Source organism: Anser anser (assembly GCF_964211835.1).
Source record: "Anser anser genome assembly, chromosome: 4".
Taxonomy (NCBI): domain Eukaryota; kingdom Metazoa; phylum Chordata; class Aves; order Anseriformes; family Anatidae; genus Anser; species Anser anser.
Genome location: NC_139724.1, coordinates 73,919,474 through 73,991,562, shown reverse-complemented (window position 1 = coordinate 73,991,562; position 72,089 = coordinate 73,919,474). Strand labels below are relative to the sequence as shown.

The window sequence follows — 72,089 nt, the reverse complement described above, 5'->3', positions numbered from 1 at the left end:
CTTCAATAACCTGTTCTCAGGGACTTAGATGTGCCTGACATGTCTGTGCCTAACGGGAAGGTTGGTATTACTGTTTTTTTTTGTTGTTGTTGTTGTTGTTGTTTTCCTTCTTGTGTCATATAACTCTGTAAGTTTACATCTACTGACAGTGAAAATGTTTGATCAATGGCAACAGGTAATATGAGGCATACTGAAACAACAGGCTCAGCCTACACACCATGTTCCTGAGATGTCAAAACAGGAAAAAGAAAAAAAAAAAACAAGTGGCAGGTGGCAGTGGAAGAACCATGAATTCTGTAGCCAAGTCTAAACAAGGGAATCTCAAATGTCCAAAAACAGTGCAGCAATTTGTATTGGGTGTACATGGCAAGGTTTTGGTATAAGGCTGGTACCTCTGAGAACTCAGGGGATCATTACTGCTAGACATGATCCTTGAAATGGTCCACAGCTACAAGGGAAATAAATCAGTCAAGACTGGTGAATTAAAAGGTATCTGCTTCTTTTCAGTTGTCACTGTGGACAGAAGAAAACTGCTTGATTCAGAAAGTGGTTTTACTTAAAAATCATCTAATTCTGCATGACAATTTATATGTGCATATGTGCAGTTTCATTACCCTTTGCCTCTTTGGTTGCCTGTGAGTATCTGTCTTGAAGAGTATACTTTAAAAAGACTTCATCATGTACATAGATATCTTTGGTAGTTGGATGATGTATGTTATATCTGTACCTATCTTCAATAGTGAGACCTTCTTTGCTGGGAGTGTCTCTTCTGTGGACTATGTAAAGTTAAAAGTTTTCTTTCCCTAAAAGCAATTGAATGAGAAATAAAAATAAATAGCAGAAAATAAATGAAGTAAAATGCACAAATCTTGTGTAACCAACTGCACTTTCAAAACAATATTTCCCAGTACATCTATCTAGAAAGAGAGCATTGAGCTCTGTGCTGTCCAAGTGCCTGGTGAAACTGAATTAATGACTAAGGCACTCAAACATCAAAATTAAAGGTGATATCAAAATATAGATTGTTCTTCTAACAAGATCATTATCATCTCCTTCTGTTGTTTACAGTGAAGTATTGAAAAAGTAAAATTTTGTTTGATTGTTCCCCAGCTTTACTTGGTCTGTAAATTATGTGCCTGAAGATGTATTACTTACTAGATTAACTTGATTGTGTATAAGAAAAAAGTTGTTTTGTCTTTGGCAAAATAAATTAAACTTTAAAAAGATTATGCAGCTGCAAGGTGCAGTGTATTTTGTATTTTGTCAAAAACTGTGAAGAAATTCATGACTATCTCTCATAAAGCATTCCAGAAGAATTAACTTGTAGCTTGTGATCGCAAATCCACAGGAAAGTAGGAAATAAAAATAGCACTGGCATTTCAAGCATGAGTTCTACTTCAGAGAGGACTGGGAAGAAAAAAAAATAAAAAGGAAGTAGAAGGTAGGATTTGTATATATTTATTTGCAGCTAATATGATTTTATAATAAAAATATGACAGTTATGATTATATTTAGTTCCTATAGGATGAGAACTAGCTTTTGTCTGAGCTATTGTATAGGTAGAGTGAGTCTTTGAAAGAGGCAGAGTTTGTTAATAATGGGTTAAAAGCTGGATGACATCCCAGAGGAACTGAAAATCCATGTTAATTTTCAATTTCAAAGGTAAGCTGCAATATTTCAGTTTTAGTATTCCTAAAGAGAAAAAAAACAAACAAACAACAACAACAAGAAACACCACCACCAGCAACAACAAACACAGTCTGTGTATAATTAAAAGCAGAAAGTGCTTATCTGAATTTTATCTGGAAAGAGAATAATTGAAGAATAAAAATAAATCAATAAAATATTAAAAAACTCCTTGTGACATGTAATGAAGACATTTAATGTATTTATCTTAATTTCATGTAAAACTGATTAATTAGAATAAAACAACATGTTAAATCATTTATTGTTTTAATCTGACATTGGACTAAATTTGAATATTCTTCTTCAGTAGATTTTTGTTACCGTACAAAAAAGGTGAATTAAATTTTATATAGATATATATTTATTTATTTTTATTTGCCTCTATTATCCACATCCAAAACCACAGCCACTTGGCTTACGTAGCAGTCTATGTCTTGAAGCCAGGCTACTGATGAATTCAAACAGTTTTTCCTTTGTTTATTGCACCACCTGCTATTCACAGCATCATGCAAGACTGAGCTGGTAACTACCTCTATCATCCAGTCCATCTGGAAGTGCTTCAGGATTCTTACAAGATGATTGCATCTTCATACATTTTTGGTACATTAGGGTCTATCCTGGGCAAATTTTCCTATCAAGACTGCTAGGAAAGCCAAAAAATTGTACAAAGATTTTGAATGAAATAAATATATAATAGTAAAAACTTATAACGTGCTTCACAATGAAGTCTTCATCCAAGGGCCAGAACACAACAGTAGTAGAACTATAGCATAAAGTACAGATAAAATGATGAACAACTCAAATAACAATTACTAGCCTTTCTTCACCAATAATAATGAAATGCATGTGTGCTGTTTCTCTTTATATTTCATATTTACTAGGTCAGACTGCTAAAAGTATGTAGATTGAAATAGTAGTGGAAAGTGAGGTTTCCATGTTAAATGTGAATTGAGAACTTATCTTACAGAAACCTTATTCCTAGACATTTATTAATCAAAATAGAAAGTACTAAAATCTGTTACTATCTGACTCCATTAAGCTCACTAGTGTAGCTGAAATTGAATGTCAGTAGTTTCAAATTTAAATCCTTTAGTCTTCTTGTAGGCACAGAAATGAAAATGTATTCTGCCTCCTTATTTCAATGTACAGAATGCTGACCAGCTAAAGAAGATAAAACTATCGCCCAGGTATCTTACCAACTGGTGAACCAAGAAAGCCAAGTCATAAATCTAAAACCTGTAAAATAGCTTAAAGCTTTGAGATATTCAATATAATATCATTGTGGTTTTTACTTTGGGGATTTAATTTTGGAAGGTTTTGTTTCATTTTTCTCTTTTATGGCTATACATTTTTATTTTTTCCCCCTCCACAATAGTAAAAGTTGAAAAAGATCTGCAATTAAAAGTATATGAATTCAAGACTCTTGAGTTTGTATTCCTCTGTATACTATCACAGGCTTTAACAACAATACTTATAAAACATAAGGAGCATTTCTAATATTCTGAGTCTCATGATAAAATGGTAAGATCTGAACTACAGTTACGGGAATGATTTAATGGTGAAAAAGTACCAAGGGGAAAGGAAATGGTAGCTCTTAAATATCAAAAATGCTCCTCTTTTTGAAAGGTGGTTGAGTGAACATAAAGATATGTTGAACAGCACAGCCTGATGCGGGAACACTTAGTTAACTCTGAGCAATCCAGCTCTGCACCAAGGAGTAATATGTATGTATTAGTCTGGTGCCAAAGACAAATTAATTATCCCTGCTGAAAGGGAAGATTTATTAGCTCAAGCAGAGCAATGTTGGTGTGATTACACCGTTTTAAGGACATGAGAACATAACAATGTATTGATAACAATGTATTTGGCCATAGCAAAAGCACAGTTAGCTCAGTAACCTGTGTATGGTAGAGACTGGTTGTGGATGTCCAGAGAAGATATAAGAACAGGAAAACATGTAGTGTTCCTAGAATATGGTCCTAAACAGCAGCTACCTGTGGCTCACTGTTTTTTTGAGCTGTGGGTTATAGCTTCATGTTTCATATCTCAAGCTGTACCTAGCCATGAAGACAGCAAAACAACTGTCAGTAACCTGAAGATCTCACCAAAGCAAGTGCATGACACACATACTATACTCGAATACAAAACACCAAGCCTATTTAAAATGCTTACTAACTTCACAAATTATAATAGCTACATTTTGCTAAATGTAAATAGTGCTCAAAAATGATCCTTAATTAAAATGTCCATGTAAAACGTGGCTTGACTTTACAAGAAAGTGTTTAGATTAATAAACTATATTGACAAAGCTTGCTCATGTTTCTAATTGCATAATATATATTAATCAGAGGTGACTGTTTTCTGAATTACCACGAGCAGAATTCCATGCAAATTAGTGTAATTAGAGTGAATTAATCAGCCTGTTGTTGCCCCCCCCCCGCTTCCCCACCCTTTAGGTTTTTTTTTTTCTTTTTTTTTTTTTCCAAGAGCATTTTAGTTAATTGACAAATTATAGACAAAGTTAGACACTAACCTCCTTACTTGGAGTCAAAATGGATTAGTGGCACTATCATGAATCTTTCTGACACTGAAATGAAAGCATGGATCTGTCTGTCTTTGGCCTTTGTGATAACTTGAGTAGCAAACAGGAAGAAACCTTATCAACAGAGGATGATAAAGCAAATTAGCTGTTAGCTGTAAATTTTGTACTAACCAACAAAAAGTGGAGTTGAATCCTAGATGACAATATTTTTAAATATACATCAGGACCACTAGGATAGCTACCCATAAATGTTATCTCAAGGACACAGTGTTCATCATCCTATAGCTACGCTGGCCAAGCTATTTGACAAAGTACATCTACTAGAGATATAGTTACAAAATATAACTATACTAATAAATAAAGTAGATTTAAAGAATGGGCTCAAACAGTGATCCATAGTTGTTAAGAGAGTCCAATTCTCTGATTACCTCTTATTTATGGACAGTAACATCAAGCAGGCAATATTTGCAAATGGTGTGAGTGGAAGAAGATATTAAAAATTGTGCTTAATCTGCAATTTGGATATGGTCATTTCATTCTGAGAGGAGGAGGGCTGATTAAAGAGTGTGAATGTGAATTATTCCATGCATTTTGGCCCCTGGATTAAAAAAAAAAAAATAAAATAAAATAAAATAAAAAGAAAAAAGAAACAGGGCCCAACCTGTTGCAGAAGGTTCTGGGATTTTTGCTTGCTTGCCTTTTTTGTCTGTTTTCTGCAAAGTTCTTATATCTCTTGTTCAAATTAACCAAGCTAATTTGATACAATTTCTCCTCTGTCAGCACAACTGTGCCTACAATAGGTCTTTCTGGCACAAAAGTCAACTGGTGATGTGACTTTGTCACAATCTGAAGTGACAAAGCTTTGTTAGCAGAACTTTTCAATATAGATGTAGCAATTAGTGTTCTTATTATGCACTAACAGCTTCCAATATACAGAATACAGTAAGCACTTCTAAAGAATTTGCAGACTAGTTAAAAAAGCTATTGTGGTTTTGTTGTACACAGCAATTAGACTACCAAAACCTGACATCATTCTCTAGGTACACAATTTAAAAGTGTTGTAGTTTATTGTGTGCTCATAAGAAGTTAACAGCTGTAGAATCATAATTAAATTTGGCTTTTGATTCTACAGAATCAAAAAATCTCTGGAAAAAAAGAAAAAAAAAGATTGTGGAATTTTATTGCAAGACAATCTCTGGTGCTGGAAAATGTAAAGATCATTACTGAATTGCTGTTCCATGCTCTTTTCTTGGACAGGGTATATCCAGAACAAAATTTGACCATTTCAGATGTTTTGCTGTTTCCATCAGAGGCTTGCTTATTTATTTATTTATTTAGTTAGTTAGTTAGTTAGTTATTTTAAGAAAGCAAAACAAAATTCCACAGATATGTAGCTGAGAATATAACCGATGGGCTGACCACTTCTGCCCAAGCATCTTATTCGTGATTAAATTCTGTACAAGTTTTTTTTCCATAGAATTTAAATACTTTGTATTGATTAAAGTCAGGACTCAGTCACATTGTCATAAATCTGGAAAAGCAAAATTAACATGTACAAAGTTGTTGGAAAATAGTAAAGTTGAGGCTATATTTAATATACTAATATATTAATAATATATATTCTTTTATATAAGAAATTTGATTCTTTCTAGTAATTAGCTAGTAATTATATGAGGCACAAAATGTAAAAAGCATGTCATTTTAGTCCACTTGTAAAAGGAATGCCTTTATTTTGCTAGAGATTTGTACTGATTTTGGTTTTGCAATATAGTTCCTATGAAAAAAAGTTCACATGTATCTGTGTGGATGAACTCAGGTGAGCATCTGAATCAGTGATTATATGATCCATGGCTCATCTGTCTTCTGACAAAATTGTTGCCTCTTGAACAGACTGCAGATTACCTATTTGAGTTTGTCTGGCAAGTCCTAAATCATTTAGCAGCTTGCTAAGGCATCAGGGGTGCTGAGATGCACACAGATTTAAGTGTCAAACAGACAGATCTAACCACATATTTCCAGTCTTACTGTCTGCGTGAGTAGCATGAGCAGTCTTGAGGAGGTCACCGTGGTGGGTCTCAAGGTGCAGTGTAGAGATATGGGTTGATGATCTCTATAATGGTTGCTCTGCTCTGCTCTACCAAAGATAAGCTATCATTATTCTAAATTAACTCTCGAATGAAGATAAAGAGATTCACAGATTTCTAGGGTACAATGTGAGTAAGAGATACGCTTAAAAAAAGACCATAGCAATAAAACTACAGGATGAAGGCTGCTGTGTAAGTTTGACCAAAGAAGGAAAGAACAGTGGCAACTGAATTCTGTTAGGATAGTCATGGTCTAACATAATTTCTGAACAATCAGAGAGAAAATTAATCTTGTATTCTCTTATTCCTGGTCATGGACATTTATTTAATACAGTTAATAATTTAATCCCATTTTGTACAGTACTCTGAACCAGACCAAGCTATTTAAACTATTTTATCCTATTTTTCCAATGTATTATAGTCATACACGATTTTTGATTTTCTAATATAGTATAGGAAAGAGAATCATAATTTGCTCTCAAGAGGTCTACCAAAGAGGCGAACTGAACTTGTTTTTTTCCATATCCAGTGTAGGTTCTTTCAGTATGGCCATGGATATTTCCAAAGAAATTACATGGCTGAAGTATAACTTCTTTTCACATGACAAAAATTCATCCTATACTTCCTGGCTTCTTTGCATGGGTTTTATCAGTGCACAGGAGGAAACTTTTTCCAGTATTTTCTATATAAAATATGACAAGTGTTAATAAGCTTGTCTATTCACAACATTTTAGATTACTTGGAAGTAGATTTTCTTTAGAGAATACACCAAGCCGACACTTTGCTGGGAAAGCGATTTGTACTAACAGATGGTGGGATGGTTTTTGCTGCTTTCCCCCTTCCTTTCAGCGTCTGTATTGAGCATGACAGGTATTTCAAGGCCAAAACCCCAAAGGTTTCACAAGCCTACATGAAATAATGGCATGAAATGGAATTAAGTAGGAACCAGATCAAACTCGACCCAAATCTGCTGTCACTGCCCTAACTCTCCTTGACTTCAACAGAGCCCTGGTCTGGAAGGTGGCCAGTGAAACCTTAGCAGTATCAATAAGTTCCTGTATCAAACAAGGCTGGTTTTCTGTGACCATCTTTTGTAGTTTTCAGAGCAGATTTGGGAAGGTGTTTGCTTCCCCATTAACTTCTGGGCTGAAATCCACAGTATAATAAATACGGGAGTAATTTCCTCCCTCCCCATGCTTCTGCTGCATTTGGCCTAATACCCTCCATGGGAATTGCACCTGCTTAGACCAGATTTCAATCTGGCCATTGTCTTGCTGTGAGTTTTGTACCATCTGCATCTGCACAGACTCCTATTAACATCAACATGGCTGTATCAAGGCTGCCTGCAGGCATAGAGCTGAAATGCCTTTCTGAGCCCTGGGGAACACCACTGGAATTAAGAGTTTATACCAGGGATAGATTTGCTTGCCTCCTCTCCCTTCCACTGAAAAGCACTGAATAATGATGTCAGAAAAAGTCTGGTTTCCATTTAGCTACTATATATTTGTGTTTTCTGCCAGTGCTATACAGTATTTCCTTTCCATATTTAAAGATTTAATCTGTTTCATTTTCTAAATCTCTCCTTGTGTACAGTGCATAACAATAAATAAACTATTTGGTTTTACTTAATCTGAATCAGATCTGTCACATTTGGAGAACCACAGTTTACTGTGTTTTTAAAGGGCACATTTTTATCTTTGGAGATGGATAAAGCAATGGAAAAATGGTTGAGAATGGCGAATGGCAAAGTGCCTGGTCTGATTAAGACAGACCAACTGCATAGAAATTGCCCTGGTAAAACACAGCCAAGGGGTTCACAATTCAGTGAAGCTAGGGACTGTAAAAGCTGTTAACACTCTATAATGCAGTGGGAAGCAATCACTCTTTGTCAACATAGAAATGATTTTTTAACCCACCAGAATATTCAAAGGCAGGAGTTTCTTTTCTCTCTCTCTCTCTCTTTTCCCTTTAAAGAAGGAATATTATTTAATAATATTAAAATGATAATTCTAGAAGAAGAATGAGGAAACATGCAACAGAAAAATAAAATGAAAACAAAACAAACAAACAAGCAAAAAATGGATCAGGAAATAGATCAGGAAATATGTATGAAAGATGCTATAGAAACAGAGTGTGGACAGTTCTTTGAGAGAAAGTGTTTCCTTTGAATCTGTTTCATTTCTCCTTTATGCATGTCTGTCCTGTGATGACTTTTATTTTCCATCTTGCCATTCTGTCTTCCAGAAATTGTGCCTTTAAATTTGTAAAGATCAGACAACTATGGCTTAAAACTAGCTATTTTAAAATAATTGTATGCTTTATTTTTCTGACTGGTAAATTTTCTTCTGTAATTTCAATTCCCATGTTGTTTGGTTGCTTTCTTAGGTCTGATTTTTTTAATTTATCTTTTTATTTTTTTGCCTTTTGTGTTTGAAAATTCATGCTGGTTAGTTCTTGCTCTAATCTCAGTAGTCTATAGACTTTTGTTTTGTTTTGCTTTCCAGCAAGATTTTTTTGATAGATCTCAATTAGTTTTAGATCACGTCCCAAGTCCATGCAATATTTTCCAAAATCATGAGTACAGGTAGATGTAAACAAGTAAGTTTATGGCATAAGTAAGTTATGGCAAGTAACTTCATATGCCCTGAGTGATAGAATCAAAATAAAAGAAAAAAATATATATAATATTCCTCCTATGTAATAGTAATAATTATTTTCAGCCCTTTTGGTCTTCAGAATGCTATGTGCATATTGGCTGATATTTTATAAAACAACCACATAAGAGAGCAAAAGATTGCCCTTGTGTTTCAGAGGTATGAGTGACTGATAGGGGAAATGAATCCCAATGAGTCAGTGGCAAAGCAAAGATAAACTCCAAATCCCTAACTTCCCTGGTTTCATGCAACCATACCACTTCAGCAAGTTATTTTTAGCATTCAAACTGAATTACAAAGGAAACACTTTAGGCACAAAACAGTAATTTAACAGAGTGAAATAACAGGTTGCCTGCATTCAAGAGAGATTGTGCACTATACAGAGCAGACAATGGGGAGGTTATGTTAATTTGCCTATTAGAGCTAATGATTTCACTATGTGTAAAAATAAAAATTCTAAGACCTAAAGGGACAAACAAACAAACAAAAAACAATAGATTATTGTGAAGAAAAAATTTTGTGAAGCAGCAGGCTTATATTTTCTTCCACCAATTCTGGAGACCAATGTACCAACTTGATCTGTGAAGCCTTGTTGTGTTCCAAGGCTTGAGTATGCATTCTGCCTATGCAAACTTTTCTAGAAAAGGTATACATGGTTAGGTGTTATTATCTCATTGACGAAAGCCCACTATTTATTTTATTTCAAGTTCCTGGATTTTGCAAATGGGGCTGATCAGATTTATAACCGCCCATTTACCATTTGACAAATTATTTCCTAGTCTGCTTTTGAAGGACAAATAGTCGGTAGTCATGGCAAAAGTCTTCAAAGCAGCAAGTGGAAGAACTGCTCTAAATTTTAAAGGGGGACTGTCTTATTACATCCATCAGAAGATTAGAACAATCTGGAAAAAAAATCAAAAACAAACAAAAAAATCAGTCTTTAAGATATGTTTGGGAACTCTTGAAAGAAGGACTAAACTGCATGCTGTGTTTGAGTTCAAGGCTATGTTTGTAGATCTGAGTTCATGAAGCCAATTGCATCACTGCTTCCTACATCACACAGCCCTTCTCCTCCATTGTTTGCCTGCCTGACATCCCAATTGTCTTTAAGCTAGTAGAGCCAGTTAGGAGACCACAAACAAGAAGTGTGAATACAAGGAATTAAAGTTAGATATGTCCAAAGAGTATCTGTATTGACTGTGGACCTGAACATGGAAAGATAAATATATTAATGCTGTGAATGTGCATAATACCATAATACTGTCTATTTATAAGGTCCCACCATTTGATGCAGACAATGCTGTTCCATAGAAAATTTTAGAGATCTAAGCAGGACACTCTTTTCTCTATTGAATTTATAAAGTGTCTTAGATCAGAGAGATGGTTTTATGGTCATGTTGTGAGTGAGATTACAAACTGACCTGTTGTAAAGTAACCCCATCCATCATAACCCTATAATAATTAATTTTCAGGATCTAGCTTCAGCCTTGCCTCATGTAGTGCAGTATTTCTTATTGAATCACAAGTAGGCTGGAGTGACATGAAAGAGCATCTAATAAGTGAGGATGTTGGACGCTATCCTTTCAACACCTCCAGGTTCACAGACAAGTTTAAAGTGATTGTGGAAACACAGTTTTGGACTCTCCATATTTTTTGTAAATGTATATTGTGCTGTTTCCAGGACCACTGTCAAGAATCAGTGTCATATGTAGTGGTATCTTTAAAAAAACATAGAATGTGTACGTGTTTCACACCTCTGAAAGCCTGCAGTGCAAACTTTGGGAAAAACTTTTAGTGAAGAACAAAGAAATCTAAATACTACAAAGGCAAACACTAAGTGATGATGCTTTTATTCAGTTTGAAAAGAAAAATGAAAAAGTTTTTTCACAAAATTAAAAACCTACAAGGTCTGGTTCATCATTTTACTGCAAAGTTGGCTTTCAGAAAATTAAAAATATCTAGTGAATTCACTAGTTAATTTTGTTTGCATTTTGATAATGTTGGCTTTAAAACCAGCAGCAAAATAAAACATCTGTGAAAAGTGAGGAATTTCTGTGAAAGATTGTTATATACATTTGTCCTGTACGTTTTAACTAATCAGTTAATAAAACTAAACAGTAAATAACCATATGATAACAAATTTAACTGAATGAAGTGAGCACTAATACATACATATTTACCAAGAAACTAGAAGAAAACTCTTATGTTTCAGACAAACTAAAAGATAATATTGAATTCTGTCTACAACTTTTTCTACTGGTGACCATTTGCAGGTAATTTTTTCAGGATCACAATGTTACTTCTAAAACTGAATTTCTGTTAAAAATCTTATCATATTTAGAGATGCCACAGCAGTGCTTCTTGTAGTTCAGCCTTGCTCAGGAAACTATTGAAACAGAAAGGATATTTTGATCCTGATTTAGAAGGTACTGAGCTTTGGGACACAGTAGAGCTGAGAGAACGGATCAGGAGAGGCATAGGAAAAATTATTCAGACTCCCATCTCTCTAACCCAGCATCCACTTTCTAACAGTACTAAAACCTGGATTTTTTCTGAAAAACGTGTAAGAAATTCTTAGACTGACAGAAAGGGAATAAGACATTGATTGGGATAGTCTTACCTTAGTTATTCTCAGTAGTGGAATCCTGCTATGAAACATAATGTATAATTGCATTCAGCATTTTTTTGTTTGTTTGTTTTTTTGTTGTTGTTCTGTTTTTCAAACTCAGTACAACAACACCTACTGTGACTTCAGATAGTCTCATTGAATATTAGTGGTGCCCAGGCCCCTCAAGATGGAGTTTAGTTATTAAAAATATGATTATTCCCTAAAAAATGTAAAGAACTGCTGGCACAAGCAATAAAATAACTGCAGAACTATCAGTTTTTTTGCTCTCATGGTCAGCTTGAAAAACTATTTTAATAATCTCTCTGTAGCTATTTAGCTACAGACATAGAATATAAAAGTAGCATTAATGGCGTTAACATTTTTTTTTTTTTTAATCTCAAGGAAAAAGGGAAAGATTATGGCCCACGTTATGTTAAATCATTTTATATTAATTTGAATGTAAGGATCTTTTCCATGTTTCTTAGCAATGCAGTGCAGGAATTCCAGTCTTATAACGTATGGTGTTTTTTGTTGGTGGTGGTGTTTTTTTGTTGTTGTGGCTGTTTTTCAGTTATAAAGATCTATGTAATAGCATAATTGTCAGAAAGCTGGCATAACTTAAATTTTTAATAGGTTATAAATGAATTGATATAGGAAAAAGTGGCAAAGGTAGAGGAGGAAAGGGAAAGAAAACACATGAAGGTATCTCAGGAAAGAACTAAGCAATGAGTTATTGAATTTCTGTTTTCTAGAAGCCTTAGGCCTCTGTTGCCCCACAAGTACCTTTGAGAAATATTGGTCCGAATTGTCACTTATCCACCCTCCTTCTACTATTAGCTTTGATATCTCCCTTAAGAAATACTAGATGAAGAAGAGGTATGGTACGTATTAGAGTTTATGAACATAAAATTACCTTTCCATGACCAGACCCAGTTTACAGTGCCAAGTTTGTATGATGTCTGTAAGAAGTGCCCATTGGCTGATTGAAATATGGATTTTATATCCAAATAAATTACAGCAAAAGCTATTCATAAAAATGAAGCACATTTTTATTATTGATCTGTTTCTCAGAGGGATCACAAAAATGGTGCTGCATACTATTTGTTTCTGCTGTTTGCTACATGATATAAAATGTTATTTTTGCTTCTTTCTTTATTTTTTATTTTAACCTGCAGAGCTTTAAATCATGTGAACTATAAATAACACTTTGATGTAACATGGAGGACTGCAAGACTAAAAAACTCTACCCTTCTTTTTTCTTCTAACTTGACAAATTTTATGTAGAAAACCTGTTCTGAAGAGAAAGGCTAGACAAGATAGGAACTCCTAAAAATTATTCTGCAGTTCATCATTATTAGGGTGCTGTGTTCTCAGAGATTTTAGTGATGCTATGGTGAAATTCAGTGTTCATTTGATGACTGATGAGTAGGAGTTTCTAGCGGTGGGGAACACAAAGGATGTTGATTGGAAGGTTCTAAGCATGCTGCTGTTTTCTGGCAGCTAAAAATGAGGAAAAGTATGTAAATAGGGAAAATAATCTGTTGAAAACAGAGAATTACCCCTAAATGGTTCCTTTAAAGAGAATACCATTGACAACACTGATTGATAGCTGTCTGCCATAAAATATTTCATCTGAAATCCCAGAAACTGGTGCATGGTCACAATATTGTGTGCAGAAGTGCACAAAAACATATTTTGTGTGTTCACTTCAAACATATTTTGGGTAGGGGAGATGAGGGATTCCTTCTCTGCTTCTGCACCAACGGGGAAAGGAAGGCTTTTGTTTCCAAATTATTCTTACTACTGGGCTAGAATAGTTATGATGCTTTCTGTACCTAATATAACTCAAGCTCCCTTGGACTATGGTGTTCACAAAGAAATCTGTTTACAGAATCAAGAGCTTAATTCTGTGAAGCACATCCTGGTATTATTGCCAAGCACTCTCAGCTTTTATTATCTGAGTGGCAAAATATAACATTCAGTATTTGGATGAACCTCTCTGTACTTGGAAAGGCTGAGTGCTGATTCAGTTTTGCTATAACAATAGATTTGTACTCTAAAGAACTTAAAATGTTTTATAGTTTAATTGGAAATACTGATTCAATGTGCACTGATATTAATGAATAGACTTTGCACTGATATCACTGGCCATTGGATCGGTCTTTCTGAGTTAAGACAGGTGAGTCCAAAACATTTTCCTGTAATCACTTGGAAATATTACTGATTTGACAGATCTCCAGGGAAAGAAGCACAGTGGGCAATCAGCACAGTTTCGCATGAAACCTGGATTGCAGAAAACACTGCTGTTTTCCTTTGATTATTGAATTTGCTGTTCCAACATGTGTGTTTATTTGTGTCTGTGTAGCAAATCAACTGTTGATAAAATAACTACTAAAGCTAGAGAAATGAGAATAAAATAAGCTCCCCACAGAAAATGCACATAAGATTCTTAGAAAGCACTGTGGGCTAAGAATAAAATTTAAGATGAATGATAAGTATTTATCATATCAAAAAAAAACAAAACAGATGGAACAAGAGAGAATGCATGCGAATTCCTGTATGAAATTCACATAATTGTTGAAATATAGTTCATAGCACCACATACCCCAAATATGAACAATTTTCCTAAAAGTTTACTTTGACATTAGGATGAATAACAAGACACTAAAACCTACAGATGATAAAACAAATAAACAAACACCAAAACCAACCAAACAAACAAAAACTTCTCATGGTAATTAAATCTAGAAATCCAGAGGGAACCAATAAGAAATCTTGAAATATCTTCTCCAATCTCTAATTCTCAGCATTAACTGATGTCCAATGTTAATAAACCTATAAGTAACAAGGAATGAGTGGTAAGGAGGGGATAGTGACAGAGGAATTCATGAAGTTAATGGTGTTCATGGTGCTATTTATTTTGCTTTTACAACCAAAATTTTAAAACAGTCTGTGCCATCCTATGGACTCCTAGTTGTTAGATTCTTGCAGTCTTCTATTTTTTCCTACATATTGAACTTTTACTAATTTTAACATCCATTTATTCATGATTCGCATGATTTGCATGAATATATGCTGAATATAGTGAAGATTCCTCTCAAGAGGAATCTATATACACTGCAATTTGCCAGTGACATTGTTGTTGTTTGTTTGTTTGTTTTTTCTTAATGTGGTGAACAGTCACCTTTGGAAAGAACAGATTAAAAAAAAGCACAAAAAAAAAAAAAAACAGAAAAGTAGTAACCACAGTTACTAATGTTCAATAATATTAATTTGGTAACCTTTAGAAATTCACAATATTTTCCAGAAGTATAAAAATATCAGCCACCTTGCACACTTCAGCAGGAAAAATATTTCCTGTAGAAAAATACTGATTTCAATCTTCTTGCCAGGAAGCATACAGTTCCAATAAACAATGTACTTCTAAATTCATCAGGAAACTTTTTTTTTTTCTTTTCTCATGGTATTTTGCAATATATATCCAGAAAGAAAGAAGAATTATGACCCATATAAACATTATCTAATATGTGTTGTTTGTATTTGAGAAGAAATCAGTGTGCTTAATACAATCACTAGAATTATGCCTAAAAGTATAGTAAAAAGTATATAAAGACAACTGTCTTGTGTTTGCTCTGTTAATTCTGTTTACTTTGGGGAGATGAATTAACCCTGTCAGGAAGCTCTCCAGTTTTATCACGACCTCACATTAAGTAATATATCTTGCTGGAAAGAATGGAATCCCAGGAAGAAACCTAGCTCTGCAATAAAGTGTTAATACAGTTCATAGCTACGGCTGATTTGAGTCTGTTCAAGAGAGGGAGGACTTGTAAATATTTACACACATCTATTTAAACACATTTAAAAAAAAATGGTAAGAAAGAAATATATATATATAAAGAAAGAAGAGATTATCAGGAAAATCCAGCTGTCAGAGTAACCCACGGAATAGCCTTTTGAGGGCTTGGTACTGCTGTCAAAGTACAGCACATGACTTGAGGCACTTTAACTGTCTGTGCATGTTTTTAGCTTGTAGCTAATCTGGGATAACTGGACTAAAGTTAAATTCAATTAGCTTGTGATAGTCTGTGACTAATAGGACACACATGGGCAGTCACTGTGGCTTACCTTGCCTGGAAACTGGTTGAGATAATTTGCTCATCTTTGTGAGCCCTGGGAAGAAAGCATCAACCTTGGTGACCCTTCAAACTAGACAAGATTTAAATGTATTCTATGAGCAATCCTGCACTTTCGGATTAATGGACTGGATGATTCAATTTGACTTTTTAGTTTCTTAGGACTGTTATGATTTTCTGAGAATAGCTTCCCTCTAGCCACCTTCCTAAATCAGTGTGAGTACAGTCCTAGAAAATATCTCAGAAGGATTTTCCAACCAACACTCAAGCAATTGAGCATGTACCTTTTCTGTCATAATAGTCAACTACTGTGGCATCCAATTGTTTTTCATGCCTCACTGGCAGATCTGTGTATCTGTGTAGGCTTTTGTGTATTACTTAGCAATACAGCTTACATCTGTGATCAGCCTGTGTTGAACCACTTGTTGTGATCAGAAAGTGCTGATATGCCTACTTATTTAGGACACGTATCCCTTTTTAAGAAAAGAAAATGCTTATCACTGGAAAAAAACTTTGAAGCCTGCCAGAGATCCTATGGCTCCCAGATTTACAGGTGTTCAGTGACATGCACACTGATAGGAAGTTTTCTGAGAAGTCTCTCAGAGGCTGGAAGAGTGCATAGGAGACTGTTACTGTCACCCAACGGAACATCAGAGCAGAAACATTTCCTAGACTGAAAGATAAAATTTCCTGTTATGTCAGGAAATCATGTTGCATGGCCATCACATATCCAAATTTAAATTTAAAAATAGATTAGACCTTTTTTCCCCACTGTTCTGATTCAATGTCTCTAGATTCCTTCTACTAATGATTGGATGTCATCTTTTCAGTTATAACTTCTACTTTATTGATTACTTTTATTCTTTTCCTAGCACTGTTTTTTGATATTCCAATGGACCACTTTGTAGCATGCATCTGAGGATAGATGTGCTTTTAAACATCCTGTTTGATAGGGTATTAAAACAGTTATGGGATTAAGAGACCCAGAGGGTTTGCTTTGATACCGAGGAGACGAAATAAATGTTAGTACTGTGTACAAAATTCTTTTCTCTAATCTTGTTTTTCTTCTAATGGCCAGTAATTGTTCTAGAGTTGTAGACCCCAAAATAATGAAATGTTTTTAAATGACTTCGAAAGAGTAAATTAGAGTGTAATTATTCATTAATAGAGGAGCTTGTTTCTGAAAATCCCCTGTAATAAAATTAGAATAAGGTTGGGCTAAATGTGTTAAATGATATAAGTTAAAACAAAGATAACTTAGGAAACACCTTTTAATGGGTTGCTGTACAACCCAAAGTTACTGTACATTCATCATTAAACTTCTATTGCTTCCTTATTTCAACTTCTGTAAATCAGCTTTAGGATGTGGATGTTACACCAGCAATGTACTGCTACAAATGTTTCTAAATACTACTGGTTTTTGAAATATCAAACAGATGAAAAGTAACCTGGTATCTAAGAAGTTATTTTTATTTGTGTTTTCTTCAAAGATACAGAGCAATGCAATACAAATATACAAAGTCATAATTTGCCTTATAATCAAACACTTAGGATGGAAAAATTTTTCAAATTCATTATGAAGAAGTTGTCACAGTACTTCCCTATTACAACCTGAACACCTTTAGAGTCAGTTTCTGGATAAGCAAGCCAATTTGCCTGAATGCAGTTTTCTCCCATGTCTGGCTGCTTTATTCAACAAAATTTCCTTGGAGCTCTTGCCAGAGGTGCGTATCATACTTAAGAATGCAACCACTACATATGTTACAAGGTTATTCCTTTAAATCCTTTTCCACACTATATTTTCTACAATTCCCATTTGGTACTAAATATTAAAGCATACCTTGCAGGAAGTTCATGTCTCTTTTTCCTCTGTTGGTGAGCATTGCTTAGATCAATTGCTGCTCAGCCTTACTATAAATATATTCCCTTATTTTCTGTGGCCAGTTCTTTGCTGTTATCCTTCACTCACAGTAAAACCTTTGATTTTTTGTCTTAATTGGTGCTTTCCATAGGACTTCAATCTAATAGCTAGGGAAGCTAGACATTTTTTTTTTGCTCATGAACTGGCTGTGCATCTGTCTACCCATGGGAGGTGATAAATGATTGCCTCTGCATCACTTGTTTTGTTTTCCATTTCTTCTTCACTTACTAAATATTTTTTATTGCAACCCACAAGTTTTCATTAGTCTCATTTTTCAGTTTTCTTTACTCTTTATTTATTTATTTTTTGCCTCCTATTTCCCAGTCTCCTGTCCCACTATGGAGGGTGGAAAGGAAATAAGTGAGTGGTTGTGTGGTGCCTACCCAGGTTAACCCACAACACTATGCTATGCTATTAAGACTAATTTTACAAAATACACATATTAATAGACCTTCTACAGTCTTATAGTACCTGGTATAACGTTTATAAATAGAATCAAATGTTTAACAATAAATGAACCTAGAACACTGACCATTGAGAAAAGAACTAAGGTAATCAAAATATCAGATATATAATGAAGGTTGTGTAGATAAAATGCTGTGAAAAGAATAGAGTAAGAGCAATGCTGATTCATTTTTGTACTAAGATAGTGCTGAAATCTAAGGATTATTGCTTCCAAATCACTGGAAAATGTGGCATCTAAGAGACTATCTTCCCTAAAACATCACCTTATGTTACAGAGCTCTGAAAATTTTCCCAGGTCATTAACCGAATTTAAATTAAAGGGCAAAGCAAATGCTGGTGAGCATTTCTTCCCTGCTGCTGATTTAAAGTCTTTTCATCCCCAAAGCTCCTCATGGATCTCAGGGGAGATAGCTGTCACTGAGCAACGACATAGGTAACATACTGATCCTCTGATACCAATGGGACTTTTTTCAAGTAATTCACCTCATGAGCTTAGCATCCTTTCCCTCTCCTCTTTGTTGAGTTATTAAATGATAAAGAAGAGCAGCTGCTGCAGTAGTCATAAAAACTGACAGACTTACAATAGGTGATGCCACCTGTGCCTGCCTAATTTAATCACAGCCCAAACAATCTGCTGTCCATTTACAGAGGAGATAATATTCAGGTGCATCTGAAAGTGACTCAGAAGCAGGAGGACAAGGAGAGAGAAACCAGTATGGGAGTAATTTACTCAAACACCCTCTTGGTTACAAAGAACATTTATAGATTATTGCTAGTGGACATGAAAAACTCCTTCTCTGCTTTTATATAAAGAGGGAAGAAAATCTGGTAAGCAGCTAACACCATTTCAAATGCTTACATGCCAGATGGATTCAGCTGTATGGTATTATATCAGCTATTGCTGATCCATCTGTGGTGAATGCTCCTAGCCAGTTGCTTGGCTTAGAGATTGTTTAGGAGGACATGCCAAGGGAGGAAGATGCATGTTTATTGTACTGGCATAATTGCCTTTTCTGCTGGATGACCTTATGATCTACTTGTCTACAATGGTCTCTTCTTCTTTTATGTAATTATATTAGTATAACTCTGGATGTTACAACAGTGAATCACTGGGATTCTGTATTAAAACTGGGCTTCCATAGTCCAAATACTTATTTCACAATCTCTTAAGTTAATAAGTAATTGGTATGCTGGGTCTTATTCTTAGGTAAGGCTGCCTGCTATCTGATGTGTCTCCAAAAGAAGTGAGTAGGCTCATACAGTCCTGAGTTCAACGAGCAGAAATATACGTGGCTATCTTCTGAAAAATTTAGGTCAGTGCTGAGTGTGTTGATAAATGCGTTAGCAGACACATACACAGACAAAAAAAAAAAAAAAAGCCTCGTGACAATGATGTCTAACTTTTTATGAAAACTTCACTTACCTAACAGAGCATCTATTACATCTTCATTCGTAATAGAACACCAAAGCTTTTTTTTTTTTTCCCTGTGTTTTTATGACACTGTATTAGGGCTATATAGCTGATTTTCACACCATGCAGAAATATTCAGAACTTGCGTCTCCAATACTACTAGAGTCAGTGGATCTTTAGAACTCAAAATAAATAGGATTTAAAATGTCAATAAAAGCACAAGATTTTTAAGTCTTCTTCTCCCTATTTACCATAAACATGTATATTTTTGTCCTGATTTTCCTCTGAGCTCTTCTCTCTTAGTCTGTTACTCTTTTCTCCATGCCAGTATTACAACTCACACCTGCCAGTAAGAGTTTTCACCACCGACATATATATATATATATATATATATATATATATATAAATCTTTCTCTTTGCTTAAAGAGAAAGATACTTCATAAGACAGGTAAACAAGTAAAAGTATATCTGAATGACTGATGTATTTTCCCTCAAACATTTTTAGTATCTTAGGTTTTCAATTAAACATCTTTAATGTAAAAATATGTATTTATTTTACCACAATATGTTATAAGAGCAATCAATATTTGATCAATCAAATAAAATACTTTGAAAATTATCTACAGTTGATAAATTTATTTACTTAATCACTGTTTCAAGTAAGCAGTAGGAAACCAGAAAACAGTTCAGCATAGATAACTATAATATAATAAATAATAATAGATCACAATAGCTCTTCTCTTCAGACATTGCAGAATCCTGTGAAATCAGTGATAGATTTTTCACCGATTTAAGTGAAACTGCATCTGATCCAAAGGAAAATTTATCAATATGTTTTTATTGATATTTTAAAACTAGCCACACATGAAAGCTAAAACTCATAAAAATATTTTTTTGATAAGATAAAAAGATTAATCTATTGTATTTATCTATAAATAATATTATACTTTTCTGCATTATTTCAAATATCCCTTTGGTAATCTGTCTATAAAACATCATGCAATTCATACAATTATTCTATCATATGGGGTTTATTACAAAAGAAACCTTCCTCTTTAAAACTCTTTTTTCAGTGTTTCAGCTACTCATGCTGGCCCAGAAGTGTATTCCTAATGAATGAATAAACTAATTGAAGCAAGATCCTAATTCATTCCCTACTGTCATTCTTTAGGGGATATGATTGTAAATGAACAGAACTAACTTTAAGAAAAAGAAAGAATCTCTAAAGTTAGACTTCAAAGGCCATTTACATACCCCTGTGTATTTTTATGCTAATATTTCTTTTCTTCCCCTTTTTCTGTTTCCACTGAAAGATTAAAAGCAAAACAAAACAAAAAACTATACAGTAAACCTTTAAAAAATCTTAACAGGGGAAATATGTCAAAAGATCAAAACACTTTGAAAAGGTTTTTGAAATATGAAAAAAAAAAGCTCAAAAAAAATCTAAAAAAAAAATAAAAAAGCTTAATTTTCTTTGAAATGTCACAATACCATGTAGTGATACTAGCAGGTGTATGTTCAGAGAGGCTGATGCATGTGTTCTTTTTATATATGTGTGTACATGTATATATTTGTATAATACAGGATATTAAATTCACCAAACATCCTGCATTATCAAGACAAGCTAGCAAGACTTAAAGAATCAGTTGAAGAAAAAGACAGGACCTATGTGTAATGTCAGATATTAAAAGAGATGCTCTACAGTTTTTAATTTGTTCATGATGATGATAGCTTGAAGCTTAGTGAGGCATCTTGTACACTTTATTCTGCAAATGTGAAGTTCTGGAAGGGGACATCCAAAACAACCTCTAGGTCAATATCCAGTAAAGAGACTTGCTTTAAGGAATAGGGAAGGAAATAAACAAGGGAATATTTTGATTTTTTTTTCAAGCTAAAGAAACTGTCTTTCTTTTCACTGTGAATATTTGCAGGCTAAATTTGATTAAACATATTATATCCTGAAAAAAGTAAAAAATACTGGGGGGGGGGGGGGGAGCACTACAATTGCAAAAAATTTAGATTTTTCTGGTGTGCTTTTATCAATTAAAAATTAATTTTTGTAATCCTAGTTTGATTTAATCTGAAATCTCTTTTTTATTATTTTTCACTGCCAAATCAAATTAAAAACTGTACCAACATATTACTTTGTTTTTTATTCCCTTTGGTCATGAGTAGGTCACAGCCTTGGGTGTCCAGTCATTAGCTTCATGAACCGGATTTTTGTTGAGATTTGATTTTTATTTTCTAAATTGCTATAGAGTGAAAGATGGGAGAGAGGTTTGGGGTTATAACCCCTGGTACACTGGTTTTCCCTCACCTCTGCAACCACCCACACAGTGAAGTTGTCTTCTGAAAAGCTTTTCACAGAGCTACAACCCTGTAGTTCAAAGTCATCCTTGTTTTTTGAGTGTATGTTATTTAAAATACATACCTCCGGTATGTGGAATTCAGCTATGTGGTATAAGGAGAATAAAGCTTCAAAGTTATTCAAACATGTGGCAGTTTTGTGCTGCTGGGCAGCTCTACTCCACTGCAACTGCTGTCTCACTTCCCCTCAGAAGAAGAAGAGGGGGAGAAAAAATAAGGAAAAAAAAAAAGGGAAAAAAAAAAAGGCTCATAAGTTGAGATAAAGATAATTTGGTTAAAGGGAAAAGGAAGAGAGGAAAAAAAAAAAAAGGCCACACGGAGTCACACTGAGAGGAAAACAAAAGTAGTTCTCTACTTCCCATCAATGAACGATGTTCGGCCACATCCCAGGAAGCAGAGCCTCAATACACATAGCGGTTGTTTAGGAGGACTGATGTCTTCATAACAGGAGCTCCCCCTCTCATTCCCCTTTTCCTCCTTTCATTGCTGAATGTGACCTCATATGGTATGGAATAATTTGTTTAGGTCAGCTGCCCTGGTGATGTCCCCTCCCCACCTCTTGCTCACCCTCAGCCTGATGGCTCTGGGGAGGCTTGCAGAGAGTCTTGGTTCTGTGCCAGCACTGCTCAGCAATAGAAAAAACACTGATGTGATACCAGTGCTGTTCTAGCTACAAGTGCAGAGCACAGCACTGTATGGGCTGCTGCAGGGAAAGTTAACTCCAGCCCAGCCAGACCCAGTACAAAACCTCACAAACTCACTGTTCTTTCAGGGTGTGATACCTCTGTTCTTGTCTTCCAAGTTGGTCACAGATGTTACTTCAGGGTAGGAGCAAGGGAAAATGTCAAATTCTTCCTAAGCATATCTATCATTAATTTAGTTTGGGAGGATCCAGTACACATGAAGAAATGGACTAAAAGGGGAGAGATTGATTTTAATTTCAGTTATAGTTGAGGATGCACTGAAATTTTTATTTATTCATTTTTATATCCTTTAAGTAACATCCATGATGTGCAGCTATCCTGATTAAGTGTAGCAAGAAGCTACAAACCTAAATTCTTCTTTGTACAATCCAGCTTCTAGCATATTGTGCAGGCTAATGAGAAAAATAACAGAAACTTCACACTGATTTTCTTCCTGTCTCAGATGCTGGCTGGAAGTAGAATTAATTGATATTCTTTCTCTAGGGTAACTGTCAGGCCTTTACCCGGTGCTGTAGTTGCTGTTCCCCAAGATAATGGAAACAAACAAGTATTAGAGTATATAGAAATTCATATTTGTCAAGTATTCATAGGCGTTTTGGTTAGTGTCTGCTGGGGACAGAAAGATGGGGGAAGAGGCTGTTATGTTAACCTCATTTTCTCTGCCGATGGATTGTAAACATGTTTTAAAAATAAAGAGCTGTCAAGCTTTCAGTACTCATACATCTATAATATAGCTGCCGTGAGGCCTTTCTATTCTTGTATGTATTTTACTACCTACTGTCAGTTTATCCCATTAACCTGGGCAGAGCCCTCTGGTCTAGGCTGTGCAGGATGTCAGATCAGAGAGGCCTTAAAATTCAAGAATCTGTCCAACCATCCTTGCAGGTCTATTTACTCCTTTAGGAGAAAAGAGTTGAAGTTTTCCAAGCTGTGATCTGGATTAATCTCACCTAACGTGAGGCTTGTAACCTAGTCACTCTTAGTTTATTTGTAGGCAATGAAAGAGCAAAAAAAGCTCCACAGGAAAAAAATATTAACTGCTTTATGTCTCTCTCCATCTCTCCTGTAGCAAAGTTTCTCCTCGCATTAGCAGTTAAATCACTATTACAGAGAGGCTAGGACACTGAATTTTCTCCAGTTAATTATCTTTGCAGTTCTGTTCTTAACCTCTAAAAAGGCATGATCTCTGTTTCCAGTCTATTAAAAAATTCTCACTTTGAAGAATCTGAACTACCTACTGACCTAATGTACACAAATAACCACAATACATGCATGCATACATAACCATACAATTTTCTTATCAGCTACTCATAATGGGTTTCATTTGGTCATCAACATTTGACCTGAAAAGCAATAGTAACATTTGAGCTTGCGCTGTATTTTCTTATTTTTTTTAAAAAACAGATTGTATTTTTTCCAATAACTTCAGTGATAGCTTCCTAGCTGTGTCTACTTGAATATGTACTGGAAGGATCATAGGGGTTAGAAAACAGTCTCTAAGCTCAAATTTATAATTTGCAATAAGTAGAAAACATTAAAATAAACATTATGTGCAAGTAAGTTCCCCCGAACTGACTTTTAGTGTTTGTTCCTGATTCTCCTTGTAATTCACATTTCTACTATACTTCTCTCTTGAACTGTTTGTTGCTTTTTTTTTTTTTAATGATAAATTCTCCAGATGTTTCAATAATCCTTAAGGATACTTTCTTATTTCATGATGGGTTTGACTACATTCTTTTCACTGGCTTTATTTCCACCAGTATAATATTTTTCTTTACCTTTTTACTCCTATTTTTTTTCATTAATTTTCCACTATTATTTTACCTATGTAAACAGATATTCTAAAACTTAAAAAGATTTCCCTTTTGTAGCTGATTTTTTTTACTAGTTTAGAACACTTAATGATAACAATGGTAATTGTAATTTGTAAATTTGTGGCGTGCCTTTAGCTGGAAATCTTGAAGTGTTTTATGGGTATGATGGAAGAACATGGAGAGACCTTGTTCTTCTCCATCGGCTCAAAGGTGAGGCTAGCGGACTAGCATTAACCAAATTACTTATTTGTGGATGGCTAACGTTAGGTGTGAGGAACCCCAGTGTTAGTGATCAGAAATTGGGTACAATACGACTCTATAGACTGGATCACAATTCATGGTTTATTAACTGTTCTTTTTCTTATTAGTCTTTTCACTCTATTTATCATTCTACCTAAATATATATATATATATAAACACTGAAAAATAAAATTTACTAGTGAAGAACTGAGGATTCCATCTTCTTATTAGTATTTTAGAGCCAAGTTTATCTTTAATCATCTTTTTAATCTGGAAGAATTGTACTCCCTTCCCTAGTTGCGAGTGACTTGCTTTCATCTTAACTATCCTAAACTGATTTATAATTAAATTCCTGGTTTTGGAAGAACACTAGATTGGGTTCCCGTTCTATACAAAAGCCACAAATAAGAGTTATCTACAAATTTACAAGGTCTGCTTACAGCTGTACTGTCATGTCCTGGATAGTGTAAGTGTCTTCTGAGAAAACAGCAAAGAAACTAACATAGTGGCCTTAATCTTTGTAATTTATGACAACTAAAATATAATTATCCCTGGGAAATGGCTGATTACTGTTTACAGTTTTTCACCTGACATTTTCCTATCTGAATGACATGATTTGCTGTTAATGAAGTGGAAATTATTCCTTTTTTTGTTTGCTTGTTTACAGATTTCTTCTACCTATAACAGGCTGTGCTGACATGTCAGAGACCATTGCATTTTGTCAGGTGTCCAATTTACATGATTCTTTTGTGGATATACAGCATGTCAGAAAATGCTACTTCCTCTGCATGAACACAGGAATTGCTTCAGGTGTAAGCTTTCAAATTTTTATGTGTATGACAGAGAAACAGGAGATAAATTTATGGTGGTTCAGAGGGTGAGGGAGTGGATGCTCTGGAGCTGGTCTCCTGGTTTGAGGTCAATGATATTACTTCACTAGTTATATGTGCTTGGTCAACACTTGAAGTTGACTGAGATACATAGATTAAGGACCAAGTAGGAAGGAAAGCTGCAACTGTCAGTATAAAGTGCATCAGAAGTACCAGTAAGAATAGTGTCTCATTTCTATATATAATTTCTTTATAATTCGTAAGTCAGACAACAAACTCACACAAGCAATAAGTCCTATAACATGCTCTTATCCCATGATAAATGCATGACAGACATTTTTACATTAGCCTCTGTAAACTTACCCTTGCAACTTTAATGTAAGTCAGCGTTATCTTGCACAGCTAATTTATACAAATTATTAACATTAAACAGACTGTTTTGCATAAGCCAATATACAAACTAGAGACAGAACCTCTTATGTTTCAGTTTGTGTCTCTCGCCTCTTATTCTGGACACCACTGAATCCTGGCAACATCCTCTTTGCACTTTCCCTTTAGGTATTTATATACATTGATGCGAGCTTTCCCTCTAGCCTGAACAGCTCCAGCTCTCGCACCCTTTCCTCACAGGAGAGGTGCTCCAGTCCCTTCATCTTTGTGGCCCTAGTACCACAACTCTACTATGTCAATACCAGATATCTTTCCCTGTGGCAATATGCTGGTATATCAGTTTATGACACAAGGCCCCATTATTTCCCTGGATTGTTTAGTTTCCATGGCCATGGAAAAGTCAATTAGTGTGAAGACTAATAGGGTTTAGCCAGTTCCAGACAACTGAGTCAGGCAGATTTCCATTTTTGCTGGGAACTATATGTGCAATGTTCTCTACCATCCACTGCATATTGTTTATAAGACCATTGTGTCACAAATATATATATACATATATGTATTGTCTGAAGATAATCTGCCTTCCTTACTTAACAAGCAGCCTTACACCAGTTATGAAAGAAAACAAATGTTATTAGTTAGGGGTGTTCTGTATATGAGCCATGAACTTTAAATTTTAATTGGCTTATATTGTCTTGTGTTGCTAAGAGTTTTCTCCATATAAAAGGATCAATGTATGTATTTTTTGTAGCCTTCAAATGTAAAAGTATTATTTCAGGGTAGTGTATAGAATCCAGAACACAAACAAATAAAATGCTACCATAAAACTTTAAAAGATCCACATCTGCACATATCTGTTTATTATTAGAAAGTTCTTTTTGTTATTTCTTTTAATTACATGGTTCCTCAAATATGCCAAGGAAAACAGGAGGGTGAAAAGGTATAAGATAATGATCAAAAAGATAATGATAAATGATATGATAAAATCAAATAAATGATTTTGCAATTAAATACAATGATTACAAATAAATAAATCAGGACAAGGATAAAATACAACTTTTTTTTTTTTTCCCTCTAATTACTGTATAAATAAAAATCAGTGGATTTCCATAAGAAGATGCACATATTAACATTTCCAAAGGGAAAATGTTTTAAAGGATTAGATATTCATACTCACATGTGGATTAACTGTTGGGAATATAAAATGTCAACTCTGTTTAAAGTCTGTAATACCAAGAACATTGAACAATACGTATTCTCCCTTAACACAGAAAGTTACAAGAAAGCATCAACTTTAGCAAGAACTTAAGCAGCAAACACATCTTAGAGAGTAATTAATTATAGAAAGAGGACCTCCCTCTGTAAGTCTTTAAGGGAAATATGAAAGAATATTTTCCATACATTATGTTCAATGCAAAAAACAACCTCTCAGGGAAACAGGGATGTCAATTAGCAGTCTATACAGGTAAAGTATATGGGAATAATATTCCAGCCATGGAATATTCCAGCCATTTTAGTTGTATTTTGACCATTAATGTATATGGTATACTCTTTGTATAATATATATGGTATACTCTTTGTATAATTGTCAGAATACCAATAAAAATGACAAAACACGACAACCTTAAAAATAAGTTCACTTTCCCTCCACAAACTACTGTGGTGCAGCAGAGGTTGGAAGGGAAGAAATATTCATTTTGCATAAATGACAGTTCAACAAGTTGTGAAAATAAACTTAAGCTGGTGGGGAATGCATGAAATGAACAATTCCAGAAAAGGAAACATAAAGAGAAGGTTTGCGTTATAGTAATTGCTGTACACCACAGATTATAACAGACAGCAATCTGATTATGTCAGGCAGTCAAGGCGACAAAAGTGGTAATAATGTCTCTCATGATAAATTAGCAACTGGAGTACAATATTGGCTGGACTGCAATACACAGGTTGCAGAAGTTAAAGTACAAATATATGCCAGTGTATTAGATGTACCATTAGTGTTGCTTTCACTCACATCCCTATCTGAAATGCAGTAGTCTCTCTGACACTACTGTATTCTGTCCAGTTGAATATACAAACAGAAAAACAATGAGTGAAATAGATTCCTGAAATCCCATTTTACTGCTTAATTGCACCAATTTCCTTTGATTCACTGTGAGGAAAGTCAGTTAAGATTTCTGGACTGAACAGAGTAAGTATGCAGTGAAGAGTTAGAGATGTGTAGTGTCTGTGGACTAGTATGCCCTCACTTGCATTTCATGAGACAAGCTGGTCCACTGTGAGGTACAGGCTCTAAGTGTTTGTCCAAATGTTTCATTACATTAGCAAATAATGTAGCTTCCTGGTATGTTTCCAGGTTCTAAGTCCTTGACCTTTCATTTACTGAATGTTACTTCATCTAATTCTGAACAAACCAATTAGTTTCCCCTGGTACTAAGCATGTGTGCTCTTGACAGTAGCTTTAATTGCAAAATTTGAGTTATAGTAAGGATCTCTGGAGTTCATTAATCGAAACTGCTGCTAAGAAGGACTGACTCCAGGTTGGATAATTTACCCAGGGCCTTGCCTAGTAGAATTCTGAAAATCTCCCTGGATGGAAATTTCACACCCCTTTAGGCAACTTGCTCCCATTCTTAGCTCGGAGAATTTGCTCCTAAATCCAGTAAGATGTGCTTTATTGCAGCTTGTGACTGTTGCATCTTGTTTCTCTTGTCTGCTGAGGGGAGTCTGGATCTGCCTCTCCTAGGCACCCTCAATATTGGGAGACATCAGTCAGTTTTTCTTCACTCTTTTCTTTCCAAGCTGAAACCCAAGTCTCTCAGAGGCCACTTGTATTCTACATGCTCCACCCCTCTGCTCATCCTAGTGACAATCTGCTGGATTTACTCCAGTTTGCCACTTTCAGTCCTACAGCTGGACACAGTACACCGGTCTCACACTCACACAAGTGCAACTTTATCTCTCTAAATGCTGGCTGTGCTTTTGCTAACATAGCTCACTGTATGGTTAGCCTTAAAGACTGCAGGGGCACAAAGCTAACATGGCCAATTTGTCCATCAGGACCATCTAGACTTCTGCAAAGTTGTTCCCCAGTTATTTTCCAATCTGCGAAACTGCAGTAGATGATGTCAGTCCAATATTTTGCATTTTGTTAATGAACTTAATGATGTTCCTGGATGCCTGTTCCTCAAGCTTGATGATGTTCTTCTGATAGGCAGGACTACCCTTTGGTGTGTCATCTAGCCTCCACAGTTTCTTGACTGAAAACTTGATGAGGCTACACTTGACCCTGTCATCCTGTCTGTTCATAAAAATGTATAAAATTTGAACTGTATAAACATATAGTCATAACAATGCTTTTGAGTTACAGAATCATCACATATGGCTTAGCTGATGTTCACGCCAAGACAAGGCCAGGCTACTGTACAGTGGCTAGCAATAAGCCCTGCAGAAAAGATCTGTTGGGATCTACTTGAATATTAGATGGGTAGATATAGTGCTGTGTAGTTCTAGCACAGTGTAAATCTCGGGCATCTGCAACTCCTCACACTGCAACTGCACATGCTGATTTCCTGACAAATGTTACCTTGACAATTCTGGAGGACGTGGGAGGTGCCAGTATCTCTCTTTCCAAGAATTACATTCTCAAGAGGAAGAAAATGAAGTAAGTTCGTGTCCAGGTAGGATGGTAAGTCAAGAAAGGAGATGAAACCAGCCAAGATAGACTTATTTTTTTACCTTGACTCAGTATACCAGTAAAGTTCATGACCAAGAGGACCGCAAAAAAAGAGAAAGACCATTCTGAAATCCTGTCCTGCCTTAACTATGTTGGAATTGCAAGGAAGAATAAGGCTGTGCTTTTCTTAGACATTTCCTCATCTGCTTTGCATTCTTGATTTTCATGATAGCTTCTTGAAAATGAGAGGGAAGGAAACAAATGTGTTGTCTCTTTCATATTCTCTGACATATGAAGGAAACTAAAGATCTTGAAAAAAGGTAAGAAAAAAATGCTGTCAGGATGCATTGAGGTCTGGTGGTTCCCAGGGGGCAGTGTGTTGAGAGCATCAGGGAATCCTCAGGCTGTTAGGGCAGGGACTCATCAGCCCTTGGTCCATTCCACTGCCCCTAGGCATGTAACAAAGAAGAGTATCCATTTTTGTACTAATTCCAAAATCTCTCTGCTGGAAATTTTGCCTAAGATATGATGGGACCAAGCCCTGTACACTCTGTCTATATAAGAATCATTATTATTCCAAAGGACAACGAGTAATTACTATTGTTGTTTTGTCATATAATGACCAGCCCACTCTAAGTGAAATGATAGACACAGTGATATTAAATTTACCATAGAACATAACACACTCAGGTCCAGATTGTCATTGATAAATATCAGCTTTTTAATTAAAATGAGTAAAAGCCCAACCCCACCTGTGTAAAGATGTGGTTTAGGTGGCTGATTTCTGAACCATTATGGTGGAATGGAAAGAGGAACAAAACACTTCTCATCATTTGTCATCAGCAGCCAGAAAGTAATAATCAGAACTCTGCTACAGAATATATCCTACAGTGGTTGCAATTCTGATGGTAGGACTTATTAGCTGCAAAAATTAAAAAGTAAAAATCGTTGCCCTTAAAGTCAGCTAATCAAAATTGTAACATTAACAAACGTAGTGGTCCTAATGTTAATTTATCACCAGCTTATGGTTATAAAGAATATTTTGCAGTTAATGGATGATGCTATCTGGGACAAGGAAAGTAAAGAGAGGTACTACATTTCAGAAAACAAACTCCAGAAGTCATGCTGTTTCTGTTCATGTTGCTTTTACGAATTAGTAGTTATGTTAGTTGCTGTGAAGTCACATAGATGATCAGCAGGTATTTAGAAAGCCAATCTAGGAAGATTCAAGCATCCATTAATTCCAGCTAAATATTATTTCAGTAATTGCCAGTTGTTAAAAATATAAACTAATGTCTCTTTTTTTTTTTTTCTTTACTCAGGATCAGCTTAGAGAAATATGATAGATAATACAAGTTATGGGAAAAAAATCTTGTTTTGGCTTCAGTATTATAGTGGTTCAACTGGCAAGCTAGCATGTGTATTTTTCCTTATGGAGTTTGAAGGCACATAAATATTAAAATGCAATTTGAAAGTTTTGGCCAGGTCCCAGAACAATATTGTTTATGCAGTGTTTGACAGTGTTATTCAAATAAATCAAGTAACAAATGTGTCATGATTACTGTTAAAGTGGAAACTGCAGCACTAACAACTATTAAGATAAATGATACCATGGATGGAAAATATGAAAATATTTTATGGGTGCTCTGTCTCAGTGTGTATGGGTGTGCACGCATGCACAATCAGCTGTCTCTTAGGAAAATTAAAACTGCATCCAGGGATGAATACTGCAAACATCCAGCTCTGTAAACAACCAACACTGACAGCATATTCACTTGATGTGCATGGGATAAAATGGACTTCTGCGCTGATTTTTCATTACATCTTTGCTAGGTTTTGGTTAAGCTTGTTCTTTTTTATTTTTTTTTTTTTCTTACAGAATGAAAGATTTTTGGCAGCAATCAAAGAAATACAAGAACTTACTTGTTTCCCTATAGTCAGCCATCTGTTTCTTTTTGTAGCTGCGTGTTATTGACAGATATTAAATTATAATCAAAAGCAGAGTATAAGCCCAAGCAAAATGAAAGGTACAATTAGAGGTTTAGTGAGGGACCTGTCTTGTCACATTTTAGTCTCCATCTCCATGTTGTGGACATCTACAGTTGAGTTATTCAGTTCTCTATATTGCAATGAGAAAGAAACGGACATTTTTAAAGGAGTCATCTGACCTATTTAAGATGTTTCAATTTAGTCAGTCTCAATGTGGCATATACTCTGAGCATCACAGAACCTCTGAAGGCAAAGTTTGCAGCAATATCACATATTTCTCCATGCAATGTCCAGACCATTGTGCATTGTTCAGTTGTGTGTGGCTATATGAAGCCAACAGGATTCCGGAATATATTTATCTCATTAGTTGTATGGAGAGAACAGAAAAGTCTGGTTAGTTATCCACATTTTATGGTGTCAGAAACGTGTTTAGACCCCAAGCTGTAAATTAACGTAGATGTTAATTTGTGGACATCTCTAAAAGAGAGGAGGGAAGTATATGATGACTTGGTATATGTCTGATGTGAAGAAAAAGAAAAATTTGAAGTAGATCATAGACAGTAAACATGCTTTCTTTTTTTTCCATTACTGGTGAAAGACTGCTGCCTTTGTACTGATCTGGCAGTGCAAGGTCTCAGGACTTGTCAGAGTTTATCTAGTTTACTCTGAATTGGGGTTCTTTCTCTGTTGTAACAACTGTTTAGCCAAAGAGCGATGACTAAAAAATTGTGATTTTATTCACTTTAATTTATAATAATAACAAGTAGAAGTTACATTAGAAAACTGAGCACAACCTCAGGAAAGGAAAGGAAAGGAAAGGAAAGGAAAGGAAAGGAAAGGAAAGGAAAGGAAAGGAAAGGAAAGGAAAGGAAAGGAAAGGAAAGGAAAGGAAAGGAAAGGAAAGGAAAGGAAAGGAAAGGAAAGGAAAGGAAGGAAAGGAAAGGAAAGGAAAGGAAAGGAAAGGAAAGGAAAGGAAAGGAAAGGAAAGGAAAGGAAAGGAAAGGAAAGGAAAGGAAAGGAAAGGAAAGGAGGAAAGGAAAGGAAAGGAAAGAAAGGAAAGGAAAGGAAAGGAAAAAGGAAAGGAAAAAGGAAAGAAAAAGGAAAGGAAAAAGGAAAGGAAAGGAAAGGAAAAAGGAAAGGAAAAGGAAAGAAAAAGGAAAGGAAAAAGGAAAGGAAAAAGGGAAAGGAAAAAGGAAAGGAAAAGGAAAGGAAAAGGAAGGAAAAAGGAAGGAAAAAGGAAAGGAAAAAGGAAAGGAAAAAGGAAAGGAAAAAGGAAAGGAAAAAGGAAAGGAAAAAGGAAAGGAAAAAGGAAAGGAAAAAGGAAAGGAAAAAGGAAAGGAAAAAGGAAAGGAAAAAGGAAAGGAAAAAGGAAAGGAAAAAGGAAAGGAAAAAGGAAAGGAAAAAGGAAAAGGAAAAAGGAAAGGAAAAGGAAAGGAAAAAGGAAAGGAAAAAGGAAAGGAAAAGGAAAGGAAAAAGGAAAGGAAAAAGGAAGAAAAAGGAAAGGAAAAAGGAAGGAAAAGGAAGGAAAAGGAAAGGAAAAGGAAAGGAAAAGGAAAGGAAAAAGGAAGGAAAAAGGAAAGGAAAAAGGAAAGGAAAAAGGAAAGGAAAAAGGAAAGGAAAGGAAAGAAAGGAAAGGAAAGGAAGGAAAGGAAAGGAAAGAAGGAAAGGAAAGGAAGGAAAGGAAAGGAAAGGAAAGGAAAGGAAAGGAAAGGAAAGGAAAGGAAAGGAAAGGAAAGGAAAGGAAAGAAAGGAAAGGAAAGGAAGGAAAGAAAGGAAAAGGAAAGGAAAGAAAGGAAAGGAAAGAAAGAAAGGAAAGGAAAGGAAAGGAAAGGAAAGGAAAGGAAAGAAAGAAAGAAAGAAAGGAAAGGAAAAGGGTTGTATAGATGAAGGTCTTTGTATAAAATTTTAACTATTATTAATTAAACTTTCCTGTAATTTTCTATGTAATTAAAGGATTTGGATTAGAAAGACTTAAAACTTTAATTGCACTAACAATAAATTTGTAGTTCCTTATATATGGTGTACTCTGTTTTGCCCATAACTAGACTTTCAGTATAACAGGATACTAATGAGCTTGAATAATTAGGTATTAGGAACAGGAAAACCAGAGCACACTTTTTTACACACTTTCAGTGTGTAAAGAATAATTAGAAGAACATCCTCATCAGAAAATTGATTAGAATATATGAAGTACATTGGCAAATTCTATCATTAGGACATCTATGATGCAGAACATTGATTAAAGAATGTTCTGTGATCTTTTCACTAGTGTAGTCCTAATAAAGTTTCAAGTTTCTTTGGCCAAAAAGGCATTCTATGCTGCTTGCTTTTGCCTTTAAATAAAAATTAAAAAAAAATAAAAATAAAATAAAAAAGCAGAAAAGGAAGAAAGAGAATTATGATATTATTATTATTATTATTATTATTATTATTATTATTATTATTATTATTAATCTAAGAGATGAAGACCATGGCTGGTGGGAAGAAGACATTGTCATCAGAGCCAACAGAAGACCTTAGATGCCAGTCTGGATATGCTGTGGGAATAACACAATCCTCATACCTCTAGAAGAGGTTTTGGTTAAAGGAATGTTTTGCTAAAAGAAGACAGTACAACCAAATGCATAGATCTTCCTCACTGTCTCAATCCACTGCAATGGATATACCCATACAGAAAAAATACCTCATTGCTGTCCTTAGTGGAATTGCCACACACTCCATCAGCTGAGCACAAACAAACTGATGCAGTATGTTAAAAAAAAAAAAGAAAAAAAAAAAAAAAAGGAGAGAAAACTCATATAACCTTTCTGAACAGTTTGCATACTACTGTACTGTAGTATAACTTTACAGCTATTACTAATTTAATTGAAGTTGATGGAGCATGTACACAAAAAGTGAAAGAAAATTAAGACTGCAAGTATTCAAAAATTTAAGTAGGTGTTTGAGACCAGGTGGAAATCCGGAGCCAATAATCCCGAGAGTACAAATGAAATAGGTGAAAACTGATATTTGGCCTACTGAGTCATTCCCCAGTGCATGATTACTGTATTGGTGGGAAACTGAATCCAGTTGTACCTTAAGTTGCCACAGGCCTGAGCATGCATTTCCTCTGCACTGTGCACTGGGTAAGTCTAGAAGTGCTACTTGTGATCTTTGTTCATTTTAGCTAATTAGATATTATATTCAATTTTAGACATGTAACCCACTTCATCCTGAAATGTTTTCATGATGTTTGTTCATGATAGAAAAGATGTAATTTCAAATTTCCATCCTATTAAGAATCATTATTTCAATACCTTTTTTTTTCTTTTTTTTTTTTTTCTGCATGCATGCTTGAGGAGATATATAATATGATATATATAGAATTTATATAAAAGTATAGACACACACACACATATATAAATATTTTCTACCAGTTATTTATTTTAAAACGCCAGTGATTCATTAAGTAATTTAGAATAAGTGGCTCCTTGGCATGCGTTTGAGGAAAAATCAGTGAATTTTATGAAAAAAGTACCTTTTAATGATACTTAAAAACAGGCTTAAAGCTAAGTGCATATGTCAATGATATGATGGAAACGAATATGGTACAACTCAAATAGAAATCTTGTACAATGAAGATTGTTTAATATTTACATTTCATTCCAGACTCACCCATAATCCCCAAAAAGAAGAAAAGAGTAAGTTTAAAAATATTTATATAATTTTTGGTCTCTGGAATCAGTTCGTCAGGCAAATTCATTCAGAATACTTTAAAAGATAGGTGGGTAATTCAATGTTTATAGGCAACGTAGTTCTTTGTCCACAATGTGCAGCTCCCAGTAGTCTTGATTGTTCATTGTACTTGACTATTGGAAATTGGTTTTGCTATAAGTTTTAAATTACTTAATCAGCACAGATATTTAGGAATCAAGGAAATCCATACACACGCTATACTTCATTATGAAATGAAAAATAATTTTCCTCTTGGCTGATTGCTAATTTTATATGTATGCTTACACAAAACAGAAAATGAGACATAACATTTTGTCATCTTCTCTGCTCCTCAACTTACTGTGAACATTTTCATTTTTATGCTATAGCATAATTAAAATCAGTGTAATATTTTCTTTATGCCTGTTCAATTTCAATTTTCTACTCCTATAAATCACTTTTATTCCTCACATTCATGATTCAACATAGCAGAATTATTTGCAATTCTTATCCAACTTTCTTTTTCCCATTACCCCACCCCAAATGTTTGCATCAGTTTATTATAACCTCTTGTCTTCCACGTTTGCTGTTTTTGACATGATAGAATTTAAATATGCACTTTTTTTTTTTTTTTTTTTTTTTTTTTACCAACAGATGTCATTAGACCAAAGAGATCATTTCATTTTGGGTCTGAGTATTTTCATGAGAAGCCCTTTTATTTTTATTTTTATTTTTATTTTTATTTTTATTTTTATTTTTATTTTTATTTTTATTTTTATTTTCATTTTCATTTTCATTTTCATTTTTATTTTCATTTTTATTTTTATTTTTATTTATCTCTTTTTGCCTATTTGTTTGTCTTGTTTTAAATAGATAGGCTGTTATGTGTCCACTTGTCTATAAGGAGAAAGCTATTCTGTCTTCTGCTTTTGCTAACGGATATATGTGAAATACTATAGCCCTAAATATCTCTAAAGAAGAAGTTATTTTCAGTTCACTTACAGCCTGGAGACAAACAGAATTTTCTCATTTATGAAAAAAATGTAGTAGTTTATGTACCCTCTTATAATGCCTGCTGTCACAGAACCAGAAATTTGTGCACTAAAACTTTTTGAGCACAGATTTAAAATGTGGTTTCCTGAATTATTTATACATATATCCATGAACTGCTGTGGTTAGAACATGCAAGTATTCATGGAGAGCCACAGCAAAAGGGGTGTGATGAAAAAAAGTGAGGTTACAGAACGGTGCTTAACTGAACAGCAGTAAGTACCCACTGAAAATATATCAGACCTATTGCACTAATATGCCAGTAATAAACTTCTCTTACAAATCTCTTTCTCTGCCTTCACTTTTTGAAAAATAGTTTCACCTGTAAGTTACTGAAAACAATCCTTCTTTCTTATTGTGCACTCCTAATATCAGCCCAAATAGAAAAATTCTCAATATCACATATTTTAATCCCCAACACAGAAGCATAATTCAGATCAGTCATCCTGTGCTGACCACATTCATGTAGGTAAAGATTAGTTATCCAATTAACTCAGAGGACCATATGTAGATTAATAATTTTTATTTGCATTCAACGACCATAGAGGAAGTCTAGTGTGATCAGCTCACACATATGTACTTGATCAGAAGAATCCCTCCAAGAACCTAAATCCTGAACTGCAATTCCTACTTTCCCTTCTCAGTAGGTCCCACAATTTTGTGTTTTCACCTGTGAAGCTACTGGCATACTCAAAACCTCCTTATGAAGCTCTGAAAAATATTTACCTAGACTGGTCATACTTACTCTAATCATAATTACAAAAACAATCTTCATTCATGAGCACTGATTAGAAATTATCAACACACTAATGAAACGCAGAGAGGGAGTTGCTGCTCTGTCTCAGAAATACAGCTGGAGGAGATGCTTCTGTTTCTGGTGGGTGTCTTCAATTGCTTTCTGGTAAGCAGGAAACTGGTTTCAAACCCACCTTCATCCAAATTGAGTGAATAATACCAATTTCTTTATTTCAGAAAGTTTGATAGAACTTAGTTGTTGGATTTTCAGAGATAGAGAAGGTTTTTTGTGTTTGTCCTCCATCCTTAGGATCACGGACAGCTAATACTTTCCTCTTAGAAGGATTAGGTCTTGGATTTTTCCAAGGACTCTTAAGTAGTGCTTATACTGAGAGTCAATGTACTGTAGTGTTGTCTGCTTATCCTGGTCTACCAGTTAGATAGCTGAAGGTACATTGATGCATACAGCACCTTTCCTCTGCATGAAGTTCAAATATGCATGCAGGGCCGATGCAAAGGTTCAAGTCTTCATTTCCAATGGTGTTAAAATTTTGCCTATGCTTTGGATTTAATGTAGACATAGTATGGGAAACAAACAATTGGATTTGCCCAACTACTTGAGTAGGTAAAGTTAAGTTCAGTTGCAACTTCAATATATACAGCTTAACTGTGTTTAAAGATTGATGGTTTCTGCAACGCAAATTTAAGGATGGTGTTGGCTTTCTTCAGTTTCTCAGTCTGAAAAATAAGTGGTCACAGGGGCTGTAGGAAAGACAAATCCTCAGCTCAACACTTTAGATCACAGAATAAGGCATTACAAAATAAGCATCACATCTACGCAAAGAAAAGTCTTTGCTTAACCCTTTTGATAACTTTCAATAACCTCACAAAAAGTTCATTATAATCTATAAATTCTTCAGTCTAGTAGTAAATAAAATGATTTTGCTATGGAAAATCAGAACACTTTTTTTGGCAGAATAAACAATTTAGGGATATATGTCTTGTGGCAGCATATGTGTTAGCAGCATATGTGCTCCTTATTTTACATAGGTAGCTTTATTCAGTTTATTTTATTTTATTCAGTTTATTCAACAAAGAACAAGTTGATACATTGAAGATGACAAACAATCATTACATGAAATGTTACTAACAGGAAAAAGCTAAAGACAATATAATAACTTGCCAATATTACAAAGTTAGGGAGACTATAGTCTAAAAACCTTGTGTTGAAGGTTAATGAATTTTTTTTGAAGTTTATGACTGAAAAATCCAGTTGGTAAAGCAACAACTCAGGTGAAAGAATGTGCCAACCTCATATCCTATAATAAGCCTGGTGTATAATTTAAAATGGCACACAAATGGGTTTACATTTTGAACTTCCTCATAATTCTACATAATTAAAGGTTTGATAATGTATAAAAAACTATTAAATGAAATGCTGAAATCCTCAGAGAGACATCTTTATACTGTGATATTTGAACGTAATCTGTGGTATACTATGTGTGGTTTTGTAAATGATATACATTTTTCATAGCTGCTTTCATTAGCAATTTTCTTCTTCTAATGGCTGTATAATTAAACCATAATGGGATATTTAGGCTTATGTATATTCATGGGGAAGTAGTTATAACAAAACAAACTATAATTAACTATGACCCCCCAAAAAAAATCTTTTTTTTTTTTTTTTTTCCTTCATAGCATAATGTTGACAAGTACTGAGTATGGACTTTAAAACCCTCATGAGGTCCTTGTGGCTTCAGGTTTGTTTTAAACATGGTTTTCTTGTACTCTGGCTAGAGTAGGATCATGGAATTTTACACTATTTCAATAAACTAAGTACATATTATTGTCTAGTTCAAATATATTCACTGGAAAAACTCACTTCATTTACTTAGCCTATGGTGTAAAATTAGCTTATTCGTTATCTTTTCTAGCATACTGAATTTAAAATTCTATCCACTCAAATTTTACACCAGTCTCTCCTCATAATATTTTGTGGTCTACCATCTCTTGTAATCTCCCGATCAGTGGGAAATGGGACACTTCATGTTTCTATGAAGAGAGCTCTGCATATAAATGGAATTCCTGAGCTCCTGACTTTTGTGCATGTAAAATGTTGAATTCATTAAAGTCAGGAGAACTTTGGCAATTGGCTTCAGAACTCTTTTTGACTTCTGTGGTGCCAGGATTTAATCCTGTCTCTGTTTTATTGAATATTTCCTGTACGTCTGCATCCAAAATTTTGGATGCAACCTTTAATTTCAAATTCATTCTTATATCCAGTCAGTAGTCAGGGACATTTTCAATATTAGCACACAAACTAACAATCTCACTAATTTAATTTATTCATCCATTAGCGATTGTCTTTTTCGTTACTATTTTTATTTTGAAGTAACTGTTTCAGGATTTTGCTTTTATGGATTATTTTCTACTGTTCAATAAAGCAGTAATAATAATAGTTTTCAGAATAATAATTAGTAATAATTATTCCTTCTCTTTGATAGTTCATAGAATATATGAATTTCCTAAATAGAGTGTGCAGTCAGACATGCAAGGGGTATAAAAGGACTTGTATGCCCTGAAGAGGCATCCATCCAGCCAAGCACTTGCACGGAAATGGTTGAATCATGTGACTAACCCCATCTGAGAAACTAAAAAGTAAACAAAATGAGTGATCATGACTCTGTGTTGAATTTATAAGTAGTACCACAGATAATTTTCAAATTATGTCCCCTGTTTTGTGTGATAGAGTTTCTCCAATTAATGCAGGAATCCAGGTTAGCACTAACTTTATTTGGGTGGGGAGGAAGTTTTGACCCAGATAAATTTTTTGGCCAGAGGAACTTTAATACTTCTTCCAACCCGACGTGAATAATACACTCAGCCAGCAGAAACCGGGACAGACCAAGGTTTCACACATTTTAGTCTAAATTGCCTATGTCCTGAAACTTCAAATAAGGAATATTACTCTATTTGTAGCAGAAAATCTCTTCTCTGTAGCCCTTTCAGAGTTATGTAATGAATTTATATTTCACTTCAGCATAGAATAGTGGGATATATGGTTGGAGAGCAACTCTGCTCAATCAGATAATGGAGAAGGTGGAATCGTTTTAAACTAAAAGAGGAGAGATTTAAATTAGAGGTTAAGAGGAAATTCTTCACTCAGTGGGTGGTGAGGCACTGGAATGGGTTGCCCAGAGAGGTTGTGGATGCCCCATGCCTGGAGGTGTTCAAGACCATGTTGGATGAGGCCCCGGGCAACCTGATCTAGTGGGTGGCATCCCTGCCTATGGCAGGGGGGTTGGAACTAGATGATCTTTGAGGTCCTTTCTAACCCAAGCCATTCTATGATTCTATGATTTTGTGGAGTTTTGCCTGTTCTTATATTCTAAGTTGTTTGTAAAACCTACACCCATGCTAAGAAGGTAGCTGAGGATCACAAGATTTTGTTTTGGCTCATTACTCTTTTCTGACATATGTCTAGGTTGTGATTTTCAGAAATAAAGGATGAATGGAACTCCAGATGAATTCAAAGAGTTCTAAAAATATTCTTCTTGGTTGAAAATGAGGTTTTATGCTGCAAAATTAAGTATGGAGGTTGGAGGATTTTTTTTTTTTTTTGATTTATGGTTCGTTTGGATTTTTTTTTATTTTTTTTTTCATAATGCTAAGGAGGTTGATCAACAACTTTTAATCAAATCTGTTTAAACAACACTGGTTAAAAAAATGGTGTTTCCAGGTGTTCATGTATCTAATACTTTTTAAAAGTGAGACTGGAAATTCATTTCTTTAAACACAGTGAAAACTAGAGTATTTTAATCCTCAAATTCCCCTCCCATATCCCACAGGACTTGTAGGGAGCCTGAGCTGTGAACTTCTGCTTTTAGAGTCAAGGGCCCTCAGGCTGACTTCTGTTATGATGCATAATAGACCTCTGGCTGTCATGATAAATCATTTCCTTGAACTTAGAGGTGAGGCTATGGTGAACTTCGGAATACATAGTTCAATGAGAGTCTGGTTTAGAAGAGATTAGGTTATGAAGTATCTGCATAACACGTCCTCTAGGTTAGCTCAGTGGCTTCTGAACACAAATAGTTGGATCTCAGCTGAGATTTTCCCAAAGATTTATATTTCCTTTGGATGCTTTTCATTAGAACTTTTTTTTTTCCTTCTTCATAGTATTCAGAAAAAAAAAAAGAAAAAAAAAGAAAAAAAAGAAGAAAGTAAATTCTAACAAAGTCAAGGTAATCTTTAGATCACATGTAGTCTTGCTTCTGAATTTATCAATCTGTCCTTTAAAAGTAGAGATTCCATGTACATATCATTATTCCCTAAAGCACTAAGCATAATCACAATATCATGTCCTATTGCATTTAATCCAGTAGATAAAGTAGAGCTGAGAGACAAAAGTTATTACCGGCTCTTTAGCCAACCTTCTGCTATTGTGAGCTGATTCTTATTTTCCTCTTTATTGCTCCTAAAAAGTATACCATAAGAATCGGAGGCTTTTTTAGAAGAAAGCAATATCACGAGCCTGCAAAACCAAAACAACATGTGAAATCAAATGTGATCTATTACAATGAAAAGTATATGTTAATAGTCTCCAACTCAGGACAGCTCTTAGTAAAGACAATGCAAAGTTCTATCTATTGTACAAACCTGGAAAACTAAAAGAAAGGATCACATCTGAAAAAGTATGTTCATAAAACAGTTCAGTTGAGTTAATTTGGAATTAACAGTTAAATGACCACGATTAAGTGTACTAAGGCATATACACATTTTAAGTAGCTATATTAAATACAGAAATATGCATGAAGGTATTTTTCATATGTAATTATGTTTTTGTGGTTGGCAGTGTGGTTATTTTTTCTTTTGAAAGAGTTCCTCTTAGCAGAACTCTTTATAAGCAAATGCTTCATTAGTCAAATATTAATAACTTACATGAATCAATAGCAAGTAAGGCACCAGTTTTCACAGAGACAAGATTCACAGTCTTTGTCTCTAGATATAATTTAAACTGACTGCTTTCTGTGGATGAAATAACATGTTTATTTACAGAGAAATTACTCTTGACCTCAGAAACTTGGTGGTAAAAATTGCATTTTAAATTTATGGCACATTTTCTCAGCATTTTTATCAGGGCATTGATGATATCCTAAGTACTGGAATTCAGGAGACAAGATTTGGTATGGATCCACTAGAAAGAATAATTCTTGATTTAGGAGAAGAATCCTTTAGCAAACTGTTTTATTATTTCCACAGAATGTTTAAATAAATGTTAGCCATCTGGCAGTTCACATCTTTCCAGGAACATCAGAATATTTATTGATATAAATAGACGTTAGTGCAATAAAAAAATTTTCCTCTTAACATCAGCGGGAAGCAGAATAGCAGTTAGCTAGCAGAATAGCCTAATTCAGCAGTTATGAACCTTTGAGGATGCACCTGGAGTAAATAATTATAATAAATAATTGTCATGTTTTAAACTCTCCCACAATGGAATGAGTCTGGTGGAGATATTTATTTTATTATTTATTTTATTTTTTATAATTAATAAATAAATTAATTAATTAAAATTAATAAATTATTAATTAAAATTAATAAATAATTAATAAAATATATTTTTATTTTTTTATTTTTTATTTATTTTATTATGGAGATATTTATTTAGATGAGTCTGCTAAGATATTTAGTGGACTAAGCACATGATGTGTTAAGGGGAAAACAAGCATTACCTTTTTTCTTTTCTTGTGGAAGGGAAAAGAAGGCTAAGAGAAAGATCTAATTCTTGTGTTCCTGTGTTCCTATTGAATCTGAAAAGGGACAGATTATTGAGAAAAGTGGTTGAATCGTCATCTGTACCAATTTTCAGAACTTGATTGGTCAAGGCGCTAAGCAACTTTATGTAACTTTGAGATTACAGTTTCTCTGATCAGAGATTGAACTCTTGGAAGGATATTCATCCTTCCAAACCAGATTATACTATGATTCCGAGTAGAATGCCATGTACCTCCTTAATTTTTAGTCCAATCAAATAGTTCGTATTCCCTTCAATAAGACATATCTATCACCGGACATGTGAAAACAAAAATAAAAAATCTTTCCAAGCACATTTTGGGTTTGCATTTCACTGCAAACTTAACTTTATTTTAGAATCTGTAAACATCTTTCTACAAAGACATCAAAAAGCTTTTCTAAAACATGACCACAGGGACTGTAAACACTGGAGCAGGAATAAAGACATTTTCTTGTTTTCATTTTCTTGTCTTCATTTCCTTTTCTTCATGAAAGATCAGTCTTCAAAAACACATAATCTATGCTGTTTTACACTTGTTTCGCATCTTGGAAACAAATGTCTGTATTGGAGTGCTTGGAAAGGACATTTCAATAATCATCTTATCTTGGCCAGGCCTTTGGGAACACTTCAGTTTTAAAACCTGCTCAGAGGCTTTGCATACAGGGGGAGAATGGTGCAACTTAATGAATAATGATTTGCTGGTTCTTTGTTTTGCTCTGTAGGAAACTTAAAGTGCGGGTATTTTGGATTCTCACTTTGTGAGTGTTGAATAACTGTGTCAACTTGACCTAAGAGGAGACTTATAAACAAGACTTTGTCAATGAGGTGCCCTCTGCTAATATACGCACATATACTTATATGCTTCATTTTCAAACAGGCCAATGTGTGTTAAATAGGTTGAAACTAAAGACTTTGCTCAGCATTATCTTTTACATTCTGTCTTTATCAGAAAAGAGGAGACAAAAAATATTTTCACCAATCATCTTAGTCATATCCAAAAGAACTGTCTGTTCTTCTAGGAAGCAAAAGTAGAAGAACTAAGAGGTGTTAGATTCCTTTTAAATTAAGAATGATGTTATGAAGAGGGTTTTTGGAAGCAACTCTACAAACAATATCTGCTACAACTGCTAAGAATGGTGATTACTGTCACATCTGAATCTTTAATAGTGGGGAAATGGTGAACAAGAGTGAGGAGATACTTAATTCTTCAGGTAAGAGGGGTGCAGATTACTGACAGCTCTAAAAGCACTCCCTTTTTTCTTAGTACTAAGTAGTCACCATACCCAAGAGCAATAGAGTCCTGCAATTTTGCGATTGTTCTCATTATAAACAACTTATTTCTCCTCTATAAACTAAATCCAGCCACTTCTGTTCTGAAACGCAGAGACTGTTCAAAATGATCTATTCATTCAGTGCCAGAAGTTGCCATAAAATGGATAGTAATGATTATTCTAAGAATTTTCGTGGGATTTTGATAACTATCTGACCAGTTTTGATTCCGGTTAGAAAGGTAATGTTGCACCAACCACCTTCACTTTTTAACTACATATTGAATAAGCATTTTTTCAATGAAGCTAAGCCATTTTCTTTCTGAAATTACAATAATGTAAATGGCTGAGGGAGAAAAATGGCTTCAGAGACTTACAATCAGAATAGTAATATGTACAGGTGTTTGCCCATCAAAATCATTTGCTGTTTGAGAGTTATTGAAGATTTCTGCTATTGATATAAATTGCCAGTGGAACAAGTTAATATCAAAACTATTATTATGAGGAACAAGAAATTGGAATTATTGCAGCCCTGATAAAGATAGAAGGAAAAAAAAAAAAAAGGTGTTATGCAGAAAACCAGTTTGTCCTTAAAGGAGTAATAATGTACATGGTGCCACTGATTTTGTTCTCTCAACTTTGTTGTGAACTTTTCTCTGTGTGTAACAGCATAAAGCTATATGCAAATATGACTGAGAACATAGATAAACAATAGATAAACAGATCTACAGACATATACATTTATACACTAACACATACACAGTATGTGTTCTTTTCTTAATTCCTTCTATGATACCTTCTTTTCTCACTTTCCTATCTGTATATTGCCTGGCAGACACTTTTTTATTTTTCTCCTTTGAGTTATTCCTATTGGAGACTCAGATTTTTCTGAAATTTTTCCAGGAAAAAATGAAAAGGACCCATAAACCCTATACTATATGAAATAATCACATTTTGATAGTGTCTGAGATCATTTCAGAGGATAAATTAAGCACAGTGTGGAACTGCTGCTATGGAAACACGGACGAGATAATTTCATACTTTTTTTTGGGGGGGGTTATCTTTTCTTCTATCGGACCCATCCCTAATGCTCCACATTAAATCATGAGAGGTCAACAACCTACAAGGCTTATCATATATACTCATGATAAAGGTGAGTTTACTTAGGAGGAAGATGATAGTTATGATTGTGGTTGTTATTTTAGCTTTTTCCTCTCTCTCTCTCTTTTTGTTTTTTTTTCAGTATGATACTTTACCATATATCTATATACATTAATCAATTCACCATAATTCAGCAATGTACATAAAACTTAAGGACTCCTTGGAGAAGCAGAGTAACCTTTACTGTAGGAGTCTTAGAGGAGTGACATTATCATACAAATTTAGATATCCGATATCAGTTTTATTTTTAAGAAGGGCATTAGGTTCCCATAATTGAAAGGCTAAGATCTAGTTCTTGAGAAATTTGTCAATGAACTACTACTGAAAATATAGATCAACTGGCTTAATACTACTTTCATGGAAAGGAGATACACACCAAATTGTGCATGGAGCTATAAAACCATCATACTGCATCAAACCATAGTTACCAATGTCATGTAGATAAGAACATCATAAATCTCAGTTTGAAAGGTAACGAAATGGCATGAGTGATATATTGCTTAAACTGTTTCAGCACTGTGAAGAAAATGAAAAAATGACTGGTAGAAGAACTGAAGGTTAGATAATACACTCAAATGAGCAACTAGAGTTGCAGTGAACTGTTCACAGTAGTGAAGAAGGGTGGTGCTGAAGAAAACCAACCGACTGAAGCCAGATAAGACCTTAGAGATTCATAGCTCTCTTCTTGGCTCAGCCACTGCCTGTGGTGGGACCAGGGACAAATAACTTCTCTAGTGTCATTTCATCTGTAGCATGGAGCTATTCAAATTTCTTTCCTCCGAGAGATCATTGGAGAAATGTCAACAGAGAAATGTTAAATTACTTTAGGATTAATACCATTTCTATCTACATTATTTTTCATAAATGAAAATTTCTTATGAAAAAAATTATGTCTGTGCTATGGTGATACAAGAATACAGATACACAAGTAGGATTTTGAATTTCTAGAAAGTCACTTAATTTGACAACGTGTATGAATTAACATTTCTTTTCAGAACCAGCATTTTTACCATTGCATGGTGACTTTGTGCTTCACTGTATTTTCTTCTCAGAACAGTGGGACTCTAAAATAGGTTCATTGTTCAGTGTGCCTATTTGCTTTAAATAAATAAATAAATAATATTTTTACTTATTTTTTTTTTAAACTTTATATGAAATTATTAAGCATGCAGTAGTTCACAGTAGAATTCTTTCACGAACTGGGACAAATACAACTTGGGCCACACATCAGAATTGAGTTAATTTACAAACTGCATTCCCAGAGAGTTTATAGCCCAGAAGAGATGTGTGATATCACAATTTGCAAAAGAAGATCAATGTTCTATTTTAATTTCATACTAATATTTAGGGAGTATTTCAAGTCAGAATCCTGAGTGCTCCTGGAAATAGATATCTGATTGTCTTCCAAATTCATTAAGAAACTCTTTATGTGTTGTTTTATTGGTCCTGGGAATACTGCTACATCTAGATTAGGAGAATTATTATCTTTCCAGTGAAAAGAAAAAAAGAAGCAACTTCTAAAGCCTACTCAGAGACAAACTTTTAAATTACTATTGAACACATCATGATGTTTTCTTTCCCAGTTGTAGGCTCACAGTTCCCTCTGATATTATTGAATGCTGGAGATGGACTGAGAGCAAGCATAGAGTCTATCTAGCAGTAATCTGAAGGAGTGTTAGAACCAAGATTCATCTAAGGTAAAGCTGTGCTAAGAGATTCACAGTCAATTATTTCAACATCAACCAAAAGACAGTCAAGTACCTGAAAACCTGAAGATAAGTAGGGTCTGAAGCTCATGATATTTCTATCTAAATGTCATGCAATCCCAACTCTGAGTGCTCATGGGACAAAGATGTGCATCATATTCATATACTGCAGATGTGAAATATTCTATTTGAGTAAGAGAAAGAATGTGACTGCAACATAATGAAAATAATGACCTTCGAAAGACAGCTAATCTGTTCCGCTGCTCTTCTAAGATTGCCCTTTACACTGTACATTCTCTAGACTTATCCTCTCATTAAAGATGAGGTGACTGTTTCTTCAGTCAGAGGAGCTGAGAAATTCAAGAAAATCCATGAGAAATCCATGTTAAATTGCCACGAAAATTTAAAAGTAATTCCTAAACAAGTCATGTTGCCACTCAATGATATATCTATACCTTTGTGCTCTCTCTCATTTTCCACCCCCGCATTCTGACTTATATGGGTAGATTCTCACTCTAGCATCTCAGTTTCCCTATCCAAAACATGGGCATTTTGTACAAGCCAGCTACTTTTTTTTTTTTTTTTTCAGTATATATACATATATATAAAGATCACCTCTACATTTCCAGTGTCTGAAAGTTTCGGCTCTAATTTTGTAAGGACAAAGTTCGTAAGAAAAATTTGAAGAACTAGGTAAAAAGGTGTACTTTACACTCCTTAAGGAGGGGAAATCTAGAAGACTTATGCCTAACAGCTCAAGGCTTTTGTGGTAGGGATTATCTTGTCTTATTTTAGAAGCCTACGGTATAGAGGCCTCTATATGAGCAAGCCATCTACATCCTTGTTATAGTCAACACATCTGAGCAAATCCAGTTAGTTAAGGTTATGTGAAATGAATCCCACTCTTAACTTAGCTAGTTTTACATTTTTAATACAACCCTGGAGCTGTTTTTACATATGGAAAATGAGAGGGCTATTGACTCACACAGGTGATTCAGAGAGGAGCCAAAAGTCTGGCCATGACCGTGCTGGAAGCCTTTCTCCACCATGCTTGCCCCTAGACTACCATAAGCCATGTCACAGGACCATATGGAATATGTTTCACCCTTCAAAATTATATAGAAAAATCTCATTTTCTCTTCCAGCAAACTAAGATTTGCTATACTACAGGTTCTTCCTAATCCAATGTACTGACAGCACACTGCAGGAGGTACTTGAAATATAAGCAATAAGGGTATACAAAGTGATTGACTCAAACTGACATGCCTTTGCCTTCCTTAGAAAATAACAACAACAACAGCAACAACAACAATAATAATAATAAAATAAAAATCTTATTGTTTCAGTTTGGGACAGAATAACTTTGAAATCTCAAAAGTACCCACAAGACACGAAGTCCAATGGCATATTCCTATCCGAATTCTGCTAGTGCCTCTTGAAAATAACTGCTTAATTGACTCTTTTTTTTTTTTTTAATGAAGTAAATCATTTTAAATTACCATACTACTCTCATGTTGTTCATCAAACAGGCTATGTGATGATAAGGTAGACACATCTAATTGGTAATAGATATATTATTTATGGCTTAAAAATATGAATGACCTCTAAGTTAGCATTGTTGAGTAATTAATTTTTAATTGGATTTGGTCTTACTGCTCTTTGTGTTTCACCTGAAAATTTTAAATAGACATTTCTTAGTTCAAAGATCTGAAACTTCATGTGTCAGAAGTAGAAAACCAGGGCAAAATAAGGGTACACTCCTACAAACTGTCTGTGCTGTGATCACTGGAATCTGTTGAAGTTCTGCAATAAATAATTTGCAGAATGAAATCCAAAAGCACCAAATCAGCAAATAACTTAATCACATGCTCAGTCTTAAGTTTGGAATAGATTTACAAAGTCAGTAAAATGCTGAGGTACTTAAATTCTCTTTTCTCTCAATTAATAGCCAAAGAGTTGACATACTGAGTCAGACTAAAGGTTGTTCCTAATCTTACATATTGGCAGTTGACAATAGGAGATACTCAGATAGTAAGAAAAGAAAATATACAGTCTGATTCTTCTCTGGGGAGAATCTCTTCTCAATCAGCATTTGAAGAACTTTCTGAGATATGGGTTTATGCATGCGACTGTGTTTAACAATCAGATGAAGCATCAATCTTGTACGAATTTGCAGAATCCCTTTTTGAATCTCTTTATACATTTATGGGAACTTCTTGGCAATTTGGTACTTCTATATATGCCCATTTTTCTGCAATTTAATCTAAAAATCTACTGACCATTAGCTACATAGTATATACAGCTTATTCTCCATAAAATATGGAGATATCCCTTGATTCCTTGAGTAGTGACTAATAATGTCTAATGACCAATAATGTATTATATTTCCTGCTGTCACCTTAAAGACTTTTTCTTTCCTTTGCATTTTCAGCAGCTGTGTTCAAAATTATAATATATTAGGAAGAATACTAAACGTTTGCAATATCCACTTCAATATTTTATAACTTATTCGAACAACTTCTACATATAGGCACTTGCACACAAACACACATATATAATTATTTGTATTAGTTCTGCTTACCAAACTCCATATTTTTACCTGCTTTTTGTTGGTTGGTTGGTTGTTGTTTTTTTTTTTCTCCCCCAGCAAGGTCACAAATTAATACCAAATATCAGGAAATCAATTTCACTAAGTATCTTTGAGCATGCTCAGTCATTCATACTTTCTGCGGGATGTGATAACATTGCCATGAGTTTTAAATGTACTTTTAAATCAGTACCTAAAAGTGCTGTATAGTAAATACAATGTGAGAATCATGCATTTCCTCAATAACTGCAATGTCTTGATTAAATCAGTTCTGCATCAAAAATGAAGAGCACATTGTAAATATGTTTACTTTTCATTTGAATTAAGTTACTATTCCTATTAATATTTTAGACATGTCATAAATATTTTAGGAAGCAAGATTTTCTTTATGTTTACAGATGATGACAGCTGATGTAAAATTTAAGGGAAAAGAAAAATCTATGTAAATATGCAGGTATTTATTAGGTGTAGATAGTCTTCACTGTAGAATATGTCCATTTGAATAAATATTTTTCTGTGAAGTTTATTCTATCTGAAGTTTATCTTTTCTCCTTTACTCCTTTACCTCATATGATTTAATAACTTAAGTTGATGGAAAAAATCTTTTGCAAATCTGAGCTTTGAAATATTTATTAGAAGGAAGAAAAAATCACGAGAAGAAAATTAAGTGAAATTGAGAGACAGCTTAGAGTCCTGTTTGTACAATTCCTGAAGGAATAATGAATCTTTCCTCCTTAAATTTGGGCTTTTGCTAGAACCAATTATTTTTCTTATAGAAACCTTCTTATATTACACCTTTCTGTTTGTTTGTTTTGTTTTCTTCCCTTCTTCTTAACACAACTAATGCAATAGTTAAAACACAGGCAGAAATTTTGCTTGTTTCAAAAACCAAGTCTGAAATAGCTTTCTAAGCTATGACTTCGACTGCCAGATCTTCAAATAGCCTATAAAATGCTTTGTGTGCTGCTTTTCTTTTTTTCTTTTATTTCCAAATATTTCAGAAATTAATTGTCAAAGACTTCTGTCATTTAATACCTTTTCTAAACAAAGTGGTTGTGATTTCCTTCTAAAATCTGTAGTTAACTGCACAAAAAGTGTACTTAGGTATACAGTAAATTCTAAGTGAATGGTTGAGTACATCTGAATGCCTGCTACATATTAAAGACGTTTACCTCGTAACACATTTGTGGGAAATATAAAATTCCCATTTTTAAAAGTGGATATTGGGGTCACACAGCAAGGTTTTTTGTAGCAGGGAAGCTTCAGTGTTGTACTCTGTGAGCAGAGCCCAGCGGCTGCCCCATGTCAGATCAGAGCCAGCTCCAGCCAGCTCCAAAAGGGACCTGCTGCTGGCCAGATATGAGTCACGAGCAATGCTGGCTGGGCCTCTGGGAGAGCAGATTGAAGAAAGGGGGAGGGGGGGGACAAACTGTTATGCTACAGAAGCTGGGAGAGAGGGATGAGAAAATGTGAGAGAAGCAGCCCTGCAGCCCCCAGGGTCAGTGCAGCAGGAGGGCAGGAGGGGCTCCAGGCACGCAGCAGCAGTTCCCCTGCGGCCTGTGGAGAGGCCCCTGGTGGAGCAGGCTGTCCCCCTGCAGCCCACGGGTCCCACACGGAGCAGATCTCCACGCTGCAGCCCGTGGAGGAGCCCCCGGTGGAGCAGGTGGATGTGGCCTGGAGGAGGCTGCGGCCCATGGAGAGCCCCCGCAGGAGCAGGCCCCGGGCCGGAGCTGCAGCCCGTGGAGAGGAGCCCACGCAGGAGCAGGGGGTCTGGGGGGAGCTGCCGCCCGTGGGGGACCCGTGCTGGAGCAGTTTGATCCTGGGGGATGGACCCCGTGGTACGGAGCCGTGTGGGAGCAGTTCTTGAAGAGCTGCTGCCTGTGGGCAGCCCCCACAGGCTCAGTTCGGGAAGGACGGCATCCCGTGGGAGGGACCCCGCGTGGAGCAGGGACAGGGAGTGACCGTGAAGGAGCGGCGGAGATGAAGCATCAGGGACTGACTGCAGCCCCCATTCCCCGTTCCCAATTACCCATTCCCTGCGCTGCTCAGGGAGAGGAGGGATAAGAAGGTGGGTTGGGGGGGTGGGGGGTGGGGTTTAGTTTACTTTTAGTTTCTCACAGCTCTTTTAGTAATAGGCAATATATTAATTTCCCGTATGCATATTTTTAGCCTGTGATGGGAAATGGTGAGTGATCTCCCTGTCCTTATCTCAAACTCTGAGCCCTTTTCCATTATGTTTTCACCCTCTTTTCCTTTGAGGAGGTGAAGTGAGAGAGCAGTGTGGTGGAGTTCAGCTGCCCAGTAAGGTGAAGCCATTACTGTGGGAGCTTGTTGCAGATAGCAGCTCACCATTTAAGAACACCCTAGGGTAGAGCTCAGTCATCAAAATCCAGTAGGATAACATTTTTCCCTAAGATTATATGCTAGCCTCAGTGATTTGAAGTGGGAAGTACACAATTTATAAAAATATTTTGTCAGAATAGCTTTAGACTTTACATAGGGAAAGTAGAAAAACCTGGGTAAAACAAAAGAGAAAACAAGGTACCCACAACTGTAGAAAAGATTAAGCCTTGTCAATACCATTTCCTTAAAATGGTATGATACTGTCTTTGGAAAAGGAAATAATGCACCTTTATTTCATATTATTTTGAACCCATGTTAAAAGACTATTGCTTTTTAAATGACTTGAAATTTTATTTCCATTAAACAGAATGCCACATTTTTATGTGGCACTACATTGTACATGCACTGAGATCAGTTTGACTTTGTCCTAAATGCTACAAGCTGGTGACAGACTACGTTTCCTATAATGCAGTGCACTAGTCCTCTAAAGAAATACGATGCATCACACTTTCAGACCTAGTATGTGAAATACATTTTGATACTCAGAATTGTGGGATGGGAACCAAAACTAAAAACAATTGAACCCCAAGCCTCCTTATATTACCCTCCCTGTAATACCATATTATCACACAAGGCTAACACTCTTCGGAAAAAAAAAAAATCAGTCCAGTAAGCAAACATTTTTTTTCTTCTGATATTTTATTTACTGGTATTTTATTTACCGTTTGATATTTACCTTCATGCTGTAAAGAATGCCAAAATATGTCCTTCAATTCTGTTAAACAGATATTCATGTATTCATGGTTTTTTAAAGTATTGAAATATGTTGATTTCTCGTAGACAGAAAATTAACCTTTTTACTCATTTCTAAATCATGCTTTCTGTAAAATATATGAAGTTAGTTAAATGACTCTGTTTACCTGATAAAGTTGTGTTGCTACAAATGGTATGTCACATACAATCAAAACAAAAATACGTAGAAGGTAAGACTGCCCATGCATAGAGAAATCAATGCTTTCTTCTGACAGAATTCTATGTATTTTAGAATGACTGCCTTTGGACATAAGTTAACTTACCCAAGTTACTGCAGTAGATTTTCAGAGTAATTTTCTTTCTATGGTTCCTTCATACCATACTTATGTCTTATCAGCAGCTAAAAATAAAAAATAAAAATAAAAAAATAAAAAAGTAAGATCTCTTTATTTTCCCATTGTTCCATTTCATTGTCTTTAAAAAGAAAAAAAAAAAGAAAAGAGGAAAATTAATCTCTGGCCATGCAAAGTGAATCTGGTCATTTTCTGAACTGATTCTTCGCTGCCCTTTACCGTCAGGGTTAATTACAGAAGAGCAAAATGTGGCTAAATGTGCTGGAGTTGCAGGAAAGTCTTAAATAATGATTTTTAGCTCACTACTTTTCTACTACTACAATTGCAATGCTAGAAATATATATATATTTTTTTCCTATAATGAGTTTTGATTTCAGTTGTGTATCAGCTGTGCAAATCCTAACACTTGATTGTAACATCTTATTTCATTCTCTCGCAATGAGAAGTTTAATCATCTGCTTGAATGAAACATTTCTCCTTGTACACTGTGCTTTTTTCAAAAGCACTAAGCTCTTTTTCTGTACAAAGTTATTTTTCTATGTTTCCAGTAAGTAGCTAAATTCCTGTGTGTCTTTTTTCCTTCTATCATACCCTTCAGACAGACAGAACTTGAAAAAAACTTGTCAACTTCCTATGGAAGATTTTTTTTTTTTTTTTAACATCATAAATATTTAGGATGAACTTCTGGAAAGACTCTTTTGGAAGAAAGAAAAGGTGTTGTCTTTCCTTGATGATGGCTGCTGAATTTTCAAGAAGAAATTTCACTGCAGCTTGGCAGGATCTGTCACTCAATGGACTGTATTTGTCTGTAGTGAAAGAAAAGTCTTTGTGAAGGGAAAGGAACTGAACGCACTCTTTGATGCGATCAATACTGAGATACGAGGCAGGAAGTATAATTGACCATTGACCATGTATTTTGTTGACTGCACACAAAGCATTCAATATCATCTGACATAACTATTTTTGGAGGATACTATTAAAAGTATGTTAGTGAATTTATCACAGGTTATCTGTTGTTATAAAGGAAAAAAAAAGGAGATTATAGAAAGATATCAGCACACAACAGCAGTTTGTCACATCTGAAGAGCGTTTCTAAACAGAAAGATCTGAGAGTCTATTTGTGAGGACCTTTTAAATTGAGGAGGACATTTAAATGCACCCTGATGGAAACAAATATACATACTATAATTGCCATTGGCAAAATCAAACTGCCCTGTAGATGGAAATTTAAGGACTTTTTTTCACTTCAGTCTCAAAGAAAAATATCATGAGAGACACAGAAAGTATAGTAATGAGTGATGGTACTGGACTTTAGGCAACCTGATCTAGTGGTAGGTGTTCCTGCCTATGGCAATGGGGTTGGAACTGTATGGTCTTTAAGGTCCTTTCCAACCCAAACCGTTCTATGATTCTAAGCTGAGGATAAATACATGAAGTACGTACATACTGGACTTTATTTCTCCCAGTGCAATGGATGGAAAAACAGAAGCCATTTAGTCCCAGAAGCAGTACTTCTGCTGTCTTTATCACTTTGGCCCTCTATTTGCCTTCCTCCTTTTAGAATTTTTATATTTATAGCATTTCATCTTCATCTACACAAAACCAAACCAAAACCATTATGGAAAAAGGCCATCTGAGTGGAATATCATAAGGAGATTAGCATTAAATATTCTGAGCCATATTGGAATTTCTTTCTGGAAGAGATAGGGAGAGAGTAACAAGGCAAGTAAAGATCTAATAGATTTCACGTTTTGGAGGATGTCAGGAACATGACAAGTAAGCAAGTACAGAGAAATGAGGTTTGTTTGGTTTACATATATTCAGAAACATGGTGAGACAGCCACAAAAACAGTTAACATAGTGGCCAGCCTTTTTATCCCTGCAGACATCTGCAAATCCACAGAGGACCAAACAGTTTCCGAGCTTTAGCCTCATCTTTTGTGAATGTTTGTCCACATCAGAAAAAAAAAAATAAATAAAAAAATTGGTTCAATTGAGTGGAAAGGCAGAACCTTGGCTCATTTCTCGTGGAGCAAGACATCAGAAGCCTCAGATAAAGTACATTGGCAGCAGTATCTGGGAAACATACAAGACATCTGCACCATCCTTTAGCAAGCCTTTATTGTCAGCCTTTCAGTCTCTTTAAATCTAAAGCCTCATCAAATCAACAACCGAAACAATTTTCTAATTTAGGAAAAATAAAAAGAAAATGAAAAAGAAAAGCAAAAGAAAAACACTGCCTATAACAATACTTCCTAAACAGAGAAGAATGACTAGGAAAAAAAGGCAAGAAGAAAAAGCTACTCTTAAAATTATATACTTCAAATACACATGGAGAATGGGGTTGGGAAGGGGGAAAGGAGTGCTAAAGAAATGCTGAATACACTCTCTCAAGAAAAACATCCAGACCGTGTTAGCTTGTGGGAATTTTTATTAGTTCTGAAATTAGAAGCAGGGCATTGGGGTTGGGGAGAGGGGAGTGTCTCAAACCAGCTGCAGCTCATTTTAATTAAGGGCTAATTAGCAAGTAAGGCTTGTGGAAGTGGGAGAAGTCTATGTCCCTATATAATACAGAGCAGCTCACTAGAACGGTTTTTGAGAGCTTGGGGTGAGTGGTACTGGTAGGGGAGAGAAGAAAAATGATTAAATTTAGAAGTACTTGAGAACTTCCATAAGTATTTTCTTTAAAAAAAAAAAATCAATTTGTCTAGGATTTCCTTGGGTGTAAAGCTCTGATAGGAGAAAAATGTTAAACGTGGAGATCAATAGATATCAGGTACAGAAACTTAGCCTTCTAAATCTTTTGTTTCCTGAAGGATATTTTTTTTCTTGGTCTTTTCTTTTTATTTCCCATGTCAGTTATTCAGATAGTTCTACATTGTGTTACCATGTAACGTATCTTTTTGTGCAATAACTAAAAATCATGCCAGCTTTCTACTAGTGCTGAGATATTCCTGAATTGTCTGGCTATCTATGGTCTGTATCTCCTCCCAGAACAGAGTAGTTTTGTGTTTACAAGATCTGTCTTAACCTTAGTTTATTTAAACCTAATCTTTTCTTGCATGTGGGACCTTAATAGGTGCATGGCTGGTATTTCCCACTGCTCTAAATTCTACTTAATGGAGGTATGGAAAGGGATAAAAATCTATCTAGGAAAAAACACCTGCTGGATTAGTCTTCTGAGGTTCAACAGATAATAATCAATTACCCTTGCTGAAAAATAATAACAGAGGTATTCTGTATGTGGAAATGACAATATGGTACTTATGTCTTGAGTTCTGTGTGTGTATTTAGAAAAAAATATACTAACTTGGCTCTAGATGTTCTTTATTGCTCCCTAAATTCTACGAATCTGAGGCTGCTGTGTAACAGAAAAGGTTGCATTATTAAACAGCATGAGAAGGTGAATGAGAAATTTTGACCTTCACTATAACGTTATCTGGCCTATCTGTAGGCCAGCTGTGTGGGCAACATCTCCTACCAAGGAATCTCTTGAAAGGGAAGATAACTGTGTGTAAAATTTCAACCCCTCGGGGCTGTGCTATGTATGTGTTTCCAACTATTCAATAATATTGGAATGCAATTGGTTGAACTGGGGAGATGTCAAGGTTTTTCTAATGATTGGAAAATGGCAGATTCTGTGCACACCTTGTTAGGGCATGAGGAGATGTCAAGAAAGAGCATGAAGGGAAATAAATGTCTCTAAACTTCAGTTCCTGGGAAAATAATGTAGGAAGTATTCTTGGGAGACATTTTCAGACCTCATGTCAGGACAGGATGTTGACTGCCAATGGGCAACATGGATTTATGAAGGGTGACTTGTAATTGACCAAGCTTTTTGTTTTCTAGGGTGAAATTATTGGCTCTCTTGGCAATGCAAAAGCAGTGGATGACATTTACCTTGACTTCAGCAAGCTTTCAGCATGGTCTTCCGTAGCACCCTTTTTGTCAAGATGGAGATGTGTGGACAGGTGCGAGGAATACAAGGTGGGTAGAAAATTTTTGAAAATTGAAATGCAAATGACCGACTTATTGAATTTTAACTGGTGGGTGATTGAGTGGTCTTTTCTGAGGGTCAGTACTGGGACTGCTGTTTTGCATCTTCACTTGTGACATGGATAAATGTCTTGTAGCAACGCTGGCTCCTACTGTGACCCTACCTCAGGAGCTCTGTGGGCAAGACTCCTGATGCAGTAGGTGTGGTTGCTTTAGGTATAGCATAGATAGTGTCTAGTAGCTCTCTGCTATTTTGCTGACTTGTGAGGTTGGTTTCCAGTGACTTCTCTGTGCTCTTTTGGTACCTTCTTCCATGCTGGCTACTATATTAACTGTTCAGTCACAGTTTGTGTGTCTCGTTGGACTTCTGTTCTCTGGTGATTCTTTGGTTTTGCTTAAGTAAAACCTGGATATGTCTACTCTTCCCACCAGCACCACCAAGAAGGCATTCCCATCCCAGAAGAAAATTTCTTAGTGTCTTTTAGCTCCTATTCACCTTATGAATGCAATGTTTGTTGCACTTTTCTTTGCTGTGTTTCAAACAGGAGATGGTTAAGCAACAGATTTTTCCTTCCCTGTTTATTTCCTTAAGGTCCAATTTGAGACTCAAAATTTGTTAAGGTATAGACAGAAATTTTGATTGCTAATATTTTCACTGATTCCACTCTTGCCACAACATGTAATGAAAGTATGTTGGCCTAGTTGAGATAACATGCATTATTTAGGCTGAATGCAACTGTCAATGCAAATTTGTCTAGTGAATTTATGAAATATATTTTTCTTGTGGCCAATTGAGTTTCATGTGCTTCTCTGGTGAGCTAGCCATCCAATAACACATTGTATATCTTGTGGCTGTTAAATCATGTGGATGGTCTAGAGGCATGTTCAAACTGATATACTGCCTGACATAAAATACAGAATTCCTTTTAGTTCTGAGTGGGTCCAAGATACTTTGATACTGCTGAAAATGCATTTAGTACTGTGTAAGTGAATTATGTGGTTTCTTAGTTTTTTTGCTTGATATCAGTGGTATGTTTTTTAGGACAGTTGATAGCAGAGGGAGGAGCAAATACTGTCCCTTTCATCAATAACTGAGTTTGGAGTACAAAAAAAAGGACATGGCCTGACACAAAGATATCTTCGTTTGACCATTTGGTCAAATCATCAAACAATCTATTATAAGTCTTCAGTGTGTAGTCATAGAACTTTTTTGATTTTTCCTTTTTTTAAAAAAAAGTACTATTTAGTACCAAAGAGTATATTCAGCTGAATTCCCAATCTCTTGGTTTCATTGAAAGAGGCATCATGCTTTACCATCAGCAATGAGATTGAATACAGCAAATGAAACTAAGCAAAATGGCAAATGTGAAAGTGGCCTATACTGAAAGATCTTTCATCAGGAAAGAAAGCTAGAAGAAGAATCTGTCTGTAACCTTAAAAAAAAAAATAATTTAAATTTAATAAAAATTTCCATATTTAATAAGGACCACAACATCATAGCTAAATGTGGAAACTCTTAATAAGAGAGCAAGAATTCATATCAACCCCTATTCTTGAAGTTATGCCATTTAGACAGCCGTTATAGGGTGAGGGTAGAGGTTCATTGCTGTGAAGATACGGCAAGTAATAATATTCCAAAAGTTACTAGTAGTATGTAAACTTGAAAGTAGTATCCAAAGGAGGAAAAACAACTAAGTCATGTGGCAATTAACATTGGAATAGCATGGCTCTGGATGTGATGCCTACAAGCAAAATAAATCTGAAATTTTAGTCTAATGCTACTGAAGTGATCTGGTAGTCCTGTGGGGAAAGCAGAGTAATCCAAATATAGTTGTATGTAGGTCTTGGCAGGTCCTCTGAACTTGGAAAATAACTTTTGTTGTTTGCTTGCCTAGAAGGAAAAACATTCTTATTTTTAAAAGCTGTGAAACTGTTTCAGATGTCTTCTCATCAACATAAGATTTCTGCTGTGCTCTAATGAAGCATTGGCTTCTGGCTATGTTAAACTTGATTATAATTATTTTCCTCCTAACACCTTTGTATCTTATGATTCTTGCCTCATCAAGTCTGATAGCAGATGCAGAATTAAAAGAAAGTGCAAATGTTTAATTCATGGTAATTTGTTCAAATTTTTATGATCTGAATAAAATAGCCTGTATGATATATTTGATTCATCTTCTTGTGCTGTTTTAATAAATTGTTTTTGTAATTATTTGATGTTTTATAAAAAAAATATAGATACAGCTTAATGCCATCAATAACTTTTAAATTGAGGTGTTAGTTTAGGCAACTGAAACAAAAACAAACCACTAAGATTTCATGCAACAGTCAAATATGTGGAACCTCCTAGTTTTTCTATATAAATATTTGACAATACCTCTCCCAATGCTCTACTATAATGAAGAACTTAAAATAATGCTAAGTTCTAGAAGCATCTTTGCAGAACATTAATATGTTAATGTTAAAGTAATTGGTAATCAACCTTGCATGACCTTTTTAATTGTGGCCTAACATTAAGGACAGTGCTATTATCTCCTTGAAAATCTTACTTAAATTTGTATGATTATCAGCATTCATAAATGTTTGAATCACCAGCTGAAGGGTCATGTGGTAAGGATTTAAAGAAGCCCAAAATCTCTTCTAGAACCCAATCTGGAGTGCTAAAGTAGAGTTCAAAAACAAAGCAATGTTAACATTTCAAAAATCCAAATTTGTCTTCTGGCTCACAGCAATTTTGTTTGCTTTAGCCCAATTTGGGCATAAACAAAACTACAGAAATGAGAAAACCCAGCTTCCCTGCCATCTTAATTGCCAGTGTATTGAGGGGAGGACCTCAGTTGCTGCATTTCCTTGCTGGTTTACCACATCTTCAGCAGGGGTAGGTGAACTCTTCTTGCCTTATAGCAGCAAGGACAATGGATCACAGCTTAAGTTAGTAGAAGATACTCCTATCTTTTCTAGGAAAGTATCCAGGAAAGCAAAGGGAGGTAGTGGGTTTCTTTGAATGTATGATATATATATGATATGTGGTACATTAAAATGCTGTACTAAATATATTGATGTTTGTTTACACCTGCTTCTATGCTATTATAGGATTTCAGTTCTTCACAATTTAGGAAATAATTTCCTAATTTCTCTCCAAGCTATTATGCCAGCACATCATGCAAACAATTTTATTACAAAGTATTAAAATTAATATTTGAACAAACACTGCACAACTCTCAGGTGTCTGTCAACCAATATTAGTTGGAAGTTATAACATGTAAAATTGCTGCAATGTTCATCCCATGTTTAACAGTCTTCATAGTGTTCTTTGTTAGGAATGGATATTGTTCTCCTGATGGACTGAAGGACAGAAGTCAGATTCCATCTTGGAAAGCACCCAAACAGCACTAATTTAACTCATTATTATGCTAATCAGTCATTTTTAGTAAGATATTTTTTGGTAAGCCACACTTACTGTGTGTGCTGTGTCCTGCTATTGAGTTGGTTTTTTTTCACTTTTAGTTTAGAAGACTTCTCAGCTCCTTCAGATCAGTGTAACTGAAAATGGCTGCAACTGCACATCTTGTCTACAGGGACAGTACAGAGGAATTCCTCCTCTGCGTCCCATCCCCCCCCCAAGTTATTTTTGGCCTTCCTCAAACTGAGAAAAATACTGGGGTATAGAAGTCTATCAGAGTACATCAAGACGACAATCACCTGTCCTGTTTAGTCTGTGAACAGTTAAGATCCTAAACTTTGACTTAATACTGTCAAAACTACCAAAGCAAGGAGACTTTGAATGTGTAGCTGTTAAAGATAGCAATGGACAACCACATTGAGTGTCTTTTCCATTTCAAGATTTCTAAGGTTTATTAAGCTAGTGTCTTAAATTGAATCATTTCTTGCTGTTTGGAATGATCATAATATAATACTCAGTCTAAGTTACGGCCCCAGCTCAAGTAGTCTGTCTTCACTTGTAAAGTGGCTTGCAAATCTAATTAGTTCTGAATGCAAATTTCCGATGAGAATTACATTGACCAACAAAATCCTTTAAGCAGCTGTAGAATACAGTTTTGCTTTTATTAAGTCAGTACATGTGATACTTAAGGAAAGGGTGGAATTGCAGTGACACCAGGACTTCAGGCTAGAGTTTTCTATTTCTTACACTCTACCTAGAAGTCCTAACAGTTTGTGCGTAACCTCCGCACACACTTTGAGCTTCTTAAGCTTCAACGTTGCTTTGGCTCTGTTTGTGCCCACATCTTACCACATATTTCTCTTGGGTTATTTCCCTTGCCTTTATCCATTAAGTATTTTTGTGACCTGTTCGGTACTTCAGAAGTCCATTGAAATTTGATTAATATGGAAGAGAACAGTGATCAGAAAAAGGAAAAAAGCTATTACATTTTTCAAGGTACTATAAGAAGTATGCCTTGCTCTCCCAGTGTAATATAGATATATTGATCTACTTGGAGTAGGTGACATTTTTTAACAAACTCTACCAGAATTAATAGTACAGCCAGATTCACATTCTCAGGCATACTTCTAGTGTATCTGATGAAGTCAAGTAACTGCAGGCAAGCTTTGAAATTTACAAAAAAAAAAACCTATATAGTAGTTTTACTACTATATAGAGTAGTATAATATACATTTGAGATTATAAAATTAGGTATAAATTGGGATTTTGTATGGATATGTGACTATGAGAAGAACTTGTTCACAACTATATTTAAAACTTAAGTTTAGAGCAGTGTAGGGTTTTGTTTAAAAAATATGGGGAAAAAAAAGGCTTGCCTCTAGGTTTAATCAATTTGAAAATGTTTCAATGAGAGGCCAGGCAGAGCATTTTAGGTAAGATTAATGCATGCTGTTGGGGGTTTTTATATTAGTTCATTTTTCTTTCCTGTCTGCTGTGATGTCAGTGGCTCATGTTTTCAACCAGTAAAACACAACCTAAAATTATAGGTTGCTAAATACAGATAACTTGGCACATCACTTAGTTTGACAGTTTATTTGTAATGAAGACCCCAAAGCAAAATCTAAAATGTTAATTGAGGCAGAAATAAAACCTTGCTATCATTTTTAGTTGTTGCAGCTTAAATTAATGGACAGAAAATATGATAAAGCTCAACAATAAATGAATACAGAGGTGGCTGACTCAGAACAGGGTTTCTCTCACTAGATTCCATTTAAGAGGCAAGGGTCATAATTTTAAGGTTAAACTTTCTGCAGCACAAGGACTTGTTAACAAAAGGTAAATAAAACTGATTCCCCCTTTATAAATGGATTAAATCAGGCTTAGTAACCAAATAGGAAATAAGTTATTCATGTTTTATAACTCTAGGTTGACTTCAGCTGCCTTGAAATAGAGGTTATTTGAGAAGGGAAATTAATTCTGTAGGAGTTAAAGCCAATTCCTATGTAGAATTGTATTCTTGTGTATTTCACTAGCACGAGTCCACAGGAATGGAGATTTGCTATTTGTCAATTAAAAATAAGTTGGAGTATATCGAACGGGAATGAAGTTTTTTCATGTTGCATTGATCTTGAGGATAAACTTGGTTGTGTGCATACAAAATTGGGGGTTGCAGTTTTCTAAAGAAATATTGCAGAAAACTTCAATTCCATTTGAATACCTTAGAGTCAAATGCCTATAACTTAGTTGTTAGGACAGTAGCTAAAACTTTCTTCAGCCTTTATTCCAAGAGCTTCCTGTGAACATCTGTTATGTGAACAAATCATTAAGTAAAACTTCACTTGTGAAGTGACAGCTTCCCAGGCTCTTCCCTCCAACTGAGTAATTTATCCTTGAGAACGTACAGTCGTGCTTTTTTTAAATAACCGATATCCAATCTTACTCCTTCAGAGGATAAATAAGGTTTAAAAAATTAACTCATCAATGATGGAAGGTAAATTATCACAGTATTCCTAAAAGGATTTTTTTCAACAGAGGGAATAAAGGTGAAACAGAAGCTTCCTATGTGAAATGTTTTTGATACACTGATTAAAGGAAATATTCAAGTAAGGAAAACTAAGACTGACTTAAGGATAGAAAAATCTCATTGGCCAGTTGATATAACCACCCTGATATCTGTTAGAGCATAAGCAGATGTAGCCATATTTGATGAACTTGATAAGCTTCTATGGTGAAATGACCAGCCTGATGGATAAGGAGAGAGCAATGAACATCGTCTACTGGAACTTCAGTAGGGTCTTTGACATTGTGCCCTGTAAGATCCTTGTAGACAAACTGTTGACATATGGCCTGGATGAGCAGACAGTGAAGTGGTTTGAAAAGTGGCTGAACAGCCAGGTGATCAGTCATGCAAAGGTTTTGAAGTCCACTTCTAGAAGCAATAAAAGCAAAGAATGGGGAACAGGTGAGATTCTTCACTGTGTTCAAAATCTCAATGTATTATCAAAATAATATGATAATAAAAGCACATCGTTATTAATGATGTAGTTAGAAACTTAAAAAATGACTTTAGAGACTACTCAAAAAGCTTAACGTACTCTTACTTGATCCATCTAGCATTCACTTTGTAATAAACAAAGTTAAATGCATAATTTTCCTATTAATTGATGTTTTAGACCCTGAAGTAGTTACAAGTGTAAGCAATTGCATTGCAGATAGGTCTTTATATAAACATAATTGCATTGCCACCATACTTCACCTTAATCCCCAAGTGTCTGTTATGATTGCCAAGGGTGTTATTTGTCACTTCACATTTGAAGTTAGATATTTGTCCACTAAGAATTGAGCTGAGATTGATTTTTATTTTTTTCATGTTGTATGAATACAGCAGATTGAGGTTTTATCAAGGGACCACACTAATTTGAAGTTTAGTATTTGGTTGTTTGTTTTTGTTAGGGAACACAGAGCTACTGTATGATTTTTTTCTGCATTTATATGCAGAAACTTAAACTCTGAATAGGGCTCTCATCCCTCCACAGCTATCAAATAAAGATCCATTAAATTAACAAGGAGCAAAATTGCAGGGAACATGATAGAAGAGAAGGAGAGATGAATCACTGTTCCAAAGCCTTTGAAAGCACTGGTCTTCCTAACAGGAACATAGAAAAGTTAGTTTCTGGTAGTTATTTTCATTAATGCAATGTTGAAAAATGGCATATGTACCTCTACAATGCAGGGTATTCGGGGGAATAAATTCCTTCCTTATCAAGATTCTCTGAAATGTTTTTAAGTCAGACATATGCAAATGCAGTAACACTTTTTTGCAGAGCAGTCTTATCATTTCCAATATTTCCACTTTGTGAGCATAAAGAGCTAAGCTTTGAGGTGATAGCTGGACAGTTCATAAATTCAAAGTTGTTCTTTGAACTAAAGGATAGCTCATGATGATTTATCCACCTGTGCAGCTTGGTTCCTGTAATTTCATCTAATGTTTCTTTATTAGGTACAATAATTTTGTCACTTACTAATGCATATTCTGAGTATGTGATCTTGAAAATACCTAAGATGCACATTCACAGCAATTTATATTACTTGCTTAAGGCAGACACTTGAACAACTAGATGGAGATAAGTAAATTTATTTCCTGTCTCAGCTGGTGAAGTTTTCCTTTGATATCAATAATAAAATGACATACTAAATATCTTCATCAATGACAGTGGGATTGAGTACACCCTCAGCAAGTCTGAGGGTGACACCAAGCTCAGTGGTGCAGCTGGTAAGCTAGAGGGACCTTGTTGGGCTTGAGGAGTGGACCTATGTAAAACTCATGAAGTTTAGCAAGGCCAAGTGCATGGTACTGCACCTGGACTGGAGCAATCCACAATATCAATACAGACTGGATGATGAATTGATTGAAAGCAACCCTGCAGAGAACAGCTTGGGGGATGGATGAAAAACTGAACATAAACCAGCAATGTGCACTTACAGTCCCAGAAGCCTAACATACCCTGGACTGCATCAAAAATGTATTCAGTAGGTGATTCTCCCCTTCTGCTCTACTCTCGTGAGACCCCACCTGGAGCAGTATTCAGGTCTAGAGTCCCCAGCGCAAGAAAGATGTGGACAACTTAGAGCGGGTCAAGAGGAGGGCCATGAAGATGAGAGGGCTGGAGCACCTCTGCTATGAAGAAAGGCTGAGAGAGTTGGGGTTGGTTAGCATAGAGAAGAGAGATCTTACAGTGGCCTTTCAGTACCTAAAGGGGGTTTATAAGGAAGAGACATTTTACTGGGGTCTGTAGTGATGGGACAAGCAATAACGTTTTTAAAACAAAAAGAGGATAGATTTAGATTGGATGTGAAGAAGACATTTGTTTTGAGGGTGATGAGATGCTGGAACATATTGTCCAGAAAAGTTGTGGATGCCCATTGTTGGAAGTGTTCAAAGTACATTGGATGGAGCTCTAATCTAGTGAAAGATGATCCTGCCCAAGGCAGGATGGTTGGAACCAGATCATCTTTAAGGTCCCTTCCAACCCAAACCATTCTGTGATGACATCAGCACTGCTGAATTCTCTGGGCAATATCAGGATAATTCAGCCAAAATTGCCTGGGTTTCCAGGGTCCAAGTCCCAGCACCATCATTAAAAGAAGGATCAATCTAGTCTGAGTACAGTGTTACAGAGTTTTTAAAGTTGTAAGGTGTATTACAATTGTAACCCAGCTTCCTATACAACAAAGTGAGAATAGTTCTGCCAGTTATTTGTTTTGAATCCTGAAGAACCTAATTTGACTGAAGTTTATCCACATGAAAGACATCCAGTCTCATCACTGAACAGCAGATGTTCCAGCACAGTGTGCTATGTATGTTATGGGTAATGGTTATTAACTTGTACGAACAGGAAGAAATGTATCGCTGTGCAATGATTGTACCTCCAATTTAGCCATTATTTGAACTCCACCTACGCTGTAGGCAACAAAACACAGCAAGTCAGTTGCTGGGACAGGATATCTGAAGAAAAACTGATTCAGTAATAAATAACACTGACTTGTATGCAATCTAGCCCAATATTAACATACTGTAGAGTTAGTCACTTAGACAACTGTGAAAATAGAACAAATAAAAGTGGGAGAAAGGAGTAGGTATTGTGGTTGTGTACTTGTCACTTCATGTAATTTTGGCAATGCTGAGGTAGATCTGGCCTTTCCAGATTAGAGAGAAATTTGGTTTTATAAGTCTATAAAAGAATAATACAGATTTTGGGTTCTTTTCAGTAATGCATAAGATCTGATTGCTCTCAATTAACTGTAACTTTGTCAGTAAATTCTAAGTAACTTTAGTATATTCTCATGTTTTTGATATACTGAAGTAACCAGGGATTTTGTTTCATTCTGTACTTTCTATTCTTATGATAAAGCAGAATACCTATTCAGTCTTACTGTTGAATTTCATTTGCAAATTGCTTTTAAAGCAGAATGGATGATAGGGCCGGAAGTATTCCGTCAGTCTGCTGCTCTGGTTGCTGAGTGGTAGCAGCCCTCAACTAACATATGGCAACAAACTTGTTGAATGCTATTGTAACAGCTAGTGGATCCCTTTTCAGGTGGTCTCCTGTATGATGATGTATGTCAGGAAATGAATTTGTTCTTATCAATGTGTATGCTTCAGTACTGTTCTAGACTCCAAGTCAGGTTGCAAAGCATTCAGAAAAGTGTATTCCTGACATGAAAATATGGTTATATTTCCCTATATTTTCCAGACAGAACATGGCATTTTTGCACACAGCTTTGCACCATGGGAATGGCTGTGGTACATCAGGTGAAGTGTGCATCTAGATGTATATGCTGTCACACACCATGACCTGTATTTGATGAAAGGATAAAGGTACGAGAGCAGGAGAAGCTGTGATTATTTTCCAGAGTATATCTTCCCCACTTGAGGAAATTACTGTTCAGAGTCCTGCAAACCAGAGAAAATGCATTTACTTAATGGTCCATGGTTAATTTACTTTATAAATGTCCTCAACTTCTTCAGTTGTTTTTTAAATGCATCTAAAAGTTTAGATGCAGAAATGCCTGTGGCAAGAAGCACTATGGTTTAGCTACACACTGAAAATGCAAACTTACTGTGGATCTGCCTGCTTTGTATTTCATTTTATTGAAAGAGACAATGAATGACTTGCTATCTTTTTACCTTTTATGTGCCACTCACAGCATCTGTCATGTACATCTCCACTCATCTTTTTTCCAGGCTGAAAAGTACTATTCTATTTTACACTCATCATGTTAATGCAGTCCTGTATCTTTGATCATCCTTCTTGTAATTCTGCAAGAACAAGAAAAGGTACTGCAAAGCTAAATGAGATTGTAGGGCAATCCAATAATAAGTGGATCCACAGTCCTCTCAAAGGTTTTGCTTTAAGGTATATTATCACCTCTGAAACTGTGCATCATACCCCAACCCAAATCTCCACCAGCTGGGGGAGACCATAGCATGTTTTCTCTTGCAGATGATTCTTGGTACTGCATTCGCCTCCTGCAGTGAAGCCAGTCAGGTACAGAAGGAGAAGAGGGGTGCTAAAGAGTGGGATTATATCCATATTACTGGGGAACATTAAGATAATAAAGGCAAAACTTATTTCAGTGTCTGTGATAATGAGAAGAGTGAGACAGCCTTTCCATATGACCTGTATATCTTATGCTTAATACCTCTAATATTTCAAGGAGCAGTAGTAGGGTATTTTCATTTTATAAGTATAAAAAACACTCAGACAATAAAATGCTTTGAAATTGTTTATTTGGATTTCATAAAACAACTTTGTATTAAAAATGACAAGCTTTTCTGCTTCTTTGCCTTTTATTCATCGTGTAATTTCTTTAAATCCAACCTATAAACTATGTGGCAGGTTTCTTTAAGCATTGCTTTTGTAAACTTTGCCTTGCAGACAGTAACCCTTCAGAAAAAGGTGAATAGAACTGTCTATGCAGAAAAGGCTTTCAAAATGATTTATTTTTCAAAAATTTATTTTTCTCAACTGAAGAGGTGCTTTGGAAATGGGCAGAATTCAGAGTGTTCATGGTGTATCCTTGCTCTGTGCATGGTTTTGAAACACTGTCCACTCAGGAGTGTTTTTATATGCAATTCACTCTGCCTGAGACCAAGTTGTCCATAAATACCATGTTTTTGTGACAGGAAAATTTGTGGGCTTTTGAGGAAGGAGTCATCTATCTGCCAGTCCCTGTGCCATGTGGAGATGCATGTGGTCCTGGTAACACTCTACAATATATGCTACATGTAAAATTTTCATTTAAAAATGTCATGAGGTCTACTCTAGAACAAACTGGAATGTCTTTACAGGCAAGTTGTGAGGGTTGGGTCGTTAAACTGTCTTAAACTGCCACGTCTCTCACACCCAACACCACCATGAAAGTAGATGTAGTTCTCCCACCCATGTAGGGACAATTTTCACAGCCTATGAAGGTCAGCTTCCCACACTGAAATGCAAGAAAACCTTCCTTTTTTGTAGGAAAAATGCCTGCCCTTGGCATTTACTGGCAGGAGTTACAGTGCTAGGCTATTGCTCATTTGTTGACAAGTCAATAATGTTCTTGGAGCCATTATCTGAATTCAGATGACACTTCTGAAAAGGAGAGGAAAGAGCTGAGGTAAAAGAGCTGGGTCTTTAGCTTACAAAGATGTCAAACTTCACTACAGTAGTAGCCTCAGTTTAGACCTTCTTTAGGGGAAGTTATATTGGCTTCGTGTGATGTTTCATGACCTGAAGGTCCTCATCTTACTCTTGTATTACACAAATTCTCAATAGTAGTATATTAAAGAAGTATGATGATAAAATACTGTGTTTTACAACATGCTGAGAGCAGATGTCCTGCTGTTTGAACTATTTAAGCACAGATGCATTGACTCTGGGAACAAAGATGCCTTAGGAAAAAGGAAGTCACATTATCAAGATGTGGATCTATGTCATAATGTGCTATCACTGACATCCAGATGTGATAGTTAAAATTGTCAAAGCTTGTGTGAAGTAATGTCACATCTGTGACTTGATATCAAGATCTAATACAGTGTTTCTTCAATGCAAAAGTATTACCAAATCTGTGTTGGGCTAAAACATGTTCTGGCCAATGTGTAGGCTTTAAGATCCTAAATAAAACGGAGATATTTGGGAATTAAGCTGTTTTGAAAATGTAATTGTGTCTGTCTTGATGCAATGCATACTGAAACTTTGGGGAGATTTAAACAGGTGTATGGAAGACAGTACCTCAAAATTATAATTCTAAGCTTTTTTTTGCCATTCAGATGCTTTTCATCACACTTCATAAATATTTCCATGCCTGTCTTATGCTATGCATATTGCGTTCTCCCTGGGAACTTTAGCAGAACTTTAGGAATGTGGAGGCAGTTTTCCTGCTGGAGATAGATCAGCGATGCAAGATCTTGACTAAGGTACCTTGTAATGAGTTTTTAAATCTTGGTTTGCATTACACCGTAACTCAGATACAGGAAGTAACTAATCACATGCAAGTAAAATCCTCTCAGATAATGTTCCAATGTTTGTTTCCAGGAAGCAATCCACCTGAGGACTGGAGTAAAGGAGATTAAAAGAACAGAGTAAATTTTATAGCTGACTGCAGGAACAGCCCTTAAAACAAAAAGTGAAAGTACTGTAGGGTAAGTAAACAATGTATGACCCTGAGTGGCATATATTTGTACAGACTGATTTATACTCCATGTGGTTGTTAATGCACAGAGCCTGCAATGTACCTAACTGCCTGTTTCTTACTGCTTTTCTAAACACCTTTCAAAAACCTGCTCTTCAGTGACTTGCATATATTTTCATATAATGTCAGAGCATACTTGATCAGAGTGTAGGTGTTTGTCCATGTTTTCCTTCTACCAGTGTTCTTGCTACCTGCATCCCCCACCACAAAGGAACAGAGTTATTTATTGTAGCAGGTTGTCCAAGTCAATGTTGCCATAGAAACTCTAACTTTCAGAATTATTCTTCTTTTCGGAGATTGTTCACTTTCATTTTTGTCACTGATACTAGCTTTGCATTTAATTATTGGCTTCTGTTTGTAATCCAATAAACATAGGTGCAACGGAGTGCGATTGCTTCTGGCTTCTTGAACTTCTGAAACTGCTGTATTGGGCATGGTAGTCAGCTTGTAAGTGAGCCAACAAAATATATTAAAATATTGCTAACCTCAGATTTTCCACACATACTTGCTTCAACATGTCAATGAAAGTGGTAAATGTCAGTTATTTTCTCAAGCTTTAGTCCTTATAGTCCTTATGAGATTCATAGCAAAAATCCCACCTCCTCTTAGAATTAGCTGCCTACATGTATCTTCACAATGAATCTGATAGCACAGAGAACTGTAGGGTGATGCATTAAATAATCACTCAGTGTATCTCAGACTTGCACAAGTTCTTTTATTATAAAATTGAATTGTTTCTTTGGGGATAAAATAGATCTACTTGACCAAAATTCTGCATACACCCAACAGAAATGTCATGATTTATTTGTGTAGGACAAGATATGATCTGGTAGCAACAACTGCAGTTCTAATAATCATGCCTATTGATCACTGCTACAATTACATAGACATAAAAACCTCTCAGAAATGAAAAAGGCAACAAAGGCAGCTATGAATTATTTATATGTTCAAAATAACTCAGATTCTTTCTTAAATCAGGTTTCGGTTTAGTTGTGAGAGCTATTCCTGAGAGTAAAAAACAAGAAAACAGAAAATTTTCCAACCAAAACTGGCAAGTGAAAACTCAGCCTGATCTTGTAACATTTGACATCTCAGTTACCCTAAAATTAATCAAGCCATCAAAAGTAGTTCCCCTGTTCCCAATGTCTGTCATCAGAGCTGGTATCATAGCTATTAGTCCTGCTGTCATGATAAACAGACAGTTACCTGAACAAAAAAAAAAATCTTTCTTACACTTATATAGGCAAGTTCTTCTAATCATTGAATATATTGAATATAATGATAAACCAGACCCAGAAAATTTGGGTGAATTTTTGTTATAACCTTGGAGAAAACATCAGAGGAAGAGTAGGGTGGGAGCAATGAAGCTGAAGAATGCATTAACAAGAAATGAAGTGTAATGTCCTAAATATAGCTGATAGAGTATCTTACTTTCACTAAGGTACGTCCATCTTAAAGATGATAATTTCTTCTTTGCTTTTCTTTAGATGCACAATTATCACTTGCAAAAAACAATTTCATTGACATTCAGCTATTGTATGGTAATATGCTTTTAAAAAGAAATTTGTCACTATTGTAAACTATTTAAGAATTATACCAATCTCTGAAAATAAAGATTCTACAATGGAAAGTAATGTTTTCTAAGGTTAGGAATCCTTATGCTTTACTAGCCTTCCCAAATGTCACTTGAAATTAAAAAAATAATAATAAAAAAGCCTCACAAGTGCAATGTAAAATGAAGAAACAAGCTACAGAACTCAGTTACTCTCACACGAGTAAATGTGAGCCTAGAAACAGGAAAGTTTGAACAACTCTGATCTAGAAAGGATAAAGTGCCTATAGCTAATCTGCAGCTTTCAATTACATATAAAAAAAAAAAGCAGCATTACATCCAGTCTTTTACATACTAAAGAAAATTCCTAGGTAGACAGCAGGGTTTTGAATATATAAATGGTTACAAATACAGCCTGCATGATGGAAAAGGTGGGAAAGCCACATGTAATAGCCATTCTTGATCAGAGTTCTGAGACATTAAAAAGTTAGCTTAATACTGTCCTCCTTTCCTGTTTTTGTTAATGTATTTTTTTTTCTGAGCATGTGTGTTTGGATGGGGGAGATAACTGACTCCCTTATCACAACTTGAGTTGTACAGTCAGCCCAAACCTGCAAGTGTTCTTGTAATAATACTCTACTTGTTCAAAGTACTTTCAAACACCCAAAATGTGTGCTTTTGAGCCCATGCCAACATTCTCTGGACGTGGCTGAGAAACTCCCACCAACTTCAAATTTGAGTCACAGCATGTAGCCCACAGCACGTGTAGCTGCTTCTTGTGGTGTCTATGCAGCTACGAAAGTTTTTCTCATTGTTTTTATTATTATTATTAATTATTTCTCTAAAAAGCCCATATCCACTTATCTCAAGCACTATGCTAAAGTACAGACAAAAGCCTGGAATAGCTAGATGTGTTCAGGTAAATCTACCCAATGCTGTGACTGAATCCT

The 72,089-nt window shown here is 35.3% G+C and overlaps 1 long non-coding RNA gene across 1 annotated transcript; it reads left to right on the top strand.

Moving 5' to 3' along the window:
* Window positions 1-54,637: 54,637 nt before the first annotated feature.
* On the top strand, window positions 54,638-68,741 carry LOC310898565. Its single transcript, XR_014583432.1, has 4 exons — window positions 54,638-55,730; window positions 56,804-56,941; window positions 60,458-67,270; window positions 67,358-68,741. It is a non-coding gene; the product is annotated as an uncharacterized lncRNA (long non-coding RNA).
* The last annotated feature ends 3,348 nt before the right edge of the window (window positions 68,742-72,089 follow it).